This window comes from Schistocerca nitens, chromosome 11 (genome assembly GCF_023898315.1).
Source record: "Schistocerca nitens isolate TAMUIC-IGC-003100 chromosome 11, iqSchNite1.1, whole genome shotgun sequence".
NCBI classification, from domain to species: Eukaryota; Metazoa; Arthropoda; class Insecta; order Orthoptera; family Acrididae; genus Schistocerca; species Schistocerca nitens.
Genome location: NC_064624.1, coordinates 51,912,553 through 51,984,641, shown reverse-complemented (window position 1 = coordinate 51,984,641; position 72,089 = coordinate 51,912,553). Strand labels below are relative to the sequence as shown.

Sequence of the window (72,089 nt, the reverse complement as noted above, 5' to 3'; positions counted from 1 at the left end):
AGGGTAAAAATCGTAGAGCGAGACGAAGAGATGAATACACTAAGCAGTTTCAGAAGGGTGTAGGTTGCAGTAGGTACTGGGAGATGAAGAAGCTTGCACAGGATAGAGTAGCATGGAGAGCTGCATCAAACCAGTCTCTGGACTGATAACAACAACAACAACAACAACAACAACATGTCGTTCTCAGAATAGTATCTTCAAAGTTATTTGTGAAGTTATATTATGGAACAGCAGTAAAGTGGATCAAATCTATTTCTTCTGCTTTTCTGAAACTTATCCACTTCTTTGCCTAGATAGGTTGGTGACTGTAAATCCATTAGACAAACCACTTAATGAACTTAGTATAGATTCAGTATTTCTCCATTTTTATTGCATTTCTTTCTAACAGCTAGAAAATTAACTGGGGGAGAGGGGCATTTAGGAACCTATAAGACATTGCAGAAAATTTAGGAGCATTCGACTTGGCCCTCTATGGACCGAGACGTTAGAGAGATGGTTTCTCGGTTGTGTCGTGTCGCCGAGCCTAATAACGCTCTTCAACAGGGCTTCTGGAGTTCTGAGCGCGAATCCTGCCCCATGGACAAACAGCATATCGAATATATAGGGCCCTTACCTCGCACCAAGAGAGGCCGTCGGTATGTATTGGTTATTATTGACGCGTTTTCGAGGTTTACCTGGTTTCTTCCGAGTCGTAACGTGACTGCTGCTGCTATTACATTTAACTGAAAATCAGATGAGTGTGTGAAATCTTGTGGGACTTAACTGCTAAGGTCATCAGTCCCTAAGCTTACACACTACTTATCATAAACTATCCTAAGGACAAACATACACACCCGTGCCTAAGGGAGGACTCGAACCTCCGCCAGGACCAGCCGCACAGCCCATGACTGCAGCGCCTTAGACCGCTCGGCTAATCCTGTGCGGCTACATTTAACTAACGTATTTAGTGTTTTTGGATCCACTAAGAAAATCGTTATTGGCAATGCGCTGGCCTTCGTTTCGGCTCCCTTCAAGGCTTTCTGTTTTCAAAGTGGTGTGAAGCACGTGACTACCACTCCGTATTACCCACAGAACTGTTTCGTGGTGAGAGTCAATCGTAATCTCAAATCAGCACTGATTATCTTCCATCAGAAGATGCCCAGTAAGTGGGATTCTAGTCTCCCTTGGCTTAGTTTAGCCTTCAATCCCGCCAGCCATGAGGCTTTGAAGGCTACTCCGGTTTCCTTCATCTTTGCTTATCCTGTTAATTCCCCCATCTCGAACTTATAGGCCATTGAAGATCTCATCCCTGCGGATATTACACCTCAGAGCGTCAAAGAAAATTGGAATCGTGCCGGGCGCAATATTCTCAGGGCCCATAACAAACCAGCTGACCGTTACAACCGCAACCGACGAGTCTTTAGGGGAAACCCGGGGTCCAAGTGTATGTCGGTAATTTTCCTGGGAGGGAGGTGGGCGTTGGAAACCTTGGTAAGTTCACTCCCAGTTTCCTGGATCCTATACTATTATGCGTATTTTAGGCCCAGTTAATCTTCTGGTTAAGGACAACTACACCGGTAAGCAATACTGGGTCCATGTAAATCAAATGAAGTTTGGGTAGGCACTTGTTGGGTTACCCTCAGGTCGGCGTTTGGGGGGGGGGGGGGGAGCTTGAACCGTGTTGCGGCTCATGTTGGTGCCATTGGTAGGTTGGCGTCATGTAATAGGGATAGTGAAGTCTCATTTTCTTCTTGTGTTTACTGGCGCCACTACATTTGTTAGTATTGTCTGTGATCGGTGGTGGCAGCAGCAGCAGCGGCGGTGATTATCGATATCTAGTGTGGTGGTACTATCTTTGGAGGGACGTCAAGTTTTTTCCAGGTCAGAGCGTGTCAGGGAGTTCGGTTGGGTCGGAGCAGCAGTGAGGTCCGGCAGCGTGAGCACATGCCAGGATCACTGGCGGTTACAGGCACTGCCGGATTAAGGGGCTGAGGAGTGAATACTATCTCAGTAATGGAAACTCCACTATTTTGAGATCATGCTGTCTGTTTGCGTGTTGCTGCTCGCAGGGCCGCTGAGACAAAGAGCAACGAGTGGAGAGTTTGGAGTTGGCGAAATTAGTTAGCCGTCCTCCACTTATTAATCATTGAATTCCTTATGTTATTATTGGTGAAGTTCAGCCAGCGGTATTTTTATGCCTAGTGGCCGCTAGTACCCCAGTTACCTGCCCTGGAGGTTAGCATATTTTCGCGGCAGAGTACCTTTCCTCGCCTTGCCGCTGCTGTCCGGTAAGGCATGTAGTTCGACCGCCTCCTTTATTGTGGTTCAGATATTTTGTTTCTTTTGGACTACTCTGGTCGTAGTAGTTCCTTCTGCTTCTGGATGTTCTGAACACTGGATTCGGAAGACGCAGTGCTGTCTGTCGGTTCTGCTTGCCTGGGTTATTCCATCGTTGTTTTGGTTATCAGGCGTTAGGTAGATTTTGTAAGAGTGTTGGTCTGCATTTAAACTGTCACTACTTTGAGTTACCATCCACTTAAGTAAATACAACTCTTGGCTACCTGTCTCATCGTTTACGAAGTTGAGCGACTTTCCCAGATCGATTCTTGGAGCACTGTCTGAGGCTCTCTTCTCTCGATTTGGTCAGATTGTCATGATCATTTTTTTTAATAAAATTATTTTCACTTTCAACTATTACTGTTTCGGCCTTCAGCCAACAAAAAGTGTGAAGTTCTTGAATTTCTTGTCATGAGAAATTTTCATTACATACTGTGTCTTAATAGTGAAATTTTGACGATTGTCTTTTTTAAAAAATATTTTAGTATCTCTTGGAGATATTTAACCAGTTCTTTAGAATTTGCTATCCAGGCCTTCAGCCATAAAATTGCTTTTTCGAGTTATCACTATTCTGGCATTGGAATTTCTGGTCAATAAGGTCTTTGCCGAGATTGCAACTTGCTTAATAATTTTTTTAATTAGACATTGTGTCTTAACAGTCGATTTTGATAATTGTTCCTTATTGTCAACTTCATTTGCAATTGTTTCCAAATAAAATGTACGTGATCTTACAAAAAACTGAGCAACCAACGGTAGCTGATTATGATTTCGTCCACACCAAATCCTGACTTTCCCTAAGTACCAGGTCTCAGGGATGTAGCTTTGCTTTCTGAAGACAAAAGATGGCCAGGGAGTAGGATCGTAAGGGGATTGACAGTTCATACCGATTGGAGCGAATTCCGCAGATTTTCCAATGGATAATTGACACAGGGTGAACAAAAAAGGAAAAATCTCACTACGGTTGCCATCAAGTCAGCTACGTCTTAGAGCCAGTGGCCAACAGTGTGGAATGCCATTCAGCAAGAGGCAGAAGATCCTGATCCTTAGGATTGTCCCAGGGCAGCTCCTAACGCCAGTGATTGGCTGGTTGATCGGCCACCAGTGTGGTTAATGTCACTGACACGGGAGACGGCCGAGGGTGGCTACTGCTGGTTGGCGCTCTAGAAGACACACACCAAGGTGGAGAAAGAAGGGAACTGTTTTTCGTATGAGCCTTCTTGGAAGCAGGACGTTGAAATGGAGGAGTTGATGATTGTGAGGTCTGGTTACATAAAAGATCTTCATGAGTAGTCTATTTTTTGGAAGTCCTGGTGATCGATTTTGAGGACTGTGATTTAGCAGGAGCCGATGAATGGTGCGTCTTAGAGTGAGTGGGTGATAGTGAGGAGGTTGAACTGGCTATCTTCGGGGTGGCTGATTTGGCGACCGTGGCGGTAATGGTGAGATCGTAAGTCTGCATGGCTACCTCCTTAGTAGGTCTAGGAGAGGCGAGGACAGTGCTATATTTACCCGTTGGGGCACAGTGGGCTATCTACTAGCGAGTAACTTATGAACAGCAAACTTAGACTCCTTTTCCTTTACTCAGATTTCCTGACTAATTTGTTCATCTATAAAAATAAGGCAATCTCTAGAGGGAGCAGCGTGGTCGCTGGTACATTTGATGTAACAAGGGGAGGGGGGTGGACAATAATCCTCATGGGCATCTCTGCGCCACAGGTAACGCATTTGGCCGTATTGAAACACGACTGCCTGGTATGATTAAACCTCTGAGACTGATAGCGAAGCGTAGGGTTGGGGATGTAAGGGCGAACTGAAATTATCTCGTAGTGCACTTCCACCCAGACAGGGAAACAGTGTAGCAGTGTAGTTCGGAGCAAGTTTTGTGCCTGGAGAGCACTGACTGTTTCTAACAACAAAGTGACATTTCGTAACCAGGAACAAGACTTTACAGGACTTTTATCGACACCTTTCTGATTAATAAAAGGGTTTACTGTTGAGAAATCTTGACTTTCATCAGACCGAGAATCAATTGGGAATTTTGGCACAGATGGAAGAATTTTCTGTGGCTGAGACTCATCTAGCTTTCTCTTGTGGGCAGAAGTTGTAGAAGAAACCATTGCAAAAGTCTCCCCCATGTCTTCGATGGTGCACTGCTTCCTAGTGGGGCCCCTCTCTGAGGGCACTGCCGCCTTAGGTGGTTGTCCAAACCTCAGGTCAAACCTCCCGAGAAACGGACGGAGGGAGCAATCGGCATATAGGAAAGGTACCAACTTGGGTAATCACCCCTCCCTGGGCTTAGCCTTTATCAGGGGGTACGTATGTGTCCTACTTGTCTACCCAGGGCAGAGAATTACACTTTATCACATCACCGGCTATGCGTGGGTCGGCCTTCGGACACACACAGGGAGGAAAGAAAAAGGGAGGAACAAAGAAAAGGAAGGAAGAGAAGAATTCTTAAATGCCACATCGGAGAAGAAGGTAAAGAGGACAAAGGAAGGACAGATACTTTACATTGTAGTGATAAAACGCGAGAAAACACTTCATTCGTTGACAAGCATCCATCTCCGGACATAGGCGCAAAAGATTCTCCAAAAGATAGGGAGAAGGGGAAGGGAGGAGGTGAAGGGAGATGGATTGGAGACAGGGAGGGATGTGGAAAGGGAAGGTATGCAGCCCACAAAGCAGAGAGAGAGAGAGAGAGAGAGAGAGAGAGAGAGAGAGAGAGAGAGAGAGAGAGCTGCACAAGCTCGGGGTCCCAACACGCCATGCACGTATCCACAAGAGAGTTGTGGACCCCATGGGTGGCAGAGTTGCTGTGCAGTGGGTTGCGTGACAGCCGCTGCAGGCGCTCTGCCGGTAGGACAGATCGAAAAAACATTGTAGACTGACAGGTGGGAAAATTTGCTATTGCATCCTGTAACATCAGATTCAAGATATACATTAACAGACAGGTTGTAGCGTGTTTTGCATCAGTCCAGTCACAGCTGTCAGGGAATCATACGATTTTTAGATTGTACTTTACTTCTCTTCACTTAAATGAGAACTGATAATAGCATTCCATACAAGAAGCACAATGATGTGCCAGTATTTGTCACTTAAGGGGACCCGGAACGTCCTATACCTCCAATGTTAAATGTAAGGCACATTTTCTTATGAACTATTAACACCAGAATGATGAAACTTTTACAGTATAATATTACATATATTTAATACCATGTACCATATGGATTCTAATTTATTGGTGTGTTTTGGGAAGATATTAATTATTTTGTTACTGAAAATAATTGACATTTTTTGGCGTAGTATCTTTGAAATAAAATCTGTTATCAATTATGTATCACAAAAGGGCTATGATACAAAGTGTATATTGGCACTGTTTACATTCCTTGAAAATTTTAAGTCTTTATCTCTAATAGATTAGCAGAAAATGTTCCTTATGTGGCAAAAAAGTGAACTTGTGGAAAACGAGTTTCAAAGTTTCACTAACATTTCAGTGGAGTCCAGCACCATAAGAGGTGTTATCACTGTCACTAGACATCTCCCCATCTAGCCTTATTTTCACACCTTTCATTCTTTGTCTGGCTTACCTCTCACGCTCCTTTTCTTTCCTTTCAGCATCCCATTTCCTCTCATTGTCTATCGACATCATTGCACTCACCATGTACTTTCCCGGCATCACATCCAACTTCTGCAGCACATTGCACTTTATAATGTTACCTTTGTTGTACGTAGCAATGGCATCATATACTCCAAAATGAAGAGTATGAATTTCCACAAACACATTTTTTGAGATTCTGGTCCAAATTACATTATTCACACTCCCATTTTGATTTTGCGTACGTCCACGGAGACATTTCTTCGAAAGTTCAGTTGCAGAAAGATCTCTGAAAATTAGTTTTATAGCCTTCATGACAGTTTCTGGTACACTGTGATGATGCTTGTATACACGTTCAGATCCCTGATATTTGTTGTACTTGCACCAGGAATTGGGTCAAATGGTTCAAATGGCTCTGAGCACTATGGGACTCAACTGCTGTGGTCATCAGTCCCCTAGAACTTAGAACTGGTTAAACCTAACTAACCTAAGGACATCACACACAGCCATGCCCGAGGCAGGATTCGAACCTGCGACCGTAGCAGTCGCACGGTTCCGGACTGCGCGCCTAGAACCGCGAGACCACCGCGGCCGGCAGGAATTGGGTCCCTGTGGGCATAGTCCATGTAGTGGTTCCTCATCAGTCGATAAGGTGTGGTAGTAAAGTGCCATTACAGTCTTTTCCATTGCATCAACACTGAGTATTTTGTCTTATTGCCAGTCCATAGCCTCTCTGCAATCAGTTGATTACCTCGTCCGTCAATCTTTTAGCTCCACCCAAGGGTTTTCCATCACTGAGTACTTGGCCTTTCATTGTGGTCTTCACTCGACGCAACCTTGTTCCGATACATTTCTGAACGTGACCTATGCGCTCCTGTTTAGTAATGGTAACATCATTTCCATAAGGTTTCAGCTCAGATACAGCAGCAAAAGACTTCGAATCACCATCACCCAGGAACTGTAGATATCTGACCTTGGACCACAGAAGAGAGCGACTGAAAATGTCTTTCACACCGGAAACTTCCATGGCCCCACTAGACCCACTGTAATTCCTTCGACAGTTTTCTACATGCTCATCCTTCACTCTTTTAGGACACCTACAGTGCTTAGATTTAATTACAGCATCTATAACTTTTGTAGTATCAGCACTTGTTGCCGTTATTACCCCATTATGTGAAGTGTGCCCGCACTTCTGCCACGTACCATCTAGTGCGAGAGTCAGGTCCCGAGGATTCTGAACATCTGGAATTTCTTCATTCACCGCCACAGCCTCCTCCACTGCTTCTTTCATGGATTCTTGGGCAATATCTTCAACACAGGATCCAACAACCTAGTTATATTTTAAGAATTTCGCTGGTGGTGGTGGTAGATTCATTACACCACAAAACATTTGACCAGCAGAGTATCCCTTACCGATTGACCTTAGAGCATAAACACGTCTAATATTTACACCATAGTACTTGCTTTTCTCACTATCAGTTTCACCTTGGACTATTTGGACATATTCTGAGTACCAAAATGAAACACTGTAATGACAACTAGTACAATGGAGACAGATTTCTGCTCCAAGTCCTATGTGTCGCTTGACATTTACTGACATACTCAATTTGTAACATTCCTTACGCAGTACTGAACTCCCAGTCACCTTTGAGAGCAATGGAATGTTAATTACCTCATTCACATTATCCTCACTACACTTCTCCAATAAACTGCAGCATTTTTCAGTTGATCCATGCAACTTCTTGCTTGTGCTAGAGACAGGAGTAGATTTCCCTTCATGAATAACCTCACTATTTTCGGAATCATTTCCCAAGGTCGGAGAAATTGTCACAGATCCACTAGTGTACCTCGGAGGAGGCTTCTTCCCCTTGTAAACTCTACTACTAAATCGAGGCATATTTGATAAGTTCCAGTTACGCAATAGAAATGCATCACAAATCGTGCAATAACCACCAAATGCTCAATGTAAACAACAGTATCCAAAGACTACAATACGCAGACAAAACAATTGCCTATCGAATCGTGTTGCCAACATAATATAAAGTCTTTGGAAAGACCGGAAATTTTGAAAAACGATGTTTTCAATGAACATGTATCCACGGAAATTCAATGTCGCGACATGCCCTCTACAGCACATTATTGAAAATAATATTTTAAATACTTGGAGTTGAGCTACAGGTAAGAATAATATGTCACTTAAAGAGGAAGATCTGTAGTATTTTATTTCACAATAAACTTAAAACCCAAAATTTCATCATTTTTAGGTTCCAGGTTCCCTTAACACAGTATCTATTACGTCATCTTTCTGTAGGTGCAGAAGTAAATTCAGTCAGCTCAAAGCTTAAAATCCTAACCATAGAGGTCATACCGCAATAATCTGGATATTGTGAAACTTACAGTAGTTTGACATAGCATCATGTATGACAGTATGAAATACTTTATGGGTATTTGTCCAGCTTATATCGAATTATGCGAAGCGTAGCCTAAAAGTTTATAAAATTTTTTTTTGAAACACACGGTGCCTTGAGAGGTGGTACGCCAGTCTCACCTTAACAACGTTGTCAGATTACTAGGCATATCTTAGATCACGATCTCTATTTTCTCCAGTTGGTTTGTGTGGTTTATGACTTTTTACATGAGGAGATTGTGGGCATATAGTTCATATAACTGCATGTGTAGCTCATATAGAATTTTGAAGCTATGCACACTGTACTATTTTAAAGATATAGAAAGGAGGATAAAGAGAGTACTGGCTGTGTTTAAGACATGTCAGAAATCGAAACACAGAACATTCACAGAGCAGACGCCACAGCACCCTATCATTCTGGCGGAATTAAAGCATATGGCCGCCACAGATCTCGTCAGACCTCTCCCACACACAACACAAGTTACTGCTAAATACTAGTTGTCATGGAGCTAACGTCTAAGTTCGTCAGTCTAACGCCACAACGCCACTGAAGAAGGTTACCGCACAAACCGTGAGCAAAGCTTTTTTGAAAGATCTCTCGTCACAAGTAGAACATGTGACCAGAATCATCTGCGAAAGACGACCCCAGTGTAGCTCAAACAAATGGAAGGCCATGTTGAGACGGCACATAACAACACACATCTATGCATCCATAACATCCCAAATTGTGGCCAGCGGAGAGAATGGTCAAACGCCTCAGTAACCTCTGTCGCATCTACTGTACTGAAAGCCACGCCTCCTGGGATTCCTTCTTACAGGATTTCCAGGATGTAATGAATGAGCTGCCACACGGAGTCACAAGAATGGCACCAGTGAACGTGTTAAAAAAAAATAGGCAGCCCAATGACATGAGTCGAACGGTAATTGACTTTCCGGAGCGAACCCGGATCAGCATTTTCCCATTGCTGATTTACCGCAAATATTTGACTTATCCGGTATCCTTTCATGTCTCACTAATAGAAAATTACTTCATGGATAATTATGTGCCGGTTTCTTGTTGGAAACATGTCTGGTTTATCACAAAACTGGTTGGTTCAACACTTTAACATTGCTTGTCTCTCCACAGCAAAGGTTTGTGTTGCAACAACGTTAAAATTGCATTTCTTGGTTCAGAGATATTTGCACAAGTCCTGGAGACAATTCTTCTCAGAATTCATCTTGGAATGTAGTAATTGTTTGGTTTCTTCCGTTGATGCGTGCATTTCTGGTTGGGCGTATGCAAGATCTGTTCCACCATTCGGAGCAAGGAGGTGGTAGTGGTGCCACGGAAATTTGTTATCCAACAGGGGATCCTGGCGTGATTAGGAGCGTGCCACCAATACTGGTGGGGGTATCTTGGGAGATGGAGATGGATTGTCCACACCAGAGGCGTGTTGACGTTCGAGTATGGTTTCTTTCTCACTTTGGTTCGATCAGGGTTATCACCAGATAGGCTACAGTGCGGTATTTTTTGCTGGTGGTACTTTTCCCCTCTGGTTATCGCTTGTCGATTGATGTTTGCCTTGAGATATTTCGATCGTGGATCGCCAGCAGCAGAAGTGCGTCATCGGTAAAGTTTTGTATTGCGTCGCCTATGTGGAATGGGAGTCATGGTAGTGAGTTTTCAGATGGATAGGAAGGAAATGAATGGGAACAGATGAAAACTGAAGATATAAATCCTTTTGCACTAAAAATTGTTAAAAAGACTTTGTATTTTTGTGTCATTACAGCAGCTGTTTATTGATATCTGTATACTTTTAAGAGTTACTGGTCAGTTTCAGACAGAAAGATGAATTCATCCCAATTTCTGATCTATGCTGACAGCACAGAAGGGTGTTCAATTGGTGGTGAGCAGTATTCAGCACAGGTTCTGCGCCAAATATCCCCATCAACGTCACCACCCAGCAAGTTGGCATGAGTAGAAGTATCAAAGTCCACAGCATAAAGTAGAAAGTATCAGAGGTAGCTAAACTTGGTAATGAGTAGAATAATCATCAGTAAGTGCTTGATGCTGGGAGAGTGCTTTAAGTATGAATGTGCAGGCTGTGCCGGCTTAGCCCATCGGGATGTCCAAGTGATATTGGTGGAACTAACATGACGAAGAACAAACACAGCTTGACAACTAGAACATGATTAGATTATGGTTTTTTGATAAGAGATTCATTATAATGTTTTGTACATTAATTTAATGGAAGAAATCAGTAAGGCACTTTTTCATATTAATAACATTTTAAAGTTTAATGACTATCAGTTCATATTTCTGATATGGTTTTCTATGTATGCGCTTTTGTAAAAATTGTGAATCATGGCACTAAAACGTGTACTAAGGATTGTGCAGAGGACTGCAGAGTTCCAAATGACGCTCGAGCACCAGACCATGGCTGGACGTGGCTTGGGAAAGTGCAGGCGCCCATATCGCAATGATGGCAGGGCTTGTGGTGTCTTACTGAGATCTCAGGTGCAACTGCCAGGTTGACGTCACAACAGAGGACGTCCCCAGGCGAGAGGCCAACTATTGTGACGTCACTGCAGAGCCACATCGGCAGCTGTGAGCTACAGGTGACTCGTCCCCTACCCTAGGCGATAGGGCAGGTAACTGGCGAATGTGATGACACTGAGGCAGCTCAAGGACGACAGAGGCGCAGACAGAATCCTGCCCTTTCCTTTCGCTAATCCCAATAGGGGGGAGGGGGGGATGGAAATTCGCAGGGGTGCCTCGCCTGCAGCCGACAGGTAACAGAAGCTGGCCCCGACTTCACGCGACCACCTGGCGGCTACCACTGTCTCACCAGGGTCTCGAGGGACCCGGAAAGAAAGGAGGGGCTGCTGGAGAGCGCCAGACCGAGCGATATTGTCTGAGCACTTGCCATGACACTGACAACTGCTTCAAGGGTAGTTGTCATCTGCTGCCCAACTCTCTTCTGTGATAGTCCAGATGCCTACCTGTTGCTGCCATAGACTAGTGACAGGTTCTGCCCCACCATGCTGCTATCACTGACTGAGTAAATGGGCTAACATTTCTATTAGCATAAACTCTCCCACTATACCTGTCACATCCAACCTCTTACACACCTCTTTAGTGTAGTGCTGTGTTTGACTAATGTTAAAGTTAATTTTAGGACTTCCTACACGCCCTTGAGAAAGGAGCAGGGAGGAGACATGTTTGATTTAATTCTTATTTTTGTGCGCTGTGCTGCATTTTATTAGGTTAAAGACGTGTACCAGGGTAGGAGGTCACTCAAAATATAAAATTGACGAAACATCACACACAAGAAATACACTAATAATCAAACGACCTGTGTCATTGGTGCAAAGTCTCACTGTTACATTTGTCATTCTAATTTCGTTTATTTTGTGTTAACACAATTTACCCTGTTGTATGAAAAGAATGTTTTACTGAATGCTTGGATAGGATTTGTGAAGTAGTTGTCTATATGGAATATTGAATCAGTAAATGCTTTGGCAGGGGTAACAAAGTATCTGAGGCAGAGGATGCTCAATGATACTGTATTGGGGTTAGGGAAAAAGGTGGTGTCTGACAGTTTCGCTGTGAATGGGTTAGGTGTCTGCATGAACTTTTAAACATTAAATCATTGTATTTATGGTCAGGGGACTATTTCTAAGACCTGAGGGTCGACAGGAACAATTCTGACACGCAGAAAATCACAAATTTGCAGGCATGCAGCAGAGTGAGTGAGTGAGTGAGTGAGTGAGTGAGTGAGTGAGTGAGTGAGTGAGTGAGTGAGTGAGTGAGTGAGTGAGTGAGTGAGTGAGTGAGTGAGTGAGTGAGTGAGTGAGTGAGTGAGTGAGTGAGTGAGTGAGTGAGTGAGTGAGTGAGTGAGTGAGTGAGTGAGTGAGTGAGTGAGTGAGTGAGTGAGTGAGTGAGTGAGTGAGTGAGTGAGTGAGTGAGTGAGTGAGTGAGTGAGTGAGTGAGTGAGTGAGTGAGTGAGTGAGTGAGTGAGTGAGTGAGTGAGTGAGTGAGTGAGTGAGTGAGTGAGTGAGTGAGTGAGTGAGTGAGTGAGTGAGTGAGTGAGTGAGTGAGTGAGTGTGAGTGAGTGTCAACACAGGGCGTGTTTTTTTGTCGGCAAAGCTGTCATGGTGTGGCATATCATTCTCAATACCCAGTTGAAGTGTCAATTTCTTCGTCTCCATTTCACCTCTCTTCAATAAAGCCACACACAGAAAAAAAACACAGTTATAGCACTGTATATGTACCCTGTAGAGAGAACAGGAAGAAAGATGGATTGTCGGCCATATATGCTGTATCCTGGCTGTGCAAGTGATACTGGGAAGCAGCGTTCTGGATTATTGTACCCAGAATGGTGTTTCAGGCAGTGGCACCCCCCTGTTTCCGCTTAGGACCAGAGCAGGAGAGCGCCAGTTCGCAAAACATGTTATCTGGGCCATGCGACAGTCCATTGTAAAGGAAGCCAGTTGGCAAAAAGTGGGTGAAGGAAACCATTTAATAGAGACTACAGTAATCTGAGCTTTTGTGCAAATAGTGGGATGGTTAGCAAACTCCAAGCATTCTCGCATTTTGAGCCGGAACGATATAGACAGTGTGGGTGGTGCCTATGTTTAGTGGATGCAACTCTGTAGCTTGCCTGATGCCACAAAGTCGGCAGCTTCTTTAGTGAGTGGCAAAAATATTTTTCATGGGCATGACCCTCTGGGAAGCTTAACAGCCTTCTTTCAGAAACGAAATGGTCAGCCTGGAAAGATTATATCTCTCCATCAAAGGCTGTCATCCCATCTAGGTAGAAGTTTTTGTCAAAACAGCCATACTTACTGTGAGATTAACACCACCTTAGCCTAAACTTTTTTTCAGAGAAGAGTTGCTGATTAGCTCCTCTCTCAATATCCAAAGCAGTGACTCACTCCCCAGCGCAGCAACCCTGTGCTGGGTCTCAATTGCTACCAGGTCAACAGAACAGTCAAGAGACGGGATTTAGTGAGCAGAGGAAAGTTCTGTTGGTTTGTACAGCTGAAGGCTGATTCGGCTCCTGTACCGAGGCGTGGTGGAAAGTGATTGAGGGTCTTCATCTTCTTGTCCTACCCTAGTGGGAAACGTAGAGTCTTTACCTAGTGGGTGACATGTGGTCTACAAAATGGGGTAGACTAAGAGCCAGTGGCAATTTCCAACTTTACTGACAGTTTAACTGCATATAATCTCTGGCATATCGGGTGTCACGAGGTTGAACTTATTACTCTTGAGTTGGTTGCCTGATGTTTGACAATTCCAGCACACACCATCGTGCCTCTGAGTGTAATTGGCTTGGCCAGACCAGCGAATGGAGGCACCTCACACTGAAATCTGCCGGGGTTTCACGGCCCTGATGGGGAAGTTTTCTTCTTTCTAATAATCAGAACACGAGTCCACGTAGTTTGCAAATTTTCGTGGATGCATCAGAACGCTTCACCTGCTGCAGCGCGCCGTTCCTCGCCCACAGCGTGCTGTTCTCTGCTGCCCCATCAATCAAGGTGAGAGGGTGAAGATCTGCTGCAACAGTGTAGGGTTGTTGAATGATATTCACACTCCCTGTTCTCCAGTGGACCACATTTTGTGATATACTTGGTCGTAGTTGATTCCATTTGAACAGAATTTGACCTCCCAGTGTATTCGTGTAAACAAAGGCTGCATTGTCAAAAGAATTAATTCAGGAAAGAATCTGTATAGTTTTCACCCCAATGATTTCTTTGCCAATCAAGAACCATCCATTTTTCTGATCTGCGATTGTAATTTTTTTGTAAGAACCGTCAGGTGGTTGTAGTTACAAAAGGATGAATGAAACAAATTGTCAGATTTGTAAACTTATATACGCCACTGTCATATGCCTGAACTATTCACAGTTTTTATTTTTTTGTGTTAATAAATCGATACCCAGCAATTCAAGGTTTAATTTTTTTGAATTAGTTAATTTGATTGTTAATGTGAGTTCTGAAAGTGAGTGCAGATGTAGGCAACAAAAGTGTCATGAGTATAGTCATTAATTTCACAAATTAATGATGTAGCTTACGATTTGAAAGTTGTCGAGAAGATAGTATTTCTCTGTATGTAAAGACAATATTTGTCTCTCAAATATATTTATGATTAAAGCAAGCGACTGCTTGCAGCCTTTTTGTTAATGCACTCATATCTACCTTTCCTCGAGTTTTCCTGGAATATTACTGGAGATAGGTCCAAATAAGAGACTGCAAGATCAAAATTTTGCATTCTTTATTAAAATCGTATCAAAAGTGTGAAGAAACTCAAATTTCTTCCACAGTCATTTGTTGCACTGATTTCATGTCAGCATATCTGCTCTATTCTGCTGGCTGGCGATCCTCAAGGGGATTGTCTCCCTTTGGACCGCTGTCCCCGCTGTTTGCCCAGTCAGTGCAGTAGCAGCGTCTACATGGCCCTCTTGCTGCCTCGTGCAGTGGCGTCCTCCCTTCAAGATCTCTAGCGTTGGGGTCAGCTGAGGCCCCAAGCAGCAGCCGCACCACACGTGTGTTGCCCTCGTACGCAGCCAAGTGCAGGGGTGTGACCTGTCTGCAGTCCCTGGCGTCGACCTCTGCCCCAGCCTCCAGCAGGGACTTCACCGCTTCCACGTGTCCGCTCTCCGCCGCCCTGTGGAGAGCTGTACTCTCGCACTCGTCCCGAGCCCTTACGTCTGCCCCTGCCGCCACCAGCGCCATGATCTCCTCCATGTCCCAATCCTCAGCTGCGTCCATGAGCCTCCTGCGGCCCTCCTCTCTGGAAAGGTTGCTGTACAAAACACAAATTATCACACTTATGCAAGCACACGTACCTGACAGAGAAAGCGATCATAGAACAAAACTCTTCTCAGTGCATATCCGTCCAACAACAAACCTGATATGATACGATACAAAAAGAGAGTGAAACTTACATTAAGCTACAGAGATTCTGTTGTACCCCCTTGTCAGGTTCTTCATTCAACTATCCATTAAAAATTGCTTATTCAGTCACTCAAGAAATTCACTTGCCATATTTTCACGTTGACTCATGCAAGTCAGTTCCTGTTACCTGAGGATGCTTCTTGCAGCAAATACTATATATATATATATATATATATATATATATATATATATATATATATATATATATATATATATATATATATATATATATATATATATATATATCTCAGTCCAGTCATTTGCAAAATTTCGTGATACAGTCTCACCAAATAGTGAAAGTTGGTTTCACACACAACCACCTAGCAGTCGGTTCTCTCCACACCACTCCCTGTGCAAGGGACCCCGTGCTCTTTTCTAACTCATGTTCTGGATGGTGGAGTTGCTTTAAGTCTACATAAGCTGTGACGTTCGTATGAGCACTTCTGTGCCTCAGTGGTTTTGGCCAATAGAGAGGTGTATGCAGGAAAGGCCTGGAGTCCAGGTGAAGATTTCAGCTGCGTTATGTCATGACAAAAATGGGGCTTCTGAAATCAGATATTGAACTGTAAAGCGTATGCAAAGAAAACCAGATGTAAACTCAAATCACAATTCAGCTATGACGATGACTATGATGAAGCTTAAGACAACCATGAGCAGGAATCGAAATGTAATCAACTAGATACTGAAGTACTGAGGAATACAATTCCAGTTTGCGGGTCCATGACGCTGTAGATAATGCAATAACGAATATTACAGTTCTAAGATCAGTTGAATGGGAATGGACTTTTCTAACAAATGCAGGTAGAGGAAAGGAAACTTCAAGAAATCTTCGTGAACAGGAAGCAGATAAAGATAGAGGTACAGAAATAGAGGCCACTAAAGAATGGGAAGGTAAAGCAATACGGCTGCAGGAAGAACTAGAAGAACCTTAAGCAATGTCTGTAGGAAATAAATTCAACACATACAATAGTCTAAGAAACACTCAATGATATCTAACACTGTGTCAACATCGAGAACTGTAAAGAGATATCACCATTAAATGCAAGAAAGTTAGAATGGGATACACTGAAGACCTCTTGAGGGGGAGGAGCAATCTGAAGACATGAAAAAAGAAATGGAAGTCTAATTGTAAAAGAAAGGGGATTCAGTAGTACTCTGATTTTAAGAAGGCTTTGGAGGAGGAGGAGGAGGAGGAGGAGGAGGAGGAGGAGATTTGTGTTTAACGTCCCGTCGACAACGACGTCATTAGAGACGGAGCGCAAGCTCGGGCGAGGGAAGGATGGGGAAGGAAATCTGCCGTGCCCCAATCAAAGGAACCATCCCGGCATTTGCCTTAAGCGATTTAGGGAAATCACGGAAAACCTAAATCAGGATGGCCGGAGACGGGACTGAACCGTCGTCCTCCCGAATGCGAGTCCAGTGTGCTAACCACTGCGCCACCTCGCTCGGTAAAAGGCTTTGGAGTATTTGTGCACGAAAAAAGCGGGATGGTTAGATAACACTCGTCGGGATTTTCTATAATATGAAGATAGTAACTGCTCTCTAAAGAACAGACACCATTGATGACCGTGCAGCTTCTCTAGAATAAATAATTAACTGAAACAGTCAGCTGCCGACAGGTGGTGTTAATATAGCTCGGTGGGGACAGCTGAAAATGTGTCCCGACCGAGGCTCGAACCTGGGATCTCCTGCCTACATGGCAGATGCTCTGAGCCACGAAGGACATGAAAAGCGCGACTGCAGGGACTTCTCTCTTGCACGATTGCTGTGAGACCCACATTCCCAACTGTCCACAATCTACATACGTTATGTATGTAACATATTTGCCCATCCACTCATTGAAACTTCCTGGCAGATTAAAACTGTGTGCCCGACCGAGACTCGAACTCGGGACCTTCGCCTTTCGCGGGCAAGTGCTCTACCATCTGAGCTACAGAAGCACGACTCACGCCCGGTCGTCACAGCTTTACTTCTGCCAGTATCTCGTCTCCTACCTTCCAAACTTTATAGAAGCTCTCCTGCGAACCTTGCAGAACTAGCACTCCTGAAAGAAAGGATATTGCGGAGACATGGCTTAGCCACAGCATGGGGGATGTTTCCAGAATGAGGGTAGAGCACTTGCCCGCGAAAGGCAAAGGTCCCGAGTTCGAGTCTCGGTCGGGCACACAGTTTTAATCTGCCAGGAAGTTTCATATCCGCGCACACTCCGCTGCAGAGTGAAGATCTCATTCTGGCATCCACTCATTACTCACGCACACTGAAGTGACGATTCCCACCGAGGTATGTTAACTACACCTGTCAGAAGCTGAGGGTTTCCATTATTTTCTATAATGTGGAAGGTGGCAACCAAACAATTTTAGAACTTTGCAGATTTTATGAGACCATAGACATAGCATCATACTGGAGAAACTATCTTGACACTGTAGAGGCGAGCAACCTTTAGACAATGAGCCCCCATAGATCATTGATCCTAGTTATTGAAGATAATACACAGATGAACATAAGAGTATTTAAGATCTTTTAGCAGACCAACCGTTCTTGGCAATAGAAGTGGAAAATTATGAAGGTTATTGCAACAGCAGTACTTTACGAAATATAGCAAAGCCATAGAAATGTTGCTATGTTAACGTCGTATGTTTACTCAAGCAGCATGTGTGACAAACCTTCCACTCTGGCAGCTGCTGAAGTGCTTAACGTACTTGCTAAAGGGTATAGCTCAGGCCAAACACGCTCAGCTCGACTGAGTACTTGTACCCAACCCATTTATATTAAAATGGTTTCTGTGATATCTCTACCACCGTGCAGTCTGTCCTGAAGCTATCCGATACTAGAGCTGCCGCTACACGCTGCAGTGGGCCAACAGCGGTCCAAGGTAGCAGCCACGACCAGCAGCACATGGTCGATGGGTCACTGCCCACTGTGTCACCAAGCAACTGCCTTCCGACCGTGAGGAAGTGAGGCTAGGATCGCGCCACTGCCACGCGAGGGGCCGCTGAGCGTGAAGAAACGGCACTGGCGGAAGAGGAAATTGTGTGGAAGGGTACAGTCGGCCAATGCATGGTCCTGAGCGTCAACAGTATTTGAGGCAGAAGAATTACTTGGCCGAGACGCAGCCATCCTGCACTGGGCTGCTGCAAGATGTATTAATAATGAGTATTAAGTACTAACAGATTGTCTCCGCAGCACGTCCTTACATCCATCGCACATGTTCAGCTACTGACTGTTACACACCTTGTCAGAGTTGCTGCGACTCTGTTCACCACGACATATGAACTTACAACTTACAGAGCAGCGAATCGAGAGTTATTTATTATGGAGAGTTTGGGATGAGAAAGAGTCAGTACCACGCTATGTGGGAGGTTTTGTTAAGAATAAGGATCTGTGGATATGTCATTTTAGAGGTACTGGTAAACAGGACTCGCTAGTATGTCAGATGGCAGGAAGTGGGCATGAAAGGCCCGCCTCCCCTTCCAAACTCTCCCAGCGCTCTGGGCGAGAAGAGGTCGCTGCCGACCGGCCAGTGTCCTCTGCAGACACTGCTGCTTTTCCAGAGCATTATTCCAATGGCCCAGTCTGGCATCTGCCTTTCTTACGATTAATCTCACACGGTCGTTCCAATTCGAATCACTACACATACTCTTACGTACGTAACTGCTTCCAGTGATTATTATGCAGTTGTGTAATCACACAGTGAAGGGGTTTCTGTCTATTCTCAATACGTTACACTTACGAGATGTGTTCAAAAGGAAGCCGAACTTATGGAATGGCGCAGCAACCAGCAGAGAGCGCGCTTCAGGTACTGAGCGCACTTAGCGGCAGGTTTCGATAAAAAAAACTGCCATTTGCCTCATGTCGCTCGGAGAATTAGCCAATTAGCAAGTGAACCATAGCCACTGAAGTAAGCACGTGTACAGGGCCTGAGATTCTGCTACGAAGTTTGCGAAACCTTTAGAGAGGCATTTCAAACGCTTACACGAGCATGTGTGGGCAGGACCGATTAGCACGCAGTGCTACGAGTGGTTTAAACATATTTGAAAGGGCAGAATGTCTATATGACGATTCCAAGCATGGACGTCCTTCCACCTCCACAGATGATGGCCATGTGGATAGCGTTTGTGCTGTGAAATCTTAACTGTTCAGGAAGTTGCTGAGGTGGTGGGCATTAGTGTAGCATCGGGCCATCAAGTTTTGAGTGAAAACTAAAGATGCGTCGTTTCAGTGCAAAATTCGTACCGCGTTTGTTGACTGAATAGCAGAAATACCCGTGCTGAAATGTACAAGGAACTGCTCGTCGCTGTTCATGACTATGAAAACTTTAAGAACATCAGAACAGTCCATGAGACGTGGGTGTACGGTTATGACGCTGAAACAAGAATGCAGTCGCCGCTATGCATCGGCAAGGGGGCCACGTTGTCCAAGAAAGTGCGCAAGAGTGGCAAAATGGTTCGAATGGCTCTGAGCACTATGGGACTTCTGACACCATCAGTCCCCTATAACTTAGAACTACTTAAACCTAACCTGAGGACATCACACACCTCCATGCCCGAGGCAGGATTCGAACCTGCGACCGTAGCGGTAGCGCGGTTCGAGACTGTAGCGCCTAGAACCGCATGGCCACTCCGGCCGGCAGAGTGTCAAAAGTCAAGGTGGTGATTGTTGTGTGTACCTAGGAAGCCTTATCCATCATGAATTTGTGCGACATTGTGAGATGGTAAACGAGGAAGTCTACCAGGGAATTCCAGTGAGCATGAGGGTTCCTGTGTGCAGGAAGAAGCCTGAATTCTGGGGAAACCAATCGTCATGCATTGTCTGCAGCTCTCTAGCTAAACTCCACATTCCCGTTGTGCCCCATCCACTGTATTCTCTGGACCTAGCTACATCCGACGTTTCCCATTTCCCAAGCTCAAAAACGCATTGAACGACATTGTTCCCAAAGTGTAGAGGAGATACAGGACTATGCGAAGAGAATCATTCACGCCATCCAACAAAATGTGTTCCAGAAGTAGTTCCAAAACTGGGTGGTGGTGGTGGTGGGGGGGGGGGGGGATGGAAACTGTATATTGCCCTTAGAGGGGACTATTTTGAACGGGACAGTGCTTAAAATGTCGTACAATAAGCGATAAAGCTGATACAGCAAAACTTCGGTTTCTTTTTGAACACATCTCGTACGCTGAGGGTCAACTGTGATTCATACAATTATATTGTGAAACGTAGTGGTTCTGGAACACCATCCTGTTTAACTATATCTACTTCAAGAAATTTCTCTGTTCAGAACGACATACTGTTTTCTGTTTGCTAGAAACTCTTCAGTTAAATGACTATAATTATCGAAGCAGGAGAGATGAATTAAAATTCGTGCTGCTGCTCGGACTAACCTGGGTAGTCTTGCTTGCTAGGCAAGAATGCTTAACCATTACACCACCACAGCACGATGGTCAACATTGCTGAACGGTGTAATGGAAAATAAGCAGAAGATGTGTAGTGTGTGTTGGGGAGGGCACTTAGGTAGTTCATGCAGCTACATTGACCATCGGGATGTGGTGGTGTAATGGTTAGCTTTTCTGCCTAGCAAGCATGAAGACCCGGGTTTGCTGTTCATTACTTGGCAGTTTCTTCAATGCCTTCCAGAGGTGAAGGAGCACGGCATTAACGTGGGCACCTTTATCTACTGCTTTATGGATTTCTTAGAACAGAACAAGGCGGGGTTCCCCAAGCGTCGTTTCCAGAGCCCATATTGGTACCTATAGAGGCGATTTTCAGTCTACAGAAATGTTTCGATATGAGAGCGTGAAACGCCCCGAAATTCTACAAAAGACCGACGTCATAGATAAAGATCTATATAACTTTGTGCGTCTGATCGACGACCTTTCAGAAAAATGGGAATGACTTGCGCTTTTTTACTAAACATTAGGAACAGTTTAGTTCCCTAGAGAACTAGCTATACTGCTGCTCTAGAGGCGTAAACACTATCACATACTCTTGTCCTGTCTGGTCCAATGGCCTTCTCTGTTGAGCGATTTCAGTTGCTTTTCTAGCCCTTCGTCACCTATTTCGATGTGGCATTTTGTCATTCATGCGAATATTTAAACGAGGAACTATAGCTCGATGTTCCTGTGCCCAAGTTTTGGAAAAAGGCGTAGAGGTGTTTCAAAACGAACATACGTGTTACAAAGTATTATTTTGTCCAAACTATCGATCGCTGCGCTTCGGCCCAGCTATTGGAGGAACGAATACATAGTCTCGTTTATATTAACAGCCGCTAGATGTCAGTTGTCTTCTGTTTTTCTTTGTGACCGTCGTATGTTTAAAACGGCTACTCCGCAGCAGGAATCAGTTCGCGTTCTCCCGTTTGCGAATTGCAATTCCGCGATTACAGTGCAAAGACGTTTCAGGTTGAGGTACTAAATTGATCCTCAGATTCATTTTTTAACATCACAACGCACCCCATCACTGGAGTCGCCAAGTGCGCGAATATCTGAATGAAACTACCGAACCGTTGGACTGGTCGTCAAGGAGTTTGGACTTAGCATCTCTCAGCTGGGCTCCACAGTCTCCAGATTTGACACTCGCTGTCCTCTTCATGTGGGGTTTCATTAAAGACTACGTTTATGTACCACCACTCTCACAGAACTTGGGAGAGTTGAAGCACCAGATCCATACTGCCGTAACATGTGTGACAAAGGACATGCCTGCTCGAGTATGGAAGGAATTTGAATATCTATGTGATTGTCCGTGTCGCTGACTGAGGACATGTTGAACATCTGTAATACGAACTTGAGAGGTTCGTAAATGTTTCTAAAGTGTCATATTCGTATATCTTTAGTAAGTGTATGCATTCGAAATACGTATATTCTTTTTGAAAGACCCTGCATTTCTATCATTTGTGCGTCATCCTATGCTCCAGTGCCATTATGACCAGTGTGTCCACGCGTCCGCTGCTAATGATTTAACGTAAGACCAAAGCAACTTGAGTTTCCTGTCAAGTCTGTAGACAATTTTACTTTCGAATTCATTGAATGCTTTATGCAAAGCCTTCCATTCGCTATTTTTGGCCTCTGTTTGCGACGCTGTGGCTACGTTGCAATCTGCTGTGAAGTTCTCTTTGCTTCCGTGCCATCTTTGTAAAGCGATTGGGTTACCGCAGTGTCTCTTTTCCACCCCTCAATTAAGCTCGGCACATAGCATTCTAGAGTTTATTGTAGCGCGTGGCTCTAACTGAAGTGGAACCACTCACGGAGGCATGGTGTGGCCTGTAACTACCGTATGGGAAAGAAACTTTGTAGATACGCTATTGCATTACTGCTTAGTTCCAATTATGGCCACCTGGTCCAAATAAGGCATTGTACACAGCATGAGAGTATGACAGCCACATTTTCATTCGGCAGGACATAACGTTAGTTGGCAGTATGTGTGCAGAAGAGACCGAGCGGTTTTAGTGAAACATTTATATTCACAGTAGCAATCGCAGCGGAGCACTTCGACAGAATCGCCGAGTAGAAGCCTGATGTCATTAATTGGTTTAGAGAGGATAATGGAACTCGAAAAGTTTGGTGCGGCACCTGGAAAAGGAAGGCGTCCTATCCTGGTGGACGTTACTTACGTGGTTGCTGTTGCTGTAACTGACCATGCAGCATGGGCCCCGAGTAGTGTGTGTAGTTATACAAAAATTGTCCATTCCGTGGTCAATGGTACGCAAAGAGGTGTGGTCTATTTTACAAATGGTGCCCGTGCAAGATCCATACTGGGCTGCTACTGAGATCTCACGACTCACAGCAACGTTCTGAATTAGCTCTTTGGTTTTACGACATGTGAGCAAGCAGCATTCTATGGCGTGACGAGGCACATTTTACACTACACAGTACAGTGAGTACAAACAACTGCCGAATTTGGGGTATTGTTACACTGTGTGTTGAGCTGTAACAGTTACTGCAGTCGCCATATGGAGACACTGGGGTATGGATTCGCAAGGACCATTGTTCTCCGTCCACGTTCTTTGGAGACAGTACACCCAATGCACCTGTCAAGTGTACCATCACAGTGTATGTGAGTCTAGTAGCGTAGAAACCGAAGAATCGACATTACTATAAAAATGTCACGGTAGAAAAAGAGTGCATACCAGGTGACAATTATTGAACTAAATGAAAAAGTAAGTGACGCACTACAGCGTGCACACACTTCATTAAAGATGTAAACTTTACTAAGGATATTCAGATTTTCGTTATGACATGTTCGATTGGCAACGATGTGACGCATATTGACAGCGAAATTCTGCATGACCCACTGTCAAATATGTCCTGAATGGCTGCTTTGAGGTCAGCAACGGTTTTGGAGTTACTGCTGTACACGCTTTCTTTAACGTGGGTCCATAAAAAGGAGTTGTATGTGTTCAGATTCAGAGAATATAGCAGCCAGTCGAGGCCCAAGCCATTGGCCACTGGGCACTTCAAAGCCAGAATGCGGTACCCAAGGCGCTGCTTCAGGACATCAAACACACTGCCACTTCGTTGGGGGTCGAGCTGAGTCTTACATGAACCCCATCCTGACGTAATCAGGGTCGCTTTACGTGATGGGGATGGAATAATCTCCCAAATTCTTCACATACTCTTCAGCAGGAACACCGCACTGATTATTGTGCACTCACTGTACAGTCACCCCTTGAGGCTCAAGAGACTTCTCGATCGCAAAATGCGGATTCTCAGTCTCCCATATGAGCGAATTTTGCTTATTGACGAACTCATCCAACTGAACGTGGGCTCTGTCACTAAACCAAACCATATTCACCTCAAAATCAATGCTGTGGACCATTGTGTTGGCGAAGCACAACCACTGTTCATGGCCCTGAGGCGTAACAGCTGATTGAACTGAATTTTGTATGGGAAGAGATGCAGGACTTCAACAAAACTTATTGTCAGTGTCTCGCGGATGATTCCCACCGTTTTCCAGCTTGTATGAAACAGTGCATGTCTTCGATGCTTTCGGGCATTTTCACTCATTTTGCACAACAGACATTGCCAACACTGTCATCAAGACTACCTGATCTCTCATACTTACAACTAAAATTCTTGATTATTAGCACACATTAACCAGTTGTCTTCAGCTATAACTGTCACAGACTTCGAGCCGCAGGTGGGCTCCTATTGCTCGCATAGTAGGGCTTCACAAGCGCTACAGTTTCAGGCGCGCTGTACTGTGACGTTTTCACATGCACATGCACGTTCGCATACTAACTCCCATCATGCTCCGCGGCCAACCGCGCAGTTTGACCGTCCTAACGCAAACTGTTCAAGTGGTTCAAATGGCTGAGCACTATGGGAATTAACTTCTGAGGTCATCAGTCCCCTAGAACTTAGAACTAGTTAAACCTACCTAACCTAAAGACATCACACACATCCATGCCCAAGGCAGGATTCGAACCTGCGACGTAGCGGACGCGCGGTTCCAGACTAGCGCCTAGAACCGCTCGGCCACCCCGGCCGGCCGCAAACTGTTCAGAAGTTAGGACTTATTTCATATAGTACAATAATTGCCACCCTGTGTATTTTGTTCAATCCGAAATGCTCAGTTTGCTGCAACCAGTGTGAACAGAGCAGATAGGAAAGCGACGTGTCTATTGCCTATGCAGGTATTGCACAAAATGTTGCATGGTGAGTACCTGAATTGTCGTGCCAGCGCCTCAATAGACTCCTTCGCTGCAGTCTCTGGCGGCACCGGCTGCTGCGCTAGCCAGCTCTCAACCACTGCCGCGGCCTGCCCCACGCCTGCTTCCTCGCCAGACTCCTCCAGTGGTGCGCCCTGGCCGCCTGCTAGGCTGTCTCTCCCCGACTCTGCCATCACAGTCACAGTCTGAAACACACACTGGGACATCAGTGGGTCTTTTTTTTTTGGTGGGGTTTAAGGGCGCTCAACTACTGAGGTCATTAGCGCCCAGTCACTGTTGTTAGAGCACATGGAATCTAGTAAAACTCAAGGGTTGGTTGGTTGGTTGGTTGTTGGAGGTTTAAGGGACCAAACAGCGAGGTCATCAGTCCCTTGTTTCAAATATACTCCATTCTGCTAACGGGACATCTCAGAAAAGTCAGAACAATAAAACGGAAAAAGGGAAAAAAACGTAAAGGGCAGTCACGTTGTCATTGGTAAAAACAAATGAGGGAAGTCGGCAAGAGAACGAACCCAACACTATGCTGAAGCAGCATAGGCAAGACCACCTGTGACTTAAAAGGTACAACTGCTATAATGCAGAAAATACGTATGGGAATAAAAAGACTAACCAAGCCTTAAAAAAGGGTAAAAAGAGTAAAAGGGAAAGAAAAGAGGATTCCGGTCAGGGAGGTGAATCGGGAATCTCTAAACACTGCCTACAGTGGGAGACACCCAAACACTCACCGCCCTGCCCCAACACCAGAGAGATTAAAAACCTTAAAACTGAGAATAAAAACCACTCTCCCGGAGGAAACCGAGAACCAGAGAGACCATCCGGGAATCGTCAGCCAACATCAAAGGTAAAGTGTGGGGGAGTCTGTACTTAGTACGCAGAGCCAAAAGAAGGGGGCATTCAACCAAAATGTGGGCCACTGACTGGAAGGCTCCACAACCACATAGCGGGGGTGGCTCATCACGCAAAAGAAAACCATGGGTCAGCCTGGTATGACCAATGCGGAGACGACACAGTGTGGTCGAGTCCTTTCGGGAGAGGCGAAAGGAAGAACGCCATGGGCCTGGTGTCACCTTAATTGCACGAAGTTTATTAGACAGTGGAGTAGCCTCCCAAGAATTGGCCCATGACTGCGCGAAGTGGGATTTGATGTGAAGCCGTAAATCCGCTGCAGGAGGGGTTACAGGAAACGGGGGGTAAGTAACTGCTCCCCCAGCCAAACGATCAGCGAGCTCATTTCCCGGGATACCCACATGGCCAGGGACCCATAGGAAGTCAATGGAACAAGCAGCACGGTGAATAGCAGCGAGATGGTCATGGATGGCAGAGACCAAGGGATGGCGCGAAAAACACCGGTCAATAGCAAGAAGGCCACTCATCGAGTCCGTACATAACAAAACGCGGTTGTGTTGGGATTGTTTAATAAAGGTAAGGGCCCGGGAAATTGCCATCAATTCCGCAGTAAACACCCCACATGTAGGTGGCAGCAGATGATTTTCCGTTCCAACAGAGGACGTGAAGGCATACCCAACATGATCAGCAGATTTAGAGCCATCAGTGTAAAAAACAACAGCATCCCGAAACTCCCATACAATTTTGCGGAAAAAGGAACGAAACACCACCGGGGGGATGGAATCTTTCGGACCGCGGCGGAGATCCATCCGAATTCGAGGCCGAGGAACTAACCAAGGAGGGGTGGAGCGGAGGGAGCGAGGAAGACAGGACAAAGAAGGAAGTTGAAAATCACGGTAAAGAGACGCAAGGCGCAGCCCAACCGGTAAACCCGCCCGAGGGCGGGAGTCGGGTGGGCGACGTCCATGGTCTGGGAACAGGATAGAATAGGAAGGATGAGAGGGAGAAGAACGGATAGTGAGGGCATAAGACACCAGAAGCTGGGACCGCCGAACAGAAAGGGGTGGGATCCCAGCTTCAACCAGGAGACTATCAACAGGGCTAGTAGGGAAGGCACCGGTGGCCAAACGGATACCACGATGGTGGACTGGATCCAGCACGTGCAGTGTGGAAGGAGCAGCTGAACCATAAACTTGACAACCATAGTCCAAACGAGACAGAACTAGAGCACGATAAAGACGGAGGAGGAGAGAACGGTCCGCACCCCAAGAGGAGTGGGCAAGGAAGCGAAGGACATTGAGTTTACGTAAACATCCTACCTTCAGGAGTCTGATATGGGGCAACCAAGTGAGCTTGTTGTCGAAAAGAAGACCCAGGAAACGAAACTGTGAAACCACAGGCAATCGTTGTGCAGCGAGATAGAGCTCTGGATCAGGGTGGACCGTAGTACGGCGACAGAAGTGGACCACCCGCGATTTTAAAGGAGAGAATTGAAACCCGTGTGAGAGGGTCCATGCAGAGGCACGCCGTATAGCCACCTGGAGCTGCCGTTCTGCAGATGCCATCGAGGAGGAACTAACCCAAATGCAGAAATCATCCACATACAGGGCAGGGGCGACCAAGGGACCGACAGAGGCCACAAGTCCATTGATAGCAATGAGGAAAAGAAGGACGCTCAAGACAGAACCCTGTGGGATGCCCGTCTCCTGGGTCCGTGGAGAACTAAAAGCAGTACCAACTCTAACTCTGAATGACCGATGGATCAGGAACTGGCGGATAAAATTCGGGAGTGGGCCCCGAAGACCCCACTGATGAAGGGTTAGTAAGATGTGATAGCGCCAGGCCGTGTCATAGGCCTTGCGAAGGTCAAAAAACACTGCAACCAAATGGCGGCGCTGGGAAAAAGCCTGCCGAACTGCGGATTCCAAGCGAAGTAAATGATCGATTGGAGATCGTCCCTCTCGAAAGCCACACTGGTAAGGGGACAATAGATCCCGAGATTCGAGGACCCAAGTGAGCCGACGGGCTACCATCCGTTCAAGTAACTTACAAACAACATTGGTCAAACTAATTGGCCGATAGCTGTCAACAGATAGGGGGTTCTTACCAGGCTTAAGGACAGGAACCACAATGCTATCCCTCCACTGAGAAGGGAAGTCACCCTGGAGCCAGATACGGTGAAACACCCGAAGAAGATGTTGCCGTTGTGGAGCACTGAGATGTTGAAGCAGTTGGTTATGAATGGAATCTGGGCCAGGGGCCGTATCATGAGAAGAAGATAGAGCAGAAAGAAATTCCCATTCAGTAAAAGGTGCGTTATAAGATTCTGACTCACAAGTGGTGAAACATAAGGTGAGAGCTTCAGCCTGCTGTTTGCGATGAAGGAAAGCAGCGGGATAGGAGGCTGACGCCGATGCCACTGCAAAATGGGTCGCAAGATGTTCGGCGATAACTAATGGATCCGTACAAATGCCATCTGGGAGGTGAAGGCCTGGTAGGGTGGACTGCCGATGGCAACCTTGGAGAGAACGAAGTGTAGCCCATACCCGCGACAGAGGGACAGTGGAACCAAGGGAAGAAACGAATCGTTCCCAACATATCCGCTTGCTCTGTTTGATTAAATAACGGGCTTTAGCGCGAAGGCGTTTAAAAGTAGTAAGGCTGGCTACGGATGGGTGCCTCTTGAAGTGTTGCAAAGCTCGACGGCGATCACGGATGGCAATGGCAATGGCCGGACTCCACCACGGGACGTGCTGGTGACGAAATAGTCCAGATGAGCGCGGGACAGCAACGTTAGCAGCGCGAACAATCGCGTCAGACACGTCACGTAGGACGTCATCAATACAACCCGACAAAGAGGGAGAAAACTCGACCTGTGCAGTGTATAGAGGCCAATCGGCGCGGTGGAAAGACCAACGAGGTAACCTGTCCATCGGGGAGCGCGAAGGGAGCGTGAGAATCAACGGGAAATGGTCACTATCACAAAGGTCGTCGTGTGGCGACCAGTGTAATGAAGGGAGGAGAGAGGGAGAAGAAAGAGAAAGATCAATGGCAGAAAAGGTACCATGACCAGCACTGAAATGAGTAGGGGAGCCATCATTAAGAAGGCACAGGTCGTGGTCTGCAATAAATTGGTCTATAAGAAGACCGCGTCTAGATGGAAAGGCACTGCCCCACAAAGGATGATGAGCATTAAAATCCCCAAGGAGGAGGAAGGGAGGAGGAAGTTGCTGAAGAAGGGTGGTTAAGGCAGCAGGTGTAAGAGCCCTGTCAGGAGGGAGATAAAGATTGCAAACGGTGACTGCAGAGTCTAAGTGGACCCTAACAGCAACCGCTTCCAATGTAGTTTGGAGAGGAATCCACGTGCAAGCAATGTCGGTACGGACCAACGTACAAACGCCACCAGAAGCCCGCAAGGGTCCGACCCGATTGCGACAGAAAACACGGAACCCACGGAGGGTCGGTGAGTGAGCATCAGTAAAATGTGATTCCTGGAGAACCACACAAGCTGCAGAGTAGGACGAAAGAAGGGATTTCAATTCCGGAAGGTGTCGATAGTAGCCATTACAATTCCATTGGAGAACCACAGAACGATGGTTTAAATGAGGGCTGAACACGCTAAATCCAGTCATACTGCCGGGTCCCCACCCGTCACAGACAAGGAGGGGGCGACATCCATAAACGACAGGTCAGAATCCAGTTGTGAAGTCGGGGAAGGGACCTCCGGTGACACGAGAGGCTCTTTGTCCCGGGACTTATGTTTCTTCTTCTTTTCAGGCTGAGATCGAGGAGGGCTGTGTGGCATAAAGGAGCCAGCTGCAGCAAGATCAGGAACAGAAAGAGACCGGGCGACCTGGGGGCCGACAGACCGCGGCTCTCGCGGTCGCCGCGCGGCAGCAGACCTTTGACCTGGAAGGTGCCGGGAAGGGGCATCCCGGGAGAGGCGCCCTTGACCGGCAGACGCCGAAGGAGTGGGACACTTCTCCGGCTGGGGAGGGGGAGCAGCACCCAGAGGAGAAGGTGTGGGAGCCGCAGGGGAGGGGGGGAGGAGTGGGGTCCGGGATGGGGGTAAGGAAGGGGGGGGAAGGGGGGAAGATGTAACCAAGGCGTAACTTGATGTCATAGACACAGGGTGCAGTCGTGCATATTTCTTACGGGCCTCTGTGTAGCTTAAACGATCGAGGGACTTATACTCTTGGATCTTTTTTTCTTTCTTATAAACTGGGCAATCTGGTGAACGTGGAGAATGACTACCACGACAATTTACACATACAGGAGGGGGAACACAGGGACTCCCCTCATGGAGTGGACGTCCACAGTCACCACAGAGAGGGTCCTGGGAACAGCGAGAAGACATGTGGCCAAAACGCAAGCACTTAAAACACCGCATAGGAGGTGGGATGTACGGCTTCACATCACAGCGATAGACCATAATCTTAACTTTCTCAGGAAGGGAATCCCCTTCAAAGGCCAGGATAAAGGCACCAGTATCAATACGGTTATCTTTAGGACCCTTCTGAACACGCCGAACAAAGTGAACACCCCGCCGTGCGAGATTGTCCCGAAGTTCCTCATCAGTTTGAAGGATGAGGTCCCTGTGGAAAATCACACCTTGGACCATATTTAGAGACTGGTGAGGGGTAATAGACACAGGAATTGTGCCAAGATGGGTACAGGCACGAAGGGCCGCAGATTGGGCAGCTGAAGTAGTTTTAATCAGCAATGAACCCGACCGCATCTTGCTCAGGGAGTCCACTTCGCCAAACTTGTCTTCAATGTGTTCCACAAAGAATAAAGGCTTGACACTGGTGAAAGTATCTCCATCAGTCCTGGTGCAAACTAGATAACGGGGGAAAGGTTTTGCCCCTAGACGACGGGCCTGACCCTCTTCCCAGGGGGTAGCCATGGAAGGGAAGGCCGAAGGGGCAAGAGAAGCAGCACTTGAGGAATCAGTACCACGCAGAGAGACGGCCGCAGAACGGCCAGAGTTTTGGACCCTTATGCGTTTCATCTGCATAGCGTCCGCCCTGATACCACCCACTCCGATCAGGGGCTCTCCTCACGGGCGCCACCCAGCCACAGCAAGGGCCGTCTGGCACGGCGGCCATTGCCGGGAGTTCCGATGCTCCAGGATGACGAGCAACCACTCCAAGGCATGCATGAGGAGGTCACAGCTCAGGTATCAGAAGTGTGATCCCTGTGTGTTCAGGGGGCTCAACCAAAAGGGTACATAGCGACCCCACCACACGGGCTGGCTACCGTGCTGGCTATGCACCCTAGCATCAGACCACGACGTGAAAGAAAAGGTGGAATGTACTAGGAGGGCGCACGTCGGAGACACTAGGTAAGGTGCTCTTCCCCAAATGGCTCACACTACGGAAGAGAAATTTTGGAATGGAGGTCAAACCCCAGAGGGGGACCAAGGAATGCCAAAAAGAGGAGATAAGGACGCAACAAAGCCAGAGAGTAAAACCAACAGAACCAGGAGGATAGCGGGGCCAACATAAGCAAGGACACCAATAGTGGGAGAGGAGAGGGCGAGGGGAAAGGAGCATGGAGGGGAAAGGAGGGGAAGGAAAAGGAAATGCAGCCCGGGACAGAAAGAAGGCTGCAATGGCTCGGGGCCCCGTGCTCGCCACGCACGTATCCACAAAAGAGATGTGGACCCCCTGGGGGTAAAACTCAAGGGGATGGGGGGACACCAGAAAGACCTGACATGCAGATAAAATAAGTAGAAAGGTTAGATGTCTTTGGACAAGCCAGTCAAAGTTATAAAACGCAGAATACGAGCAGCTGATAGAGCGTCATCAGCTAAAATATCTGGTAAAGTAGATGGCAGGGACAGGAAAACACGAAATTGACTAAAACGGGGACATGACAATAAAACATGTCGCACTGTTAATGCCTGACCACAAGGGCACTGCGGGGCTGGGTCACCGGAGAGCAGGTAGCGGTGGCTAAACCGGCAATGCCCAATCCGCAACCTGGTCAGAAGGACCTCCTCTCGCCGAGATGGTCGGGAGGAGGTTGTCCAAGCAGTTGGGAGCGGTTGTACTGCCCGGAGCTTGTTTCCTTGGAGGGATGACCAAGCATCCCACCACAACGACACAAGCCTCTTACAAACATCCCCACGAACGTCAGATGACTGGACACAATGGGAGGCTCGCCGAGGCAGGAGGACTGCAGCCTTGGCTGCAGCATCCGCAGCATTCCCAGACGCTCCTACATGTCCGGGAACCCACAGAAAGCTGACAGGAGAACCATTATCAGCGAAAGAATGGAGGGACTGCTGTATCCGTTGAATCAAGGGATGGACCGGATAGGGAGCTCCAAGGCTCTGAAGAGCACTGAGTGAGTCAGAGCACAGTACATACGATGAATGGCGGTGGCGGCGGGCATACTGAACGGCCTGATGGAGAGCAAAAAGCTCGGCCGTAAAGCTGGAACATTGGTCGAGGAGCCGGTATTTAAAGGTGGCGGCCCCGACGACAAATGCACAGCCGACACCATCGTCAGTTTTGGAGCCATCGGTTTTAATAAAGGTGTGACTGGCAAGTCGAGCACGAAGTTCGACAAACCGTGAGCAATACACTGCAGCCGGAGTACCCTCCGTCGGGAGTGAGCTGAGGTCGAGATAAATATGAACCAGAGAACGATGCTTTCGGAATCCGCATTGGACAGGTGTTAAAAGACTGCGGGATTCCAGCCACCACGCTAAACGGTAATTCACCATACGCTCCAAAACCTTACAGACACTACTCGTGAGAGAAATGGGGCGATAGCTAGAGGGGAGATGTTTGTCCTTTCCAGGTTTCGGAACAGGAACGACGATAGCTTCCCGCCATCGTCTGGGAAAAGTACTGTCGGTCCAAATTCGATTATAAAGGCGAAGGAGGTAACGCAGACTATGGGTTGATAAATGCAGCAACATATGGCCGTGGATACCATCTGGTCCTGGGGCGGAGGAGCGAGAAGAAGAGAGTGCATGTTGGAGTTCCCGCAAGGAGAAAACAGTATTGTAGCTTTCGCGATTTTGAGAGGAGAAAGCAAGAGGTCGCACTTCCGCTGCACGTTTCTTCGGGAGAAACGCTGGCGGGTAATTTGAAGAGCTCGAAATCTCGGCAAAGTGCTGACCCAACGAGTTAGAAATTGCGACGGGGTCCACTAATGTGTCATGCGCGACAGTGAGCCCAGAGACCGGGGAGAAACCAGGCGCGCCTGAGAACCGTCGAAGCCGACTCCAAACTTCCGAGGAGGGAGTGAAGGTGTTAAATGAGCTAATAAAGAATTTCCAGCTTGCCTTCTTGCTATCGCGGATGACACGACGGCATCGCGCTCGTAGCTGCTTATAGCGGATACAGTTGGCCAAAGTAGGATGGTGGCGGAAAACGCGGAGAGCACGTCGCCGCTCACGTAGTGCATCACGGCATGCCTCGTTCCACCAAGGAACTGGGGGGCGCCAGGGCAATTCGGAGGTGCGTGGTATTGAATGTTCCGCAGCTGTAGGAATAACGTCGGTAATATGTGTGACCTCATCGTCGACGCTGGGAAAGTGACGGTCATCGAATGTCGCTAGAGACGAAAAAAGTGTCCAATCGGCTTGAGCAAACTTCCAGCGTCGCGGGCGCATATTTGGCCGTTGAGGCTGCAGTCTAAGGACACATGGAAAGTGGTCACTCGAGTGTGTATCATCAAGGGCGAACCATTCGAAGCGCCGAGCTAGCGGAACAGTACCGACCGCAAGGTCCAAATGAGATAAATTTGTCGTGGAGGCAGACAAAAACGTAGGGACCCCAGTGTTGAGGCAAACTAGATCTGCTTGGTGGAAGACGTCTAGCAATAGTGAGCCACGTGGACAAGGATGTGGAGATCCCCAAAGCGGGTGGTGGGCATTGAAGTCCCGAACCAGCAAATATGGGGGTGGAAGCTGACCAAGAAGATGAAGGAGATCAGCTCGTGCCATTGGTGTGGACGATGGAATGTATACAGTACAAAGAGAGAACGTGTATCCGGAAAGGGAAAGACGGACGGCGACAGCTTGGAAGGAAGTGTTTAAATGGATTGGGTGATAATGGACAGTTTCATGGAGAAGAATCATGAGTCTTCCATGTGCTGGAGTGCCTTCAACAGAGGGGAGATCATATCGGACGGACTGAAAATGAGGGAGAACAAAGCGGTCATGGGGACGCAGCTTTGTTTCCTGAAGACAGAAGATGACCGGCGAGTAGGATTGTAAGAGGATCGACAATTCATCCCGATTAGCTCGAATACTGCGGATATTCCAGTGGATAATGGACATAGGGTGAACAGAAAATGGAGGAATGTGACCAAGGTCGCTGTCAACTCAACGACTGCTCTGAGCTTGCGACCGACAGCATGGAATGGCATTCAGCCGAAGGCAGAAGATCCTGATCCATAGGTTGGTCAGGAGCAGCTCCTGCCACCAGCGACCGGCCGGTTGATCGGCCGCCAGCAGTGCGCCTCGGCGACACAGAAGACGGCCGAGGGCGACTTCCGCCAGGTGGTGCTGTAGATGGGACACGCCTTGGCGGAGAAGGAGAGGAACTGGGTTTCTTTGTAGCCTTCTTGGAAGTATGATGTTTAGAGGAAGGAGGAACCGATGGTTGGGAAGTTGCCGTACGTAAAAACTCTTCACGAGTATGCTCTTTTTTCGAAGTCTTCGTGTCTGACTTTTGGGCTCGAGATTTAGCAGAACTCGACGAAGGGTGAGCCAGAGAGTGGGCAGGCGAAAGTGGTGAGGTTGAACGGGCGATCTTTGCGCTGGCCGATCTGACGTCCGTGGCGCTAAAGGTGAGGTCGCAAGTCTGCGTGGCCGCCTCCTTCGTTGGCCGAGGAGAAGCAAGGACAGTGCTGTATTTTCCTTTCTGAGGCACGGTGGGCTGTCGACTGGCGAATAATTTTCGAGCAGCAAAGGTCGACACCTTTTCCTTTACTCTAATTTCCTGGATGAGCTTTTCGTCCTTAAAAACGGGACAATCTCGAGAGGAAGCGGCGTGGTCACCCATACAGTTGATGCAGCGAGGGGATGGAGGTGGACAAGCACCCTCATGGGCATCCCTGCCACACGTAACACATTTGGCCGGATTGGAACAGGACTGGCTGGTGTGATTGAACCGCTGGCACCGATAGCAACGCGTAGGGTTCGGGACGTAAGGGCGAACGGAAATTATCTCATAGCCGGCTTTGATTTTCGATTGTAGTTGAACTTTGTCAAATGTCAAGAAGACAGTGCGGGTTGGAATGATGTTCGTGTCAACCCTTTTCATAACTATGAACAGCCGTTACGCCCTGGTCAGACAGGTAGTGCTGAATTTCTTCGTCAAACAGTCCATCGAGGGAGCGTGTATAAACGACTCCACACGAGGAATTTAAGGTACGGTGCGGTTCCACCCGGACAGGGAAGGTGTGGAGTAGTGACGTACGCAGCAATTTTTGTGCCTGGAGGGCACTGACTGTTTCCAACAACAGGGTGCCATTCTGTAATCTGGAACAAGACTTTACAGGACCTGCAATTGCGTCGACACCTTTCTGAATAATGAAAGGGTTGTGGAGAAGTCGTGACCTTCGTCAGACCGAGAAACAACAAGGAACTGTGGCAACGATGGAAGAACTGACTGTGGTTGAGACTCAGTGAACTTACGTTTGTGAGCAGACATAGTGGAAGGTGAGGAAACCATTGCGGAAGAATCCCCCATGATTACCGGCGTGTCCGATGGCGCGCTCCTCCCTTGTGGGGGCCCTCGCTGAGGGCACACCCGCCTTAGGTGATTGTTCACACCTCAGGTCACACCTCCCGACAAACGGACGGAGGGACCAATCGGCACTTTCCGAAGATATCAGCTCGGGTAATCACCCCTCCCTGGGCCTGGCCGTTACCAGGGGGTACGTACGTGTCCTACCTGTCTACCCGGGGCGGGGAATTACGCGTTACCCAGTCACGGGCTACGCATGGAAGTGCGTGGGTTGGCCTTCAGACACGCACAGGGAGGAAGAAAGAGAAAGGGAAAGGAAAGAAGAGAGGTCTCAAACGCCGCAGCGGAGAAGGTAGAGAGAAGAGGTAAGGAAAAGAGAAGGACAAAGGAAGGATGAAGACTTACAAGCAAGGAAGGAAGGCGAAGAATGTAGTATATGTACAAGCGTCCGTCTCCGGATGTAGGCACAAACCGTAACCCCAGAGAAAGGGAAAGAAAGAGCCAGAGGTGAAGGGGGGGTGGCGAAGATGGGGGATGGGGAAGGATGCGGAAAGGGAAGGTATGCAGCCCGGAAAGGAAGGAAGGCCACATCAGCTCGGGGTCCCGTGCTCGCTACGTATGTATCCACAAAAGAGTTGTGGATCCCCTGGGGGGGGGTGGATGGAGTTGAGACGGCGTAAGAGGGATGGCCGAGCGGACGAGTAGACGAAGCTCCCACAATCCAGCTTCGATCGGACTATGGACCGATACAAGCGAAGCGGGACAGTGCGATCCGCTCCCCAAGATGAACTGCTAAGAACTCTGAGGACATTAAGGGAACGTGTAAAACGGGCAGCCAAATAAGAGACATGTGGAGACCAACACAGTTTCCTGTCCAACGTGAGCCCTAGAAACTTAGTTGTTTCCACGAATGGGAGAATAACGGGACCGAGATGTAAGGATGGCGGAACGAACGCTTTATATCACCAAAAGTTGAAACAAACCGTCTTCTCTTCAGAGAACCGGAAGCCATTTGCCACACTCCATGAGTAGAGGCTGTCTAGACAACGCTGAAGGCAGCGCTCCAGGAGGCATGTTCTCTGGGCACTGCAGTACATCGCGAAGTCATCGACAAAGAGAGCCTGAGACATTAGGTGGAATGCAATCCATAATTGGATTGATCGCGATGGCAAAAAGGGCTACGCTCAAGACTGAGCCCTGAGGCACTCCGTTCTCCTGGAGGAAGACGTCGGACAATACGGAACCCACACGTACCCTAAACTTTCGATCTGTTAAAAGGAATCAATAAAAAGGGGCAGGCGACTGCGTAGGCCCAACCTGTGCATAGTGCAGAGGATACCTCCTCTCCAACAGGTATCATAAGCCTTCTCCAAATCGATGAAGACAGCTACCGTTTGGCGCCTTCGCAAAAAGTTGTTCATGATGAAAGTCGACAAGGTCACAAGGTGGTCAACAGCGGAGCGGCGGCGACGAAAGCCGCATTGGACATTAGTAAGTAGCCGTCGAGATTCAAGAATCCAGACTAACCAAGCATTAACCATGCGCTCCATCACCTTACAGACACAGCTTGTAAGAGAAATGGGGCGGTAACTAGAAGGAAGGTGTCTATCCTTGCCGGGTTTGGGTATAGGAACAACGATGGCGTCACGGCAACGCATGGGGACCTGACCTTCGGTCCAGACGCGATTGTAGGTACGAAGAAGGAAGCTTTTGCCCGCTGGAGAAAGGTGTGCCAGCATCTGAACGTGAATGGCATCTGGCCCCGGAGCAGAGGACCGGGACAGTGGAAACGCACGTTCGACTTCCCGCATAGTAAAGGGGGCATTATAAGTTTCCAGATTCAGCGAGTGGAAGGAAGGTCGCCGAGCCTCTTCTGCCTCTTTCCTGGGAAGGAAGGCAGGGTGGTAATGGGTGGAGCTTGAAACCTCCGCGAAAAACCGGCCGAAGGCGTTGGAGACAGCCACAGGATGAACGAGGACCACATTACCTGAGGTCAGGCCAGGTACCGAGGAGTGGGCCTTAATGCCCGACAGCCGGCGCAGGCCACCCCATACGACAGAAGAGGGAGTAAAACTGTTGAAGGAGCTGGTGAAAGAGGCCCAACAAGCTTTTTTGCTGTCTTTGATGACTCTACGGCATTGCGCTCGGAGTCGTTTGTATTCAATACAATTCGCCAACGTAGGATGGCGGCGAAAGGTGCGTAAAGCACGTCGTCGAGCACAGATAGCGTCCCTACAAGCCTCGTTCCACCAGGGGACGGAAACGCGACGTGAAGAAGAGGTAGTACGAGGAATGGAACGTTTGGCAGCATTGATGATAACAGCCGTGACGTATTCGACCTGACTGTCACAACTGAGAAAATCGTGGTCCGGAAAGGTCGCCAGCTCGAAGGACGTGGGGATGGGGTGTGGTGCAGCAGACGAACGACACAGGGGAAGTAGTCGTTCGAATAGGTGTCAGAAAGGACATACCACTCGAACCGACGGGCAAGAGTGGTAGAACAGATCGAGAGGTCCAAGTGGGAGTAGGTATGAGTAGAGTCCGAGAGGAAAGTCGGGGCGCCGGTATTGAGGCAGACAACATTGAGATGGTTGAAGACATCCGCCAAGAGTGAGCCTCTTTGACAGGATGCAGGAGAGCCCAAAGGGGATGATGGGCATTGAAGTCGCCAAACAATAAAAACGGCGGGGGAAGCTGAACGATCAGGTGCATCATAGCCCGACTAAGAGCAGATGACGATGGAGTGTAGATGGTACGAACTGAAAAAGTAAAAGCAGAACGAGTAATATGGACAGCTATTGCTTGGAGTGGGGTGGTCAATAGGATGGGATGGTAATAGACATCGTCCCGAACGAGCAACATGACCCCACCATGAGCTGGGATACCGTCCACAGGGGTGAGGTCATACCGCTCCGAGGTATAGTGGGTGAAGGCAATACAGTCAGTTGGGCGCAACTGTTTCCTGGAGACCAAGGACGAGCGGACAGTGCAGGCGGAGGAGCAGTTGTAATTCCTCCCGATTAGATCGAATACCTCGTATGTTCCAATGTAACAAGGCCATCGCTAGTCAAAAAAGACGGGGAACGAGACGGGGAAGAGCTGGTCGCCTCGACGGCCACGGAGGGCCAGGTTGCGAGGGAACAACGCTACAACCGGCGGGAGGCGGATCCTGTTCCATCGAGTCGTCGCCAGCTGCGGCCGCTGTCCCTGGTTGTGTAGGAGGGGCAGCATCATTTGCCGACGAGAGGCCAGCTGAGCACCTGGCAGTAGAGCGTCCCGGCGAAACTGAGGACGGCCGGGAGCAGCGACTCACGGATGGAGCGTCAGACGAAACGCGCCGGGGTGGAGAGGGGGATAGAGACTTCTTCTGGGAGGCCTTCTTGGAAGTCCAAGAAGGCGCAGGGATGGTGGGCTGGACCCGAAGAAGGTCCTCACGCGCGGGGTCCGTTTTGGAACGCCGGACCTCGGAAGCTGGGGTCCGGAACGTTTACCCGATGGACGCCTGAGAAGAGGATCGCTTCTCAGGCGGCGGGGGGGGGGGGGAGGAGGAGGAGGAGGAGGAGGAGGACGAAGGTTGGCCCCTGGGGCAGAGGGGGTGGGGGCCGCGGGCGAGGAGGATTTGGAAGGGAGGGATTTGGGAGGCGGAGTCAGAGACCCCGGATGGGGGGAGGAGGCGGAGGGGGGACAGGATAGGGGTGAGGATACCGCAGAAGGAGTGGACACAACTGAGGCAAACTAAGTGGTCAAAGGCACGGGATGGAGGCGATCATACTTCTTCCTGGCCTCAGAATAAGAGAGACAATCCAAAGTTTTGAGTTCTTGTATCTTCTTCTCCTTCTGATATGCAGGGCAGTCTGAGGATCTATGCGAGTGGATGCCAGGACAATTAATGCACCGAGGTGGTGGGGTGCATGTATGTTCCTCACGAAGAGGACGTCCACAATCGCCACAAAGGGGCTCAGCCTCACACCGTGATGACATGTGCCCAAAGCACAAACACCGAAAACAGCGCATAGGAGGCGGAACGTAAGCTCGCACGTCGCACCGGTAGCACATCACCTTTACCTTCTCCGGGAGAACGTCCCCCTCGAAGGCGAGGATAAAGGGCTCGGTGTCGATGTGACGGTCTGATGCCGCGCTGGACTCGCCGGACGAAATGCACACCTCGGCGCTCCAGGTTGGCCCTGAGCTCCTCATCAGATTGCAGCAGGAGGTCCCAATGAAAAATAACCCCCTGCGTCCTATTTAGTGCCAGATGCGGGACAATGGACACTGGGATGTCCCCTAGGCGGTCGCACGCCTGGAGTGTCGCCGACTGTGTGGCGGAGGTGGTCTTTATAAGAACGGACCGCGAACGCATCTTACTGAGAGCCTCTATTTCCCTGAAGATGTCCTCAATGTGCTGAACAAAGAACATGGGCTTGCAGGTGGTGAACGTCCCCCCATCGGTTCGAGAACAGACAAAATAGCGGGGGAAGTACTTCGCCCCAAGCCGGCGGGCCTGTCCCTCCTCCCAGGGAGTGGCCAAGGGGGAAAGGGCAGGAGAACCAGAACTAGAAACAGTACCTTTCCTTTTGAAAGACTCGGCCGCAGAGCGACCCGATACGTGTTTATGTTTCATCTGCGAAACGTCCGCCCCGATACCACCCACTGCGACCAGGGGCTCCCCCACGGGCGCCACCCAGCCTCAGCAAGGGCCACCTGGCAGGATGACCGTTGCCGTGAGTCCTGATGCCCCAAGGAGACTGGCATCTACTCCTTGGCCGACGTGGGGAGGGTGCAGCTCAGGTATCGGCAGTACGATCCCTGTGTTGTCAGGGGGCTACAACCTAGAGGGTACATGACGACCCCACCACAACGGGCTGGCTACCGTGCTGGATTTATGGTGCCATGGAAAGTCCATCATGATCGTAGGTGCAGATGGGGACGCACTATGGGCGTAACTTGTACAACCCATCAGGCGTTTAGGCCCAATTTGAGGAATAATGGGTATGGTTACAACGCCAGTACAATGCTGAGTGCCAAGGTCTTAGTGCACTGATGACCAGTGGTACACCACGTAAGGCGTCCTTCCCCAGAAGGCTCGTACTTCTGTAGAATTTTGAAAAATGGAGGTCAAACCTCAAGGGGGACCATCACATGGAAGGCCGAAACGGTTGAAACTCCTTTTAGTCGCCTCTTACGACAGGCAGGAATACTGCGGGCCTATTCTAACCCCCGAACCTGCAGGGGGGACACTGACGTTGACGCTCCCAATGCTTAGTAACAGGTACTTGGGGTAGTCCAACAGCCACGTGCTGTCGTTGACAGAGGGCAAATGTAAACATAAGCAGAATTCACACCCGACATTCCGTCAACCATTGTCAGTTGAGTTGTATGAGTAGAATGTACACCAACGAAAAGGTAGAAATGCTACTCACCTATGGGGAATGTAAGTTAGCAGAACAGTAATTTAAATACTTTTTCTTATGTACAGGTACATTAGTATAGTCGTTTACTCGTTTTAAATAATGCATCGACATAACTTTTCTTTTGTTGTTGTTGAAGGTAGGCGAAATGCTACGCAGGCAGCGGAACTCTACAGAGAGGAATATCCTGGCAAGAATCCACCTTCCCGACGGATGTTTTCTCCTTTTGTTGCGACGCTTCGGGAAACGCGAAGTTTCAGCGCACGACAACGCAATCGTCGTAGCACTTGCACAGACGAAGCTGCCGAAGTTACTGTTCTCGCTTCCGTTGCTATGAATCCACATGTGAGCACACAGGAGCTTGAACAAGAAATTGGCATTCCTAAAACCAGTGTACATCGTGTTCTTACACGTGACCTGTTCCATTCTTACCACGTACACCTACATCAAGAATTGCATAGGAATGATTTCCACAATCGTGTACAGTTCTGTCAGTGGGCACAGCAGCAAATCCTCGCTAACCCGATGTACTTCTCCAATGTTCTATTTACCGATGATGTTTCTTCTCGCTACTCCCCGTTTATCATTTTTGTGAGAGTTTTCGTGCTTTTTATTTTCTCGGACAAATGTACAAGACCCCTAATTCTTGTATTAGTTAATGGAGTAACTTCTGGGCTGAAAAATCAGGCAGTCTTACATTGCCACCACATAACTGACGCTTATTATACACTTTTTTGTTAAGTGTTCCCTTGTAGTAACGCTTATTTCATTTCGCCACTTTTTCAGACTATAGATCGGGTCTGCAACGCCCTAGTTTCTTTCCAGCTACTTTTTCTGGGTAATTTTCTGTCTGAGCTAAATACAGGTTCAACAGAGTTCAAGTTGACACTTCACAGGAAAGCCCGTTACTGCACAGTAGACAACCAACTCCTAATACAAACTGCTGTTTTGGAAATGATTAAATTCAAGTAGTACTGTATAACAACGAGGTCACTCAACTAATGCAAATGAGGCGCTGAGAGCCACAAGGGCCAAAAGAACGCCGTGTTCGATCCCCCATATTTAAGTGAGAACTTTTCGTTAATGTTCAGATACACATAGAATGTGGGGATACAGACAAACATGACATGTCAGAAACATGAACAAATGCTACAGTCTCACAATCGACGATTATGTGCTTTATGGTTCTAAGCGCCTCGAATGGATTCCTGTATGATAAAATCCAGAAAATGTGTAATTCAGAATCCCTGAAATAGGTATATCAGTATAGCTATAGGATACACTGATTCCTATCTAATTTTATTATACAGGGCTATTACAAATGATTGAAGCCATTTCATAAATTCACTGTAGCTCCATTCATTGACATATGGTCACGAAACACTACAGATACGTAGAAAAACTCGAAGTTTTGTTCGGCTGAAGCCGCACTTCAGGTTTCTGCCGCCAGAGCGCTCGAGACCGCAGTGAGACAAAATGGCGACAGGAGCCGAGAAAGCGTATGTCGTGCTTGAAATGCACTCACATCAGTCAGTCATAACAGTGCAACGACACTTCAGGACGAAGTTCAACAGATATCCACCAACTGCTAACTCCATTCGGCGATGGTATGCGCAGTTTAAAGCTTCTGGATGCCTCTGTAAGGGGAAATCAACGGGTCGGCCTGCAGTGAGCGAAGAAACGGTTGAACGCGTGCGGGCAAGTTTCACGCGTAGCCCGCGGAAGTCGACGAATAAAGCAAGCAGGGAGCTAAACGTACCACAGCCGACGGTTTGGAAAATCTTACGGAAAAGGCTAAAGCAGAAGCCTTACCGTTTACAATTGCTACAAGCCCTGACACCTGACGACAAAGTCAAACTCTGAATTTTCGGCGCGGTTGCAACAGCTCATGAAAGAGGATTCGTTCAGTGCGAAACTTGTTTTCCGTGATGAAGTAACATTTTTTCTTAAAGGTGAAGTGAGCAGACAATGTGCGAACCTGGGCGGTAGAGAATCCTCACGCATTCGTGCAGCAAATTCGCAATTTACCAAAAGTTAACGTGTTTTGTGCAATCTCACGGTTTAAAGTTTACGGCCCCTTTTTCTTCTGCGAAAAAAAAGGTTACAGGACACGTGTATCTGGACATGCTGGAAAATTGGCTCATGCCACAACTGGAGACCGACAGCGCCGACTTCATCTTTCAACAGGATGGTGCTCCACCGCAGTTCCATCATGATGTTCGGCAACTCTTAAACAGGAGACTGGAAAACCGATGGATCGGTCGTGGTGGAGATCATGATCAGCAATTCATGTCATGGCCTCCACGCTCTCCCGACTTAACCCCATGCGATTTCTTTCTGTGGGGTTATGTGAAAGATTGTTTAAACCCCCTCTACCAAGAAATGTGCCAGAACTGCAAGCTCGCATCAATGATGCTTTCGAACTCACTGATGGGGACATGCTGCGCCGAGTGTGGCAGGAACTTTATTATCGGCTTGATGTCTGCCGAATCACTAAAGGGGCACATATCGAACATTTGTGAATGCCTAAAAAACTGAGTTTTTGTATGTGTGTGCAAAGCATTGCGAAAATATCTCAAATAATAAAGTTATTGTAGAGATGTGAACTCGCTTCAATCATTTGTAATAACCCTGTACAGTGAGTGAATTCGCGTATCTGTAGTGCGCTACAACCTTGTGGGATTTATGGCGAACGTAGATTGTCTGCTGCAGTGTGTTACCACCTCGTGGCAATGGGATATACAGGGTGATTCAAAAGGAATATATGGGTTTTAAGACTTTGTAGCACATCTTACATTCACATTACGATTATAACTAATGCACCACTTGAAAGAGAAACAGTCTTCGTTACAATTGTTCAGTGTGAACACCGTTCGCACATCGAGTCTATAAGCGAGTTGTTCCGAAACCTTGATCAATGTGTCAGGAGTTACTGTTGCAGTAACACTGCGAAGTCGGATAGATCAGCTGGTATCAGAGGGACATACACATGCTCACATCAGATCGTGTGTGAACGTGGTCACGCTTGAAATGCCGTGTCAATCGGCCCCTTGCACCCAATTGACTGCTCGGGTACAATGTCGTTTAACCAGTCACGTACTGACTTATGCCACCATCATGCTCCCAAATAAAGATGTGTTGTTCAGCTTTTTCCCATTGAGTCACGGGACATAGCTGTAGCACATGAAGGTAAGAAACATCAGTTACAGTTGATTCACCGGAAAAGAAATGCCCATAAACTTTTTACAGGGATATTTCTTGGGGCTAAGCGTGGATGACTCACTCGCTGAACACGTTTTTTCAGTCACTGTCATTCCATACTCTTCCCATTGCGCACAGGTATACAAACCAAACTGAGTAGCTCCTTCATTTGGTGTATTATTAACAATCTTACATTGAAGGTAATATATGCTACAAAGCTTTAAAACTGGTATGTTCATTTTGAAACGCCCTGTACTTGTCGGGTGGCAAAATGCACACTGAACCATCTACATTGCTTATGAAACACGTATGGATTTGTCCACAAGGCAATTACGTCACGGCAGTTGCGCAAGTGCAGAAGTTCCTTAAAACGTGCACAAGTGAAGGTGTGCTCCTTACCCTTAAGGTAAGTTTCACCGAGTCTGGCGGGGGCAATATGTAGTGTAGCGAGGCAGATTTAGTGCCGTGCGTTTCAGATTACCGCATAGACATTACGTTTAACAGAATTCAAGAAAAACTAACCAATAAATCGGCAAGGTGCCAAAAGGGTTTTCATGCGGTCTTGTGCTCTTAGGCAGCAGTCGCCACCAATTACTTTTCATATTCCGTGTACAATACTGGCTAATACTGGCCTTAGATTCACGGTACTGGATAACCACAGTAAGATATTAACAAATACTTGGGTTTTATTTCGAACGGTATTAGTGCGTTCCTCAGTCACTGTCGCTATTGTGAGCGCCTTAGCGACTACAGGAGAGAAGGTAACTAGGATTAGCGCGTGTCACGATAAGTTGACTTTACATGCTTAATTTCTATACTAATGGAACTTTTATTGAATGAATGTCTTCTTGTTTCGCGTCGCCGACGGCAAACCCTTTGCCGCTGCGGCTTCGGCAACTGAAGGCCGGTTCTGACCAGAGGGCGGCAGCCAGCGCCTCCCGCGGCGGTTCGCGGAATTTGCGTTCGCACCCAAGAAGCGGCAGTCGCCAACGGTAGCCAATGACGGACCGCCTCTGAGGTATGGATGGTGATCTTTGGTTTGTGGGGCGCTTAACTGCGCGGTTATCAGCCCCCGTACAAATTCCCAACCTTTGATCAGCCCAGTCTCTGAACTTTCATGAATGATGATGAAATGAGGACAACACAAACCACTCATCTCGTGGCAGGTGAAAATCCTTGACCCGCCTGGAATCGAACCCTGGACCCCGTGCTCGGGAAGCGAGAACGCGACCGCGAGACCACGAGCTGTGGACAGGTATCAATGGGGACCCACTGAATTGTGCGGTGCATTTGATTCACAGGACCATGAGTCTATACGAAAGGAAGACAAAGTTGACTGAAGACATGCCAAAATTTTACTTTCTTTTCTAAATACTCTTTCACATATTTCATTATTCACGTTTTGTTATTTCTGCTTTGATGAGTTACCATTCGCGATTTTTCCCTATGTAATTATATAGTCAACATTTAGAGAACTTGTTGGTCCATAAGAAAAGCTGTGTGACCCCTAATAGCTTCTAGTATTTTGATTTGCTGTACCTAAATGCAATTTACTAAAGTGATAGTACGCTAGCTTTCGTATGGCAGACATTGCTTTTTGTAAATGAAATGTCTGACAGTTTATCCTTATAATTTGCTTTATTTTGATCACATGTTTTAACCACACAGTTACTGAAACGATCAGTTAAGTACTATAACAATACTCAACATTATCTCTAAACTGCTATTAACATTTTCATACCCAGCATAGACAGAACGCCAATCTCCACCAACCACATTGCTGCAAGTCAACATCCCGCCAACATTACAGACAATGAACCCCTTGAAAAATATTTCATAAAACGAAACAAGGTATACAGAGTTTAGGGAGTCAAAAACTTAAAATGCGAGACGAATTCAGCAGCAGGAACAGGAAGACAAAAAATATAATATTGGCTCTGAGGAAGGTATGAAAGGCCAAGCCACCTAGTAGAACTCTGCACAAGGTATAACTTAATCATGGCTAACACTTTGCTTAAGAATAGTGGAAGAAAGATGCATGTGGAATAGGATTTTCGAAACCAGATTTTGAGTTTTAAGACATGTCCAGATGCAGACTGACAATTTGTTGGTTATTAACTGCAGATTACAACTAAAGAAGCAGGACGAGGTAGCAAATTAAAGAGATGAAACTTAAGTTACGACCCACAGTCAGTGGGAAATCAAGGGGATCATTAGGCAATACAAGAAGGAATCCTCTACGCGACGAATGGGTACCTTTGAGAGAAGTAGCGAATGCAGCAAAAGATACAACAGTAAAAATCCTTGGGTAAAACACCATATATTGAATAACTCATAACTGGAGAATATCTAAAGAGATGACATTGGCACGAAGTCCGAAATCGCAAATAAAGAACTGCCAGGAGAAAATTGTTCCTTTGCGATTTTCCATATGGAAAGAGAGATGGCACATGTGCGAAAATTAAGCAAAGATGAGAAGGCTGGAAAGTGGAAGGAATATGTAGGAAGGGGAGGGTGTGGGCACTGTACCAACTAATTTGAGCACACTGTTACATTTCTGTGAAATGGCTGAACTCGCAAAGTACTGTGTTTGTAGCCTTTGTACATTAAGATAAACTTTGACAGTCTTGACTGAAACACACTCTTTGAAGCTCTGGAGTTCTCAGGGATCTACAACTTGCACAGAAAACAGACTGCAATTGCAATTCTTCAAGGACTTTAAAGGGAAGCAGTAGATGACAATGCAGAAGTGAGGATATAAAATGCAGACTGACAACAAAAAAGTTTTCCGAGGAAGAAATAATTGCCTCCGAATACAAATTTAAATGTTTGGCAGTATTTTTTGACGGTATTCAAGTGGGGTGTAGTATGTATGTGAAACGTGGACAATAAACATTTGTCAAGAAGACAATGGATGCTTTCGAAATGTGGTGCTAAAGAAGAATGCTGAAGAGTGGATATGTAGATCATGAAAATAAGGAAGAGCTACTGAGCACAATTGGGGAGAACAAGGCGATTACGGTGCAACATGTTAAACAAGGGATTGGTAGACAGGACATACTGAGGCATTATGCAACCACCTGTTTAGTTGTTGAGGCAAAATTGCAGAGGGAGAGACCAAGTTTTAATAACAGTAATCAGATTCGAATGAATGTAAGATGCAGTAGCTGTGCAGAGATGGAGATGCTTGCACAGGATAGACGAGTGTGGAGCACTATGTCCACACCATCTTCAGGCTGAAGACTACAAGTTGCGAGACGAATTGCATTTCCTGTCAACGTAGGCCAGCAAAAGTAGCAAAATCTTATTATATAGGTCAGTTGTGTACTATTGCTAGAACTTTTAACATAGCCTCTAGTGCATATAACTTCTGACGTATTTGTGTATAATGTATCACTCACAGCAAACAGTCATATTAGGGAAAGCTACAACCTGTAATTCAATTTTCTTTTGGCGACTGTCAACTAATAACGTCGATTTATTGTGTTTGTCACTTTAATCAAGAAGTGCGGCATTTTGGCAACGAATGTAGAATCGACCATTCTACCATAACAGCGCATCTAGCATTATGTATTATCATCGAGCACTTTTGAGTATTGAACACGATGCACATATTATACTTGGTACTTGTGCCAAAGTGTTTCACAATGCTGCGATCAGGGACAGTCTTGTTTCAAGTCTGCTCCCCATCTATGAAGACTATTTTAGCGGTGCTGAAAAGAATTGGCACGCTGGTGTTATTACGTGTAGTTTTAAGATATTCTGAACATTTCAAATAAAGAGTGTCTTAAGGCAGAATGAAACAATACTTCAGGTACATGGCAGTTACATGTTATACTAGCAAATCTGTTTCGGTTTAAGCTCATAGGTGTATGTAGAATACTAAAGTTTTCCATGTCTCTGTGCTGCTCATTTCAGTGCTGTTAAATGCTGTTTAAGAACCACGTCGATCCATTGTAAAAAACTACCACATCTCAAAAAATAAGGTTAAACATTTATCACGTGAGAAAATGTGAGATCTTAGCGAGATACCACTTCCAGAAACCCAAGTTCCAGTATCTTTAACAGTTTACGGTGTTTGACGAGTTGATGCCTACATGACTGCCGACAAACGGGAAGGAACAGATCACATTGCATCTGATGATCTAGCAGCCCGTTCCCCGACGTACGATTCAGTATCTTGTGAAACAATGATAGCTACGGTTTTGCTCGCAACGTTAAATACAATGTCGGCATCTTGGCTACACTTTATATGCGATAACGTACAGGGATAGGCAAAATAATGTAAATACCCGTACTTCCTTGGGAATCTCATCAATAAGGGTTGGAGCCCCATTTGCCTGTAATACAGCTGCGATTATTCTGGCGATACTGGCATATAATAATTGGATAGTCTCCATTGGAATGTTATGCCACTTTTCGATCAGAACCACTTGTAACTACTGTAGTGACTAAAGAGGCAGAAATATGCTCCAGACTGTGCACTCCAATACCACCCACGAGGGTAGGATAATTTTCAAATTTGGGGACTATGCTGGCCAGGGACGAGGCTGCAGCTCAGTTGCATGCTCTTAACAACCCTACCACAACAAAGGTCAGCATTTAATAACGATTGTGCTTCAAATGGTTCAAATGGCTCTAAGCACTATGGGACTCAACTTCTGAGGTCATTAGTCCCCTAGAACTTACAAGGGAACCTCCCCATCGCACCCCCCTCAGATTTAGTTATAAATTGCCACAGTGGATGGGCCTTGAAAAACTGAACACAGATCAATCGAGAAAACAGGAAGAAGTTGTGTGGAACTATGAAAAAATAAGCAAAATATAGAAACAGTAGTCCATGTGTAAGATAGGCATCATCAGGGACAATGTCAGCACATGAGCGCAGTGGTCCCGTGGTTAGAGTGGGCAACTGGAGAAGGAGAGGTCCTTGGTTCGAGTCCTCCCTCAAGACAAAATTTTACGATCTGTCCGTTAATTCATTGACCTTTCTGTTCACTGTAATAAGTTTAGTGTCTGTTTTGCGACCGCACCGCAAAACCGTGCGATTAGTAGACGAAAGGACGTGCCTCTCCAATAGGAACCGAAAACATTTGATCGCAAGGTCATAGGTCAACCGATTCCTCGACAGGAAAACATGTCTGATATATTCTTTACGACACTGGTGACGGCATGTGCGTCACATGACAGGAATATGTTGTCGACCCACCTAACTTGCACACTTGGCGAATGGGTAAAAAGATTTTTCTACCTTGCCTGATTTAGGTTTTCCTGTGGATGTGATAATCACTCCCAAAAAAGTGACGAAAACATAAGAGTGTCACATAAACTGCAACAAATGAATGCAACAGTTTCACAATCGCACAGTTTTCCCTGTCCTCTGTCAAAACATATGTTTTTACGTTTTCAAACGTTTCCGTGCGTAGACCGTCAAATCCTGTATATGTCCAAGCAAATCTGAACATGTCCTGGAATTTTGGAGAGCGAAGTTGATTATGTGTGTGTGCCTGAACTTTGATAATTATCTGAAAATAAAAAATTAAAATTCACTCGAGAGAAGATTTGAACCACGGACCTCTCGTTCCGCAGTTGCTCACGCTAACCACGGGACCACGGCGCTCGCAAGCCAACACCGTCCTTTATGTTGCCTACGTTGCCCATGGACTACTCAGTTTGAATATTTTGCTTATTTTTATCATAGTTCCACACAACTTCCTCCCGTTTTCTCGATTGAGCTGTGTTCAGTTTTTCAAGGCCTATCCCTGTGCCAGCTTTTAACAAAATCTGAGGGGGGTGCGATGGGCAGGTTCCCTTGTTAGAACTAGTTAAACCTAACTAACCGAAGGACAGCACACACATCCATGCCCGAGGCAGGATTCGAACCTGCGACCGTAGCGGTCTCGCAGTTCCAGACTGCAGCTCCTAGAACCGCACGGCCACTTCGGCCGGCTAACGATTGTGGTGTTGCTCACGCTGCTAAATACTGCATTTTCGGGCTACAACAGTCATTATGTGGCAGGTGTCATTAGAGCACAGTTAATAAAGTCATTTCATGTAATAATGAAAAAACTAGGCACTCATTTGTGTTTTCCACGCTGGTCTCGTCTTAAGATTATGGCTCAATCGTTGAAAATTTAGGTGGTTATGATTCCAAGCTCGGATGCAAAGAGGCCTAGGTTTTATTCTGCTATATTCAAAAGTTTTGTAGATGCGCTTCTCAAACCATTCTTGGAGATTAAACCTTTCAAAGTTAGCACAATGGTGATGTAAAAACATAATCAGCACTCCGAATTAACGTTACACTTCCTTTTAACTGCTTTTATTGCAGTATCACGTATCACACAAAACATCACTTCACAATACAGAACATACTTGAAAACATCTTCCTCACAGTCGCAGTTAAAGTTCACATTTTGTAAGCTGACTACGTTATGAGTCTTTCCAACATGACGTCCAACACTTTACCTTCTCAAGGTTCGACTCACTAACAACTCAACACCTAACTAATAATCGCTTACGCGCCCAAAAATCAGAGTTACAAGTACGTCAAAGATAATAGTGACAAAAGAAAGAATACACAAGAATATCATTGCAATATAAACATATCGATGTATCACAAATGCAATAAAATCTGAATGTTGTCTCAGAAATATATCAACTACTTTGAAGAAACACAGTAGAATATTACTGGTATCGAGAGGTTCATATGAGGTGCCGTAAAGGTTACGTAATTCAAGTACCATTACATCCTCATACCACGACTGTACTGTCCTGGCTGTGTGAATGCGTGCATTATCGTCTTGAAATATGGCATCATTGTTGGGAATATCATTTAAAATATGGGGTGCACCTGATCACCTAAAATGGTCACATAATCGTTGGCTGTAACACGGCCTTTGAGAGTAATGATGGGACCAGCGGAATGCCATGATATGGCAGACGACACCATCACACTTCCCCCTCCGTGCTTAACCGTTGAAATCAAGCAGTCAGGATTGTAAGCTCCTTTTGCCAATCTGCAGACAAACCTGGCGCGATGTTGGAAATAAGGAAGACGTTGACTCGTCAGACCATATGACGTGTTTCCACTGTATCAGCCGTCCAGGATTTATGCTCCTGGCACCATTCGTTGTCGCCACTAATGCTTTCGGTAGAGCAACTCGTCCATTAATATTCGCTTTATGGAATTATCGTCTGACAGTATCGATAGATTCAGGGTCTCGCAGATGGCTATTGGGCTCTTAAGCCACCTTAGTTTTGTAAAAATGGCATTTCAGTCTTTGATCACTATTTTTTATTTTCAATGACCGGTTTCAGGCTAGTTGCCCATCTTCAGATCATATATTGCATTAACTTGTCAGTACAGAACTATCGGTTCGCTGTCAGTTATGACAATTAGCGATCAAAGACAAATGCCATATTTTTATTTAACGAATGATCGCGGAAATCCCATTAAGACAATCATGTCTAGTTTTGATAAACCCTAGGTTTGTGTTTTGACGTAATTCGTGTTACCATACGACGATTTCAGCCATTTAGTTTTGCTTTGCGCCCACTATTACGTTTTCACGATGATGTCTTCCCATGTTGTGTGTGGGCTGTCATGACTGTTGAAACATTCGCTCTTAAAACATTCAGTAAGTTGGCTGTCTTCGTTCCCGATGCTCCAAGCTAATCGAGGCCGCACAGTCTGCCCTCTTTGAAACTGTTGGGTCTTTCATTGCACATCGAGCTCTGCCTCTGAATGCAAATATGAAGTGTGCCCTACTCGAAAACAACCTGCACTAGTCCGTACCGAACACGCACTGTCCAGCGCCACACGCGTCTTACCTGCGTTCTTGACCGTCAAACAACCATCCCATTATTACCACAGCTCACATTTTGCCTATCCTCTGGATGAGCTGGACTATACACAAGTACATATGTTTACATATATCTGTATTCTAATACGCATCTCTATACCAGTTTCTCTGGCGCTCCAGTGTGTGACATTCCGCCACTCAACTCACGTCGACAACAGAAGTAAGCAAGCAGACTAAGGTTTCGCTCTAACTTCCTCTGATGGTTCGCTGAAGCGCAGGCAATCAGAGAACGCGAGCGTGTGCGAACCGAACACGAACGTACGCTATTCCCTTGCGCTCGCCTGCTTTCGACGCAAGATATTCCTCGTCCGCCGACACTAACGCACTTCTGTTCTCTCCCGAGTCAGCCAGTCTTCAAGTTACAACATCGTAGCCACTTTAAGTCCCTGGTCGTTGTACCGTCATTTTATCGGCAGCATTGCAACTTAGCGACCGTAATGGCTACTGAGTAATACCAAACATCTTGAACGGGAGCATTCATCACTTACAAGGGGAGGCCGCCAATTGTGAAATTCAGATTTGATTCATACTGCGCATAAAAGCTCATGGCCAGAGGTGTAATGTGGCAAAGCACCAAGATGCACTTCTCAGCCGTTGTCGAGAAAATCGACAGTTAAAAGAAACCGTTGCGGTGAAATACTCTCTACGATTAATAACTCTCTACAGCGTCGTGGCGCAGCGGTAAGCGCTGGAGTTCGTAATCCGAAGGTCGCCGGATCGAATTTCACGCCACGCAATTTTTTTTATTATTATTAGTTTATATATATATATATACTATTAATGAATTGCTTATGCATGTTGGTGAAGGCGGATCGCTCTCCAATTGTACCGCCTCCATTTTTCCGTTTTTTTAACAGGGTGTACCAAAGCTCTCCCGTCCGCACTGATTTTCGACGATGTTAGAAGTTGCGCTAGGGACGGCATCTACCTTCTTTCGAAGTTAGCACGCAACTACGCTGTTATGCGGCGGCTCGTTTCGGCCCATTCAGCACCTGTCCAAGTGTAACGAGCGAGTAACGAAGTTTATATTTCATACCTGCCACAGCAAGTTTGTGTTCGTGGGGTCTCTATTCTATTTCGAACGTTTGACTTAGCTACACGTATTCGTTTCGGAATATCGTTTCTACGCCTTCCGTTAACTATAGGTGGTTAACATTATGAAGACAATAACATTTGTGAAATACAACTTTGTTTGCGGAAAACATAATGATGTTCGAAGTCGCCAGTTTTTCCACGACAAACGACTTTCAACAACTTATTATATGCATAATTGTTGCAATTGATTGCCGGGAGTTTATATATATATATATTTATTTACAAAAAACAAATACTAAATTTAAAAAATGGTGGGATGGAACGAGATTTGATGCGGTGACCTTTGGATTACGAAACCGAGCGCTTACCGCTGCGCCACGACGCTGTAGAGAATTACTCATCGTAGAGAGTATTTCACCGCAACGGTTTCGTTTAACTGTCGATTTTCTCGACAACGGCTGAAGTGCGTCTTGGTGCTTTGCCACATTACACCTCTGGCCATGAGCTTTTATTATGCGCAGTATGAATCGAATCCGAATTTCACAATTGGCGGCCTCCCCTTGTTAGACGTGTGACAAATGTCCCCGCTCCTCAACCCCCCCGCCCCCACTCATCTTTCGGTCGTGACGTATTTTATCTGTCGCGTTTTGGTCTTAAGTTGGACAAGCCAGTGAATGGGCGACGAATGCAGTAAAGGTTGAGGTGAAAGACTGACAGCCGAAAGTATATATTCGCTTCATACATGACGCACTTTCCATTATAAGTATAGGAACAAACAAATTGCGAAAATACAGATTACCAATAGACAACTACCGAACGAGCATTTCGCATGTTATGAGCACGTGGCAGAAGATACTACGCAACCCACTTATTCACTGGTAGCGCATTTCCCCGTACTTCCGTACATTAAAGGCTACTATGATATTTCACACTTCCGCAGTACACAATTTAAAGGACGATAATTACCAAATAAAACTCAAATGTTTCGCATAGAACGAATATTATCTGTCACCTACACAGGCAGTTTGTTTCAGCCATTCACAGCACAGGAAAGCCGATGTCACGTGGAAACTTTCGTCACACGTTTATGAACGAGATCTTTTTTACCAGTCGACTCTTAATGTAGGTTAAAGTAACTTCCCGACTGGGTAACTAACACTTTACATTTCACTCATTAACCCTATATCTACAACTAAACTAATGACCGCTTCAGCTGTATGATAAATCTTTCTGTTGCAACCAGATTCGCGGCCTTAGAGCCACATCTTCGAAGATACGGATTTAAATAATTTATTCCAAACAATAAGCATTAGATGACCGAACATTCTTTGTCCAATTGTAACAGAACTGTTTAGCCGTCGAGAGGTCGGTAGTTTAATCTGAAATCAGCAGGATGCAGGGAACCAACCTTCTGACGGTTAAACAGTTTTATCGCAATTGGACATTCAGCGTTGTGTCATCTACAGATTAACGTTTGGAGTAAATGATCCGTATCCCTGAAGACTTACGAACGCTGTGAAACTAGTTGGATCAGAAAACGCTCTATGGAACAGCTGAAGTGGTCTAATGGTTCAATTCTACAGCTGTTGATGCTCACAGTACAAAATTTGCTGCAATCACTGCATTGTGACTGTCAACTCTGAACTCCCAGGTATGTAATTCGCACATTAGCAGATGAAGTCGGTATGAGTAGCAACACGTGATCTAGATACAAAAGACATTCACTCAATGCTGATTTAATTCATACTACATAACCCTTATGAACTAAAATCACGACTTCAACTATTTACAGTCCGAAAATCTTGAACCTACTAATAGTACCCGACAGCTTCGACCCATGACATTCAAAATGCAATACCCGTCAACTCTGCTCAATGTTAGGAATTACTGTTGCACACACGAGACTGCCTCAGCATTCTCCACTCCTTCCAAATTAATGACTTACGTGTAGACCAGATGTGGATTGAGAAAAATAGTATCTGTAGCAATTTAGAGATTTATACCAAATAAATTAACAAACGACTGAGCTGATCCTCGTTGGTAAACAAAACGGGTCAAAACAATGTCTTAGTAACGAGAAAAACCATGCCAAATCTAAACGAGTCAAAATCCATAAGACTGGCGATCTTTCACAGAAGCTCGAAATTTAGCGTGGACTTCAATGCGAGATGCTTGTAACAGTGTCCACAACGAAACTGTCTCGAAACCTGGCAGAAAATCCAAAGAGATTCTGATCATATGTTGAGTATTAGCTGCAAGAAACAATCAATGCCTTCTCTGGGCGATAGCAATGGACATGCTAATCGAAGACAGTGCTGCTAAAGCAGAATTACCAAACAGCCTTCCGAAATGCCTTCGCAAAAGACGAAGTAAATATTCCAGAATTCGAACCAGGAACACCTGTTAACATGGGTAACATAGAAGTAAATATCGGAGTAGTGAAGCAACTTAAGTCAATAAAAATGAGACTATTTCAGTTACGTTCCTTTCAGAGTGCTGATGCAATAGCTCCATAATCATATACAACAAAAATGGCTCTAAGCACTATGGGACTTAAAATCTGAGGTCATCAGTCCCCTAGACTTAGAACTACTTAAACCTAACTGAAGGACATCACACACATCCATGCGCAAGGCAGGATTTGAACCTGCAACCTAATCAGCAGTTCCTGACTGAAGGGCCTATAACAGCTCGGCCACAGCGGCCAGCTAATCATATACAACAGTCCGCTCGACGAAAGATCCGTACCCAAAGACTGGAAAGCTGCACAGGTCACACCAATGTTCAAGAAACTTAGTAGGGGTAATCCACTAAATTACAGGCCCGTATCATTAATGTCGATATGCAGCAGGATTCTGGAACAGTGTTCGAACATTATGAATTACAGAAATTCTTCCAATCCATCTGTGGCACGAATCAGCAAACCTGTGTTTAGTAGTATTAGTAGAAAACAGTCTTGGCTGCAGTTTTAGTTCTTTTATTTATCGACTACGCGTTTCACCTTATATAGGCATCTTCAGGATGATCTTAATTTGTTATTTCTTAAGACGATCCTTTAGACAGGGGCATCGTCGAGTACATCAGGCCATCATCGCCTTCAGGAGTATGAACGCGTTATGCATGTCTGAGTCATTCATGTCCATCTAGAAAGTTTTTACTGAGATTAACGAAGGCGATGATAGCCTGATGTACTCGTCGATGCCTTTTAGCTACACTGTCTGAAGGATCGTCCTAATACCAAATTAAGATCAGCCTGAACATGCCTAAAGAAGGTGAAACGCGTAGTTTAAAAATAAAAACAAATTGCAACCAAGACTTTTCAACTAATTTTATGAATTACCTCTAAGAAAACTATTGACACAGTCAACACGGGTTTAGAAAACAACGTTCTTTATTCGCATGAAGTGCTGAGTGCTACTGACAGGTGGTTTCAGATCGATTCCGTACGTCTGGTTTTCCAGAAGGCTTTTGGTAATGTACCACCCAGGCGGATTGTAGTGAAATTGGGTGCTTATGGAATATAGTCTCAGTTATGTGACTGGATTTGTGACTTCCTGTCAGAGGGGTCACAGTTCGTAGTAATTGACGGGAAGTCAGAGTAAAACAGAAGTGATTTCTGCCGTTCCCCAAGGTAATGTTATGGCCCCTTGCTGTTCCTTATCTATATACACGATTTGGGAGACAATCTTAGCAGCTGTCTTAGGTCATTTGCAGATGACTCTGTATCGTCTAGTAAAGTCATCAGAATATAAAAAAAACTGCTAAACTATTGAGAAACTATATCTGTATTGTGCAAAAATTGGCAGTTGACCTAAATAAAGAAAAGTGTGAGGTCATCCAAGTGAGTGCTAAAAGGAATCCGTTAAACTACGGTTACACAATAAATCGGTCGGAAATACGGAAGCGTCCAAACCCGCGAGTCTGCTTTGATCCATGACGTCACAAATATGGCGGAAACGACCATAAACCACGATTCCAATATGGCGCATATAAAGTCGTTGCGTACACATTGTGAGGACGAAAATACATCGAAAAACAAACACACACTTTCCACAAAAAGCCTAATGACTAACAGGACAAGCGCGGGAAATAGGGGGGTTTAGGGTGGGGACAAACTAAATATAAACATATTTAGACACCCACCCCCATACAAAACGACGAAAAAACTGACAACACAAAACTCCCCAAATACCACTAAACTCACTATCATCTGGAATCGGACACTTCCCTTGACCTATATAGCTCAACAGCAGCTCCCGATCCCATAAATTAGGACCTAACACTTCCCTCGACCTATATAACTCAAAAACATCTCCTGATACCAATACCAACATTCACAGCCACACATTGGGATCTAACACTTCCCTTGACCTGTTATCCTTACATCTCCACATACAGCCGTCCCTGGCCCGAGACGCCGGAACTTTAAGTAAGCCTCGTTTCTTCACGACATACTGAACACTTCACGACTTCATTCAAAAACCCGAATAGTTGAAGAAATTTTATTAGAGACAACGCACTGTCCCCCATCATAGCCGACAACCGAAAACTGTTGACCCTGTCAGTCATATCCATACCTACCAAAGACAAAAAAAAAAGCAATTTACAAAAATTCACACACACTCGCAAACTAAACCAAACTCACCGGCCGCGGTGGTCTAGCGGTTCTAGGCGCGCAGTCCGGAACCGCGCGACTGCTACGGTCGCAGGTTCGAATCCTGCCTCGGGCATGGATGTGTGTGATGTCCTTAGGTTAGTTAGGTTTAAGTAGTTCTAAGTTCTAGGGGACTGATGACCACAGATGTAAAGTCCCATAGTGCTCAGAGCCATTTGAACCATCACCTAACACCACCAGACAGCACCACCGATCACATCAAAACGACACCTACAAACACGCCACTCTCACAAACTAAATTCCGCGCCGTCGTGACGTCACACACCACAACAGCCTTACGTCACGAGTCAAAGCCGACGGCTGGAATCGGACGCTTCGGTCGACCCAATCCGTCAAATATAAAGGACGTATGTTCATCTAAATACCTAGGAATTACAATAAGGAACAACTTTAATTGGAAGGAACACACAGAAAATGTTGTGGGGAAGGCTAACCGAAGATTGCGTTTTATTGGCAAGACAAAACAGTCTGCTGCCTGAAGTACGGTTGTCCATCGTCTTTCAGAATATTGCCGCGCGGTGTGGGATCCTTACCAGATAGGACTGACAGTACATCGAAAAAGCGCAAAGAAGGGCAGCACGTTTTGTATTATAGCAAAATATGGAAAGAGTCACTGAAATGGTACAGGATTTGGGCTGGGCATCATTAAAAGGCGTTTTTCGTTGCGACAGAATCTTCTCACGAAATTCCGATCTCCAACTTTTTCCTCCGAATGCGAAAATATTTTGTTGACACCGACCTACAGTGGGAGAAACGATCACCGCGATAAAATAAGGGAAATCTGAGCTCGTACGGAAAGATATAGGTGTTCATTCTTTCCGCGCGCTATACGAGATTGGAATAGAGAATTGTGAAGGTGGTTCGATGAACCCTCTGTCAGGCACTTAAATGTGGTTTACTATCTATGTTTAGTCGCCAGTATGCTAGTAGCTCCTGAAAACATAGGCTGGCGCATCCATCTTGTTTCCCAACGAATGCTAAACACAGCACGTAGCTTATGCTAACTGTGCTTTGTTCAAGCTTTCTGAAATATTTTCGGAGCTCCCGCATAGAGCATCAGATAGTGCTATTTTGAGCTTTCATTCCACTCATGTTTACATCGATTTGTGGATTAGACAAAATCTCGCGTTTTATTTGCTTATTGTTTTTCTTTGCCGTCAGAATAAAGAATAAAGGTGCCTGTATATTTCTTTGATAGAATCGCGGAAGTCAAATTAAATATTCGACAATGACGTTTATTAGATCATATACCAGGCTCCTGCAAGTACGAGTTGGCGCGGCTGCACCTAAAGTGCATATTTGCCCAAGAACCAAGTATAAATACCAAACTCACCGAACAACGCACTTCTAATCGAATGAAGTGTTGATTCGTTAAATTTCCAGGACACAAGAACACACTTAACACACAGCACACAATTCCTTCTCCAACGTAAAGCACAAGATACGTGTAAATACGTAAAATAGTTGAAGCTGACAGAGAGCAAAATATTATATGTTTTGTATATTAGCCTTTCTTGAATGATGTGCGGTATCTACCTCTGACAATAGCAAATGCCCATTTCATGGTACAGCCCTACATAGTACACGCCTACTAACCCTAGAGAGAGCAACGAGCTTTAGTGCAGAGGCATATCAAAGTTCGTCATTGTGACTATTGGGCGGCGATGTGATATCGGTGACATTACTGAAATACAAGCCAAGATCGCTTAACATTTTTACTTAGACGACATGTTTCGGCAGAACTAAAAAACTGAGTATAGCTTTTGACGTAACCTAAATCCTAAACCCTATCAACCCAAGCGCTTAATGTTTTACGTTACGTGGTGCTATTGTGAAACGCGGATAGTGGAAATGGCGAGCTTCCTCTACTTTAAAAATATCAGATAGCTCTTAAGTGTTACTATTGTGATACAGATCCGATGACGGCAGTTTAGGCGTAATTCGGCCGGAAACTCATCTAAATACGTTTTTAGCGATCGTGGCTTGTATTTGATTAATGACAAACTATGAGACACATATTTCACTCTAAATACTATATTTTCTGGACTCTTACCGCGTTATATTTGGGGGCTGCTAACTCCCTACAGGCAGAATCTTCTAAGAGGTAGTACTTTCAAAATAGCTGAACAGAAACCTACGTGCGATCATCACTATTTTCACTATTAAATATTGCTTCAGGTTATAAGTATTTACCTACAGTACATAACTGTGCGCTCCGCTCACGTTCCCAGTTTTCGCAACGAGAATTTTCTTCTCTTCGAATCTTTTAGGAAACTAATCAATCTAAATCCACTTCTAGAATTGTTATAACAGTTTGTGGCAGCACAACCATTCATAATTTCGCGCTAAAGTGCGGTGACGCAAATGCTATAGCACCGCAGAACGTTTACACTTCAGAGAACTGGGAAAGAAAAGGGCGGATGCGCCAGCTCGTACTTTAGGATGCTGTGACGTCACGTCTTTGTGAATATTTTGATTTAAATTTCTTTATAGCACTATTTATCGTATTTTCGTTGGTTTAGAGAAATTACACTTAATTGCAGCTGTGTATGAGAAGCACTGCAGTTTTGAATGTCCAAGGAATTATAATATTCAGTTGGTTTATTAGTCTTGTTTAGAATGATGTTTTGAGTCTTAGTATTTATCCTTGCACGCACTACAGCGATAGCGCTTACGATACATCTTTAGCTGCCATATAGCCTAATATTGGTATCGTTGCGTGCCCTGAATGAAACGCGATATATCTGAGTAGGATCGATTGTATTTTTAAGTGTGAAATCACATTCATATTGCGAAATGCTGTCTTTCTTATTCAAACTCACGGATTAGCAGAAAACAGACTCGCCTTTAGTACAGTCTTTCTTTTCTGGATTCTGCAACTGTTCCCAGTTGGTGGATGCGTAGGAACCTGAGAAATTTGTTTGTGCTTCGTTCTGTGCATACCGCGCACGTTTTTCTATTTCGTTATGGCGTCGTTTATTTTCACTACAATGTTTGACTAACCAAGGTTCGTCATTGCGCCCGCTAAATTATGCAATCAGACACCTCTCGTTGCTAAGAGCAGTAAATTTAAGATTTGTAGAAGTAGAAATACATCTTGTCTACATTTCGCTATCTGAGAAACAATACACGTCCATGCATTTTAGTAGATGCCAGATGACTAAAGTTCTACCTCGGATTGCTTGTTATCAAGCTAACGACGCAGTTTTTAGAAAAGCTATTAATAATAACGGAAGACGATACTCTTGACATTCACCATTCTAAGCAGGACAAAAGGTGTGAAAGTTTGCACATTAAGGAACTCCACGCCCATTTGGTAATTCATCTAAGCCTGCACTAACAGCAATAGTCAAGATAAAGTTGAAAAAGGAGAGCCTAATCTGACGTGACTATGCAACATTAGTTTGACACCACAAACTTCATTCTAAAACATTCTGATCGAAATTAAATTTTAAAGTGGTCAGCCGCAACACGACGCATTTGAGTAACGACACCCGATGTGCTTCGCTGACACATCGTACTAGCACTGGAAGCTAACTGAGCGGACGCCATATTGGACTAAATGTATACTCAGCCAAGCGCTATTACTAGTGGTTTCCGAAACGTTATGTGCTTTGTTGCTAAAATGTGCTGTTTATTATGTTACTGTGCGTTGAGGAACTCTCAAAAACGCACAGTGGTACCATCTCAACCGGTAACCGCAACAGCAGACCACAGTAATTGGTAATAGGAAGTTCTTACACCCAGCACAGATTCAAGGTTTGCCTTATACAGTACAGTTCGAAGGGGAAGTGTTTTGTTCCCCTGCGAAAGATATGTCTTCCATCATGTATCGTTATTAGCTACTGCGATTTGGGGACATTACCCCCCCCCCCCCTGCCTCATTCCACAGCCTATTCAAATTTTGGTTGTGGTGATACACCAAGCTGTAATATGGCTATCTCTAGGTTGGGTTGAAACCTGATTTTCACGTTACATTTAAAGGTACTTTGGTCTATAAAGCGCACCTTCCCCTCACAAAAATTAAAAGTTCTGGCTAAATACAGAAAATATGTAATACATAATAGCACGGTTTTATTCGTCTGATGTGTACTACGTTCATGTATCGCAAATATACTACGAAAAACGAAAGGTCTACCATGCAAATATCACCCTGTTATTCCTTACTCAGAAGGATTTTTCAGCAGATTCGTGGAAGTACAGAATTACATTCCGTTTAAAGTTCTCATCAAACTGGCGAGAGCACAAGACTACACCTCCCGTCCAGTTCACGCTACACTTTTCGTACCTGAAATATGTCAAGCAGCGGGATTTACGAGACTACAGCTATAGTTAGGAATATACGTAGCAATTTTGATAAATTCGCCAGTAATTATTTAAAATTTTGTCCCGTGTAGCATCGACGGTGAAATAAAAGTACTGTCGCTACGCGAAGTAAATGTGAAGCACGCGCAAGAACGAAAAACTACCTACCTAATTCGGTTGAGGCGGCAAACGATCTACCTGCAGCACTGTGTAACACCTCACGCCGCTTACTACCGCTGTGTCAAATCGGATGGCACACAGAGGGGCTATCGCAGAACAGTGCAACGCGGTCAGTGCTGCCAACTGCTCTGATGACTCCGCATTTTCAGAAGAACGAATGACGCAGTGAAAACGTTTAATCGCGGATTCGAGGCAAGAACTGTTTATGAAATTTAATTTGTTCTGCGAAAGAGCCCTACACGCGCAGCAATATATCGGCCGACGGACAAATTGGACGAGTGTACGCGGTTTGACCGACCGACCGACCGACCGACCGACAGACGAACTTCCCCTGTCGGATGTCGGGCGGGTAGGACGACGCGACAGCCGAGCCCTAGACCACTCCACCCAACAAATCGTCCCCTGTGTAGCGCAGTCGTGCCAACAGCCACACAGAGCTTCCTCTTTCGTCACTGGCGCAGGATTCAACGCTACTTTACAGAGTACGAGGTGTGAGAGAGTTTCTGAAGAAATTTAAAGACTGCAGATATTTTGGGTCACGTCGTTCGACGAGTATAGCCAGAGAGCTGCAAGAAATGAAGCACTTGTTTAATGTTTTGACGAATCTGTAATACACTCATCAAAAAAAGTTTGCGTCACCCAGTTCCCGGGACTCCTGAAGATAGACGTTGGCTGTGGATATTGTACCACATACACAGTTCATTTGACTGTTCAGAGATACCACTAAGCCCGCCCGAAGATGTAAAGAGAACCATGCATGAGCAACTCGTATTAGACGGAGGGGGTCCGATAGTCGATCAGTTCCAGTCATTCCACCAGGAAGGAGGTACACGGCTCGTGTTGTCTGGAGATCAACCATGCCTAGACGGTCAGTACCGCGGTTCGATCGCGTCCGCATTGTTGCTTTGTGCTAGGAAGGGCTCTCAACAAGGGAAGTGTCCAGGAGTCTTGGAGTGAACCAAAGCGATGTTGTTCGGACATGGAGGAGATACAGAGAGACAGGAACTGTCTGTGACATGCCTCGCTCAGGCCGCCCGTGGACTACTACTGCAGCGGATGACCGCTACCTAAGGATTATGGCTAAGAGGAACCCTGACAGCAACCCCACCATGTTGAATAATGCTTCTCGTGCAGCCACAGGACGTCGTGTTATGACGCAAACTGTGCGCATTGGGCTGCATGATGCGCGGCTTGACTCCCCACGTCTATGGCGACGTCCATCTTTGCAACCACGACACCGCGCAGTGCAGTACAGATGGGTCCAATAACATGCCGAATGGACCGCTCAGGATTGGCATCACTTTCTCTTCACCGATGAGTCTCGCGTATTCCTTCAACTAGACAATCGTCAGAGACGTGTTTGAAGGCAACCCAGTCAGACTGAACGCCTTAGACACACTGTCCAGCAAGTACAGCAAGGTGCAGGGTCCCTGATGTTTTGGTGTGGCATTATGTGGGGCTGACGTACGCCGCTGGTAGTCATGGAAAGCGCCGTAACGCCTGTACGATACGTGAATGCCATCCTCCGACCGATAGTACAACTATATCGGCAGCATATTGGCGAGACATTCGTGGACGAGAATTCGCGCCCCCATCGTGCACATCTTGTGAATAACTTCCTTCAGGATAACGACCTCGCTCGACTAGAGTGGCCAGCATGTTCTCCAGAGATGAACCCTATCGAACATGCCTGGGATAGATTGAAAAGGGCTGTTGATGGACGGAGTGACCCACCAACCACTATGAGGGATCTACGACGAATCGCCGTTGAGGAGTGGGACAATCTGGACCAACAGTGCCTTCATGAACATGTGGATAGTATGCCATGACGAATACAGGCATCCATCAATGCAAGAGTATATGCTACTGGATATTAGAGGTACTGGTGTGTACAGCAATCTGGACCACCACCTCTGAAGATCTCGCTGTATGGTGGTCCAACATGCAATGTGTGATTTTCACGAGCAAGAAAAAGGGTGGAATTGATGTTTATGTTGATCTCTATTCCAATTTTCTATACAGGTGCCGGAGCTCTAGGAACCGAGGTGATGCAAAACATTTTTTGATGTGTGTGTGAATGTGTTGTGTGGTTTGTGGAATGCTTGTGCCAAATTTTATTTAATTTACCGTCCAGTTTGTGTTTCATTCCCCCAGACACTGGTGTACCACGTGTGTTTCTTTGCACACCATGAGGTTCCAGTACGAGATAAACACCACTCGTGTTCGAATTGAAGCCTCAGTTTCATGGCAGAGTGGATGTGTTCTTGTTTGGTAAACTTATTTACGAAATTAATGAGTTGTACGGAATTTTCGAAGTGGACTTTGTTCTCTGAGATCGACCGTTAAAGGCTGTCGTGCTATGACCCAGTGAGCTTACTTGTGCAATAGGGAAGCTATTTTTTCCTAAATACTATCTTTCATTGTGTGAATGACCAATTTGGCGTGTGTGACCTCGATGAATCGTATCTAGTAATTTTGCAGTCTTGCTACACATGTGTCGGTCCAGGTGCTGCTCTGTATAATGTACGATGCGTCAATGCACACGCTAGCACCCAAGTAACTGTATTATAAACTTCTGTGCGTGTGTGTTACTGTTAATGAGGATATAAATGTGAATTATTGCTAAATTCTTTGTTATTACATCTCACAGCGCCATTCGTCTCCCTAGCCAGGATTCTTAAAAGTCAGTCAGTTTTCACCTCCCCTTAGCAATGTTTCAATTAAATTTTTCCTGGTTGTGGTATATCCAATATGCGGATTGGTATTTTATTAAAACATGAAATGATCTGTGAGGTGGTGACCTTTTTCATCAGCTTAATTAATTAGTATTTAAATTACTTTGGCGGACTAATCAGAAATTTTGTGTTTGGTACTTGTTGCAGGCAAGCAAACGTATCCTCTACTTGCAAAGTCGTTCTTGGGATTTAGGAAATCAGAAAAGAGATATTTTGCGTAGCTGATCTTACCAGTAGCTTGCAGTAGTAAAACACGACACGTATTGTTCACTATGCCTTGTTCTGATAACCATTAATACGGGGTCATCTGGAGGTAGATTGGTTCAAAGGTTGAACGAAGGGTAGCGCTATGAAGGGAAGAGGAAAAAAAGTGCCAAGGGAAAAGAAGCCTCTGCGATGGTTGGGTCGCGTAGTATGAGTGATGTTTAGTAAAGAATGATTATAATTGATTAAAACTGTGTGCCGGACCAAGACTCGAACTCGGGACCTTTGCTTTTCGCGGGCAAGTGCTCTACCATCTGAGCTACCCAAGCACGACTCACGCCCCGTCCTCACAGTTTTACTTCTGCCACTACCTCGTCTCCTACTTTCCAAACTTCACAGAAGCTCTTCTGCGAACCTTCCAGAACTAGCACTCCTGAAAGAAAGGATGTTGCAGAGACATGGTTTAGCCACAGCCTGGGGGACCTAGTTCTGCAAGGTTCGCAGGAGAGCTTCTGGAAAGTTTGGGAGGTAGGAGACGAGGTAGTGGCAGAAGTAAAGGTGTGAGGACGGGGCATGAGTCGTGCTTGATTAGCTCAGATGGTAGAGCACCTGCCAGCGAAAAGCAAAGGTGTTGAGTTCGAGTCTCGGTTCGGCACACAGTTTTAATCTGACAGGAAGTTTCATATCGGCGCCACACACCTTTACTCATCCTCATAATTTTGATGGTACTTCTCAAAGTAGTCTCCCATGAATGCGATGCGCTTGTCCCAACATTTCTGCCAATCTTCAAATGCACGCTGGAAACAATTTTTGAGAGGTCCTTCAAAGTCGCCTCCGCAGCCTTCACCACTGCTTCTGATGATTGACAATGCCTCCCACGAAGGCGTTTCTTCATGTTAGGGAATAGAAAAAAAATCACATGGGGTAAAATCTGGACTATAGGGAGGATGAGGGATGAACGTCACTTTGATTTTTGCAAGATATCCAGCAGCAACACTGGCAATATGCGGCTGCGCTTTATCTTGGTGCAGCATCCAGCCGGTTTCACGGAGATGTGGTCTTTTGATCCTTATATGGACCTGCAGTGGTTTCAGGACATCCCTGGAGTATTGACCCGTTACTGATGTGTGTGCAAGGACAACATGCTGATAAACCAGTCCATGAATATCAATGAAACAAATGACCATAACTTTCCCAGCAGAAGCAACCACTTTTGCTCTTTTGGGGGTTGGTGATGAAAGAGATTTTCGCACTGAGCTTTGCTGTTTGCTCTCAGGATCAAAATGATGTAGCCAAGTTTCATCAGCAGTGATTACATTTAAAAGAAACTCCACCGGATCTTATCTGCATGCAGACTCACAGGCGAATGTCCTTTTGTTGGGGAATCGACAGTCTTGGAACCCATCGCGCACAAACACGTGGCATGTGTAATTTTTCTGTCACCAACGTGTCTGTGGCACACAATGAAATGTTCAATATTTCAGAAAGTGATCTTAGGTGCCGGACGATGTGGCCGAGTAGTTCTAGGCGCTTCAGTCCGGAACCGCGCTGCTGCTACGGTCGCAGGTTCGAATCCTGCCTCGGGCATGGATGTGTGTGATGCCCTTTGGTTAGTTGTGTTTAAGTAAAGTCTAGGGGCTGTAACACTAACCAAAACGGCCTTGCTGTTGTGGTACTGCGAACGGCTGAAAGCAAGGGGAAACTACAGTCGTAATTTTTCCCGAGGGCATGCAGCTTTACTGTATGATTATATGATGATGGCGTCCTCTTGGGTAAAATATTCCGAAGGTAAAATAGTCCCCCATTCGGATCTCCGGGAGGTAACTACTGAAGAGGACGTCGTTATCAAGAGAAAGAAAACTGGTGTTCTACGGATCGGAGCGTGGAATGTCAGATCCCTTAATGGGGCAGGTAGGTTAGAAAATTTAAAAAGGGAAATGGATAGGATAAAGTTAGATATAGTGGGAATTAGTGAAGTTCGGTGGCAGGAGGAACAAGACTTTTGGCAAGCAGTAAAGGAAACAAAAGAAAAGTTCGGAGTAGGTAATAAAATCCATGGAGAAGAAATAAAAACTTTGTGGTTTGCAGATGACATTGTAATTCTGTCAGCGACAGCAAAGGACTTGGAAGAGCAGTGAACGGAATGGACAGTGTCTTGAAAGTAGGGTATAAGATCAACATCAACAAAAGCAAAACGAGGATAATAGAATGTAGTCGAATTGGATCGGGTGATGCTGAGGGAATTAGATTAGGAAATGAGACAGTTAAAGTAGTAAAGGAGTTTTGCTATTTGGGGAGAAAAATAAGTGAAGATGGTTCAAGTAGAGAGGATATAAAATGTAGACTGGCAATGGCAAGGAAAGCGTTTGTGAAGAAGAGAAATTTGTTAACATCGAGTTTCTGAAAGTATTTGTATGGAGTGTTGCCATGTATGGAAGTGAAACATGGACGATAAATAGCTTAGACAAGAAGAGAATAGAAGCTTTCGAAATGTGGTGCTACAGACGAATGCTGAAGATTAGATGGGTAGATCACATAACTAATGAGGAGGTATTGAATAGAAATGAGGAGAAGAGGAGTTTGTGGCACAACATTGACTAGAAGAAGGGATCGGTTGGTAGGACATGTTCTGCGGCATCAAGGGATTACCAATTTGGTACTGGAGGGCAACGTGGAGGGTAAAAATCGTAGAGGGAGACCAAGAGATGAATACACTAAGCAGATTCAGAAGGATGTAGGCTGCAGTAGGTACTGGGAGATGAAGAAGCTTGCACAGGATAGAGTAGCATGGAGAGCTGCATCAAACCAGTCTCAGGACTGAAGACCACAACAACAACAACAAATCTAGGGTACTGATAACCTCAGATGTTAAGTCCCATCGTGCTTAGAGTCATTTGAACCATTTTTTAACCTTGCCTTCCTTTCACAGGCTGGAACCAGGAGTCCCAACAGTGAAACTACTTCGGCGTATTTGTTGCACGTTAAGCTAACAGAATGTTGTGGTTGTGGTTTTCACTCCTGAGACTGGTTTGTTGCAGCTCTCTATGCTGCTCTATCCTGTGCAAACTTCTTCATCTCCCAGTACCTACTGCAACCTACATCCCTCTGAATCTGCTTAGTGTATTCATCTCTTGGTCTCCCTCTACGATTTTTACCCTCCACGCTGCGCTCCAATACTGAACTGGCGATCCCTTGATGCCTTAGAACATGTCCTACCAACCGATCCCTTCTTCTATTGAAGTTGTGCCACAAACTCCTCTTCTCCCCAATTCTATTCAATACCTCCTCATTAGTTATGTGATCTACCCATCTAATCTTCAGCATTCTTATGTAGTACCACATTTCGAAAGCTTCTACTCTCTTCTTGTCCAAACTATTTATCGTCCATGTTTCGCTTCCATACATGGCTACACTCCATACAAATACTTTCAGAAACGGCTTCCTGACACTCAAGTCTATACTCGATGTTAACAAATTTCTCTTCTTTAGAAACGCTTTCCTTGCCATTGCCAGTCTACATTTTATATCCTCTCTACTTCGACCATCTTCACTTATTTTGCTCCCCAAATAGCAAAACCCATTTACTACTTTGTCTCATTTCCTAATCTAATTCCGTCAGCATCACCCGACTTAATTCGATTACATTCCATTATCCTCGTTTTGCTTTTATTGATGTTGATCTTATATCCTCCTTTCAAGACACTATCAATTCCGTTCAACTGCTCTTCCAAGTCCTTAGCTGTCTCAGAATTACAATGTCATCGGCGAACCTCAAAGTTTTTATTTCTTCTCCATGGATTTTAATACCTACTCCGAATTTTTCTTTTGTTTCCTTCACTGCTTTCTCAATATACAGATTGAATAACATTGGGGAGAGGCTACAACCCTGTCTCACTCCTTTCCCAACCACTGCTTCCCTTTCATGTCCCTCGACTCTTATAACTGCCATCTGGTTTCTGTACAAATTGTAAATAGCTTTTCGCTCCCTCTATTTTACCCCTGCCACCTTCAGAATTTGAAAGAGAGTATTCCAGTCAACATTGTCAAAAGCTTTCTCTAAGTCTACAAATGCTAGAAAGGTAGGTTAGCCTTTCCTTAATCTATTTTCTAAGATAAGACGTAGGGTCAGTATTGTCTCACGTGTTCCAATATTTCTACGGAATCCAAACTGATCTACCCCGAGGTCGGCTTCTGCCAGTTTTTCCACCCGTCTGTAAAGAATTCGCGTTAGTATTTTGCAGCCGTGACTTATTAAACTGATAGTTCGATAATTTTCACATCTGTCAACACCTGCTTTCTTTGGGATTGGAATTATTATATTCTTCTTGAAGTCTGAGGGTATTTCGCCTGTCTTATTCATCTTGCTCGCCAGATGGTAGAGTTTTGTCAGGACTGCCTTTCCCAAGACTATCAGAATATCATAAGATTAAATTATAGCGCGAGAAATTATGGCCATAAAAAATTGTGATCATTGTTTATTGAACAGCCCTCGTAAGAGCAGTAGCAGATATCTTGCTGCCTGTGACAGTTGATGCAAGGGTAGATTTGTTAGTAACGGGTGTCGTGCATCGATATCGTGTCATAGCCACAGGTCGATGTAGTGAGAGGAGTGTGGTGCGGCAGCGCAGTACGCTACTTTGCGCCCTCTGCTGCCCACCGTCATTGGTGACTTGGCGAACCCGCAGAATAAAGTTGAACGGTGCCAGTTTGCTGTCGTGTGGCGTCTCCTGTTTACTATAAGGCGCAGTTTTTCTGCAGTTGAGCAGATCGGTCTCAGGCGTCGATGACCTCAGCAGTGCCGCGCGGGATTAGCCGAGCGGTCTGAGGCGCTGCAGTCATGGACTGTGCGGCTGGTCCCGGCGGAGGTTCGAGTCCTCCCTCGGGCATGGGTGTGTGTGTTTGTCCTTAGGATAATTTAGGTTTGGGACTGATAACCCTAGCAGTTTAGTCCCATAAGATTTCACACACATTTGAACATTTTGAACCTCGGCAGTTTGCTCCCATAGGAGCTTACATTTCCAGATTTCTGAAGTTGATCCTCGAGCAGTTCTGCTTGCCCGACGAGCTGCGCTGCTGACTCCTTGGAGAGACGCAGGCCGTCCTCTCGCGCTTGGGCGATGAATGCTGTCTCCTTTTTATTCTGCCACGGTGGTGTTCTCTCGTGCTGGTGGCTAGTCGGCGGTGATGGGCGGCCACGGAACTATCGATCGCTCTGTGGCCAGGTATGTTCGCTGCCTGCACGCAGATCATTCCGTCTGAACCCACAGATGCGTAGACCAACTCGAGCTTTGTTCAGCTCCTCAGAAGTGAACCTTCCCATCGCACCCCCCTCAGATTTAGTTATAAGTTGGCACAGTGGATAGGCCTTGAAAAACTGAACACAGATCAATCGAGAAAACAGGAAGAAGTTGTGTGGAACTATGAAAAAAATAAGCAAAATATACAAACTGAGTAGTCCATGTGCAAGATAGGCAACATCAAGGATGGTGTGAGCTCAGGAGCGCCGTGGTCCCGTGGTTAACGTGAGCAGCTGCGGAACGAGAAGTCCTTGGTTCAAGTCTTCCGTCGAGTGAAAAGATTACTTTCTTTATTTTCGCAAAGTTATGATCTGTCCGTTCGTTCATTGACGTCTCTGTTCACTGTAATAAGTTGAGTGTGTGTGTTTTGCGACCGCACCGCAAAACCGTGCGATTAGTAGACGAAAGGACGTGCCTCTCCAATGGGAACCGAAAACATTTGATCGCAAGGTCATAGGTCAACCGATTCCTCCACAGGAAAATACGTCTGATATATTCTATACGACACTGGTGACGGCATGTGCGTCACATGACAGGAATATGTTGTCCAACCACCTAACTTGTACACTTGGCGAATGGGTAAAAAGATTCTTCTACCTTGCCCGGTTTAGGTTTTCTTGTGGATGTTTCGATGTTGGTTTAGGTGTAGCGTCCCCATACTACGGCGAAGTTAGCTCACATCGGACGGACGGACAGATAATAATTGTCTGAAAATAAAAAATTAAACTTTTCACTCGAGGGAAGACTTGAACCAAGGACCTCTCATTCCGCAGCTGCTCACGCTAACCACGGGACCACGGCAGTCCTGAGCTTACACTTTCCTTGATGTTGCCTATCTTTCGCATGGACTACTCATTTTGTATATTTTGATTTTTTTTTCACAGTTCCACACAACTTCTTCCTGTTTTCTCGATTGATCTGTGTTCACTTTTTCAAGGCCTGTCCACTGTGCCAACTTATAACTAAATCTGAGGGGGGTGCGATGGGGAGGTTCCCTTGTCAGTAACTGTGCCGTCCATCGGCCTCTAAGCGAGGACAGGCTGCGACTCCTCTTCTCGAGCCTTCTTCGCCTGGTCGGCAGACTCAGAGCTACACGACTGACGGCCCTTTCCTGGCGGGAGGTTTCTTCTGCGCTGTTTCCTTCCCCACGTTGTGTCGTGGTTAGCACGACAATTTGATTTTGCTGGTACAGCAACATCCGACAAATTGGTTCGATAGGTGTCGTGTATAATTATCTGAATCGACTGCGAGCGAGCAGTGATGTAATAATGCCTCGAAGAGGTTACACTGTGTGATCAGAGGTATCAGGACACCCCCCAAAAATGCACGTTTTTCATATTAGGTGTATTGTGATGCCACCTACTGCCAGGTACTCCATATCAGAGACCTCAGCAGTCATTAGACAACGTGAGAGCTCCGAATGGTCCACTCCACGGAACTCACAGACTTGGAACGTGGTCAGGCGATTGGGTGTCACTTGTGTCATACGTCTGCACGCGAGATTTCCACACTCCTAAACATCCTTAGGTCCACCGTTTTCGATGTGATAGTGAAGTGGAAAAAAAATGGTTCAAATGGCTCTGAGCACTATGGGACTTAACATCTGTGGTCATCAGTCCCCTAGAACTTAGAACTACTTAAACCTAACTAACCTAAGGACATCACACACATCCATGCCCGAGGCAGGATTAGAACCTGCGACCGTAGCGGTCG

General features: G+C 46.0%; 1 protein-coding gene across 1 annotated transcript; it reads right to left on the bottom strand.

Annotated features, from left to right (window-relative positions):
* Positions 1-14,660: 14,660 nt before the first annotated feature.
* On the bottom strand, positions 14,661-25,088 carry LOC126212614 (ankyrin repeat domain-containing protein 54-like). The gene is made up of 2 exons (XM_049940044.1): positions 24,910-25,088; positions 14,661-15,105 (listed from the first exon to the last, which is right to left on the bottom strand). The coding sequence occupies exons 1-2, from the start codon at positions 25,086-25,088 to the stop codon at positions 14,661-14,663; spliced, it is 624 nt and encodes a 207-aa protein (XP_049796001.1).
* Positions 25,089-72,089: the final 47,001 nt, after the last annotated feature.

What these genes read in the sequence shown, in the direction of transcription:
- LOC126212614 (XM_049940044.1), bottom strand. Translation starts at nt 25,088, where the DNA reads ATGGCAGAGTCGGGGAGAGACAGCCTAGCAGGCGGCCAGGGCGCACCA. An exon ending in GCGCTGGCACGACAATTCAG is followed by an intron (nt 15,106 to 24,909) that starts GTACTCACCATG and finishes TGTTTTGTACAG; the next exon opens with CAACCTTTCCAGAGAGGAGG.